Genomic DNA, 72,089 nt, shown 5'->3' on the forward strand with positions numbered 1-72,089 from the left:
TGAAAACCATCCGAATCAATGCCAAGAGCATTGAAGTGAAGAATAATTTGATTGAAAGGTTGTTAGCTGCACAAAGAGAAGCTGTGTTGGAAGCTAACTATTCTAAAGAAAAGCTAGGAGTAACTGAGGAGCAGTTAACTCTTAGCAAGGACGGAATTTTACGATTGAATGGACGAATATGGGTTCCAATTTATGGAGGACTACGAGATGTTATCCTCCAGGAAGCCCATAGTTCCAAATATTCTGTTCACCCGGGAGCTGATAAGATATATCAGGATCTAAAGGCAAATTATTGGTGGATAGGCTTGAAAAAGTCTGTAGCCGCTTATGTAGCCAAATGCTTGACTTGTGCGCAAGTCAAAGCTGAGCATCAGAAGCCGTCAGGCTTGCTACAACAGCCTGAACTTCCCGAAAGGAAGTGGGAATGTGTAACTATGGATTTTATTACCAAGTTACCCAAGACGAGGAAAGGAAATGATACAATATGGGTTATAGTTGATAGACTGACTAAGTCAACACATTTCTTACCCATCAAGGAGACTTATAGCTCCGACATGTTAGCCTAGTTATACGTTGATAAGATTGTAGCCTTACATGGCATACCTGTGTCTATTATCTCTGACCGAGATACTAGATACACGTCTCATTTCTGGAAAAGCTTCCAGCAATCTTTGGGCACACGTTTGAATTTTAGCACGGCTTACCATCCTCAGACAGACGGTTAGAGTGAGTGCACTATTCAAACGTTGGAAGACATGCTACGTGCATGTGCTATCAATTTAGGTGGTAGTTGGGATAAGAACCTACCATTAATCGAATTCTCCTACAACAATAGCTACCACACCAGCATTAAGGCTGCGCCCTTCGAGGCATTATACGGTAGAAAGTGTAGATCGCCTGTTTATTGGGCGGAAGTTGGAGATGTCCAATTATCAGGACCAGAGATAATCTTCGAAACGACGGACAAGATTGTCCAGATCCGAGACCGTCTCAAAGCTGCCCGAGATAGGCAGAAAAGTTACGCAGACCCAAAGCGTAAAGATTTTCACTTCGATGTAGGTGAAAAGGTGTTACTTAAAGTATCACCCTGGAAGGGGGTGATGCGTTTCGGTAAGAAAGGCAAACCAAGCCCGAGATACATAGGACCTTTCGAGGTTATCGAACGTGTCGGGTCCGTTGCCTATAAGTTAAATTTGCCGGAGGAGCTCAATGGAATTCACAATGTGTTCCACATCTGCAATCTGAAAAAGTGCTTCGCTGACGAATCACTGGTAATACCCCATACAGATGTGCATATAGATGAGAGCTTAAAATTTGTGGAAAAACCTTTGTCGATTGAAGATCGACAGGTAAAGAAGCTTCGAAGGAAGCATGTACCTATTGTTAAGGTCAAATGGAATGCCCGTAGAGGTCCCGAATTCACGTGGGAGGTTGAATCCACGATGAAAGAGAAATACCCTTATTTGTTTCAGTAAATCTCGGGTCGAGATTTATTTTAAGGGGGTGAGGATGTAACACCTCAAAATTTTGTGTCCAATAAAGTGTTGACACGTGTCATGAGTTTACACGTGGTATGAAATACTAAATAAAGGACTAAAGTTGACAAACCTTGAAAGTATGTAAATTCGAGGGTTGAAAATGTCAACGAAGGGTAAATATACTATATAGTAACCCTAAACAATGCTCGTACCTTCAAACGAATAAATCATGGATCGTACAGAGCGAAACGCGGAAGGTAGTGAGAGATTACAAGCTACAGGGGTTAATTGTGTCAACATGTTTAATTTATACCTCTGAGTGACCCTTTGACGAACCCGAGGCTTTGTAACAGTAAAATACGCTCACTAGAATATACGATATAAATTCCGCGAAGTTCCGTTTTAAAACGAGAAAGTTATGATCAAATTCGTATGCGAGGGGTTAAAAGCGTCAACAATAAAAGTTAAGGCTTTTCGGATAGTAACTAAACTAACCGGGGACTTAACAATGCGGGTAAAAGTCACGAGGCCCTTAATTGTAAATAATCGAGGGCCAAATCGCAAAGTTACCCCTTCGAAACCGAAAGGTCAGGTTAATCATTACAAAAGATTTGAAAATCTTGGAAATCAACCCTCAGGCGGGCCGCGTTAAGGATATGGTTGAGCTAATGCGTGCCGCGCGCCAGTTGAAGATACGTTTACTGACTTTAGGATTCATGCAGCCCGCGTCCAAGTGGCCTGAATCCTAAAGCGGGCCACGTACAAAACCCAGATGCAGAATTCTTGGACAGATTCAATGTTTGAGCTTGTGAACGATCTTGTGAGCATTAATTGAAGCATGGGCGCCCACTACATGTCCCCTAGCACTATAGGACACCTGCTGATCATCCATGAACCATTGTAGAGTGAGTTGTAATGATCTTGAGCATGGAAATTCACTATAAAAGCCAATGCATTGCACCAATGTTCAACACACCTCAAACCTGCATTCTAGTTCATCTCTGGAGCTGTAAAGCATTCTTCTATCATCCTTAGTCGTGCACCAAGCTTCTGTAAATGTGCCTACCCTTTTGTGGCTTAGTTTATGCATAGTTTAGCTTAAAAGTCAATCCGTCGTAATTAACGATTGACTTTGCGATAAATCACAAATGGTCCAGTGGTTTGTCGAATCAAAGATAGTTATATGTTGGTAATCATGTGGGCTTTAAACCCCTAAAAGGGCACCCTCTGATCCCCACTCTAACTAGTCCAAATGCCGAGTCAAACGTGCTTAGAAAAAGGCAACAGAAATGCTATTTTGCGATTTCATGCATAATCAGTAATGTAGATGGTGTGTAACCTGTTTTAACACTCATAAAACATGATAATAAGTATATTAACTAGTCTAAGCTTGTTTGATCCGACCATTTACTGTTTTGACCCGGTTCGGAGCCGAAAGTTGCAAAACTTTGACTTTTGCTTTGACTTCAGTTCTGACCCGTTAAAGTATGATTTAGATATGCCTTAGGACTCTCTTAGGACCAGGTTACATGATGGTATAACCCTCTGTGACCGGTTCGTTGTTTGTCCGAGTCTTTTACACATTTCCGTTAAATACTTAAAAGTTGACCGTAACGCCCTTTTTAATTTAAAACGAGAATTTCGAACATGTGAACGAACCACAACCTTAGTTACTGATTTCTAAGCATGTCCCTAAAATTTCACGTCAATCCGAGGTCCAGAATAGGAGTTATGCTAAATAGCGCAAATTACGGAAACTGTAGTAATTAAATAGCGCAATTAGCATAACGCCTATCTAAACCCAGATTTCGACACCAAACCTTTTACACACTGATGTAAAATAATATTTTGGGATTTTTAAAGATTTTTAATTATTTTTAACCTGCTCATAACCTGCGGTTATGGCAACGGTTCGGTAAGTACCGAATATACCCTTTTCGGCCATAACTTGAGTTCTACAAGGTCTTTTGACCCGATTCCAGTTGCCACTGATTTTAAATAATAAATAAAGTATTCTAGGCTTTATAAACTGTTCGGGAAACTCAGATTTCCTGTAGAGCTCAGAAACCTCTTTTATAATCTTTAAAAAGACCAAAATACCCCTACGGGGCATAATATGAACTTAAACTCGTTACGGGCATTATGGAAGGTATCCTACTGATACCACAACCTCTTTAAAGCATAATGACTTAGGAAACCAGTGTAGGACTCTTACGGTTACCCGTTGCGCCTTTTGCGCGCACGGTTCGTCTTATGTAACTAGATTTCATAAACTAGCCGAAACGGGTCAAACCATATTGTTTTGACCCCAAAATCCAGAGTGTGATTATTATACCCATATAAAACAAGTCTTCAAACTTGTTGGGTCAAAATCACATTCCATTCCCGGTTTTCGCCTTTCACGCGATTAAACCGTAACTATCCTTTGAAACTGACCGGTCTAAGCTACGGCTAAATTAAAGACCCGTTAGGATTCTAATAGGTTATTTTAAACCTTCGTTCCAGAATAGGAGACCAGTAAAAGCTATCTGCAATTTATTTCGATTAAGGATTTATACTTGCAAAGGTAAATACTTTTAACTTATTTTCCGTTATACGGGCTTGGGTTACGGTATATAATATACCGCTTGATCGGGCATCAAATTATCCACCGTTGAGTGGGTAATTGAATAAATTTGATCGGCTCGTTTAAACAGTCTTGTTTACTTAAAAGCCTTTGGGGGTTAATGACCATGTCCCGGATATCCCTGGCATCATTTTACGAAATGGCCACGACCTAAGCGCGGAGTGTAGGCGTACACTCGTCAGTGCATAAATAGTCGATGTGGTGTGTCTATTGATCTTTAACCCGGACTTGATCCGGGCTACTGAACGCATAAGGACATATAATTCGTTCACAAGATTATAAATTTAAATAATTCTCCCAAGTTATAAAAGAGTTTGTGCCTTGTGCATTCAAATCAATTTTAATAAACATTTTTACAAAAGTGTCGGTTGAATGTATTTACCAGTGTAAACTGACGTATTTTCCCAAAAAGACTAAATGCAGGTACTATGCGTAATTGGCTGGATATTCTCCTTAGCATCATAAAGAGTCTCGCAAGCTTAAGATGCCTACGTCTGTTGAACAATACTTATATTTTTATTTGATCCCCCGTGGATACTTTCGACTATTCGTAATACATTTGATATTACAAACAATGGTTGAAATATAATTATCTTTATGCTTCCGCTGTGCATTCATATATTGTGTGGTTTGACTATATTGTTGCCAACTACGTCACGATAATCCCCCACCGGGCCCACCGGTGAGACACGTGGAAATCGGGGTGTGACATTTGACGCAGGCTATTTCGACTCGAACCGTTTTGACGCGAACTGTTTGGAACTGAATCGTTTTGACCCGAACCCTTTCGACCCATACTATTTCGACTCGAACCACTTGGAACCGAACTGCTTGGATCGAACGGATTTGACGCGAGCTGTTTCGACCCGAATCGTTTCGAATCGAACCGTTTTGACTCCAACCATTTGGAACCGAACCGTTTTGACCCGTACTGTTTCCACCCAAACCGTTTTGGCCCGTATTGTTTCAACTTGAATCGTTTTGACACGAACCGTTTGGAATAGAACTGCTTTGACGCGAACCATTTCGACGCGAACTGTGTCGACTTGTACCGTTCCTACCCAAACAATTTTGTCCCGAAGGGTGCCTGGGTGATGAATTCTAATTCATTTGACAACTAAACACATCAAAAATAAAATTGAGATTCCAATTCCAACAATTTCAAGTTCTAACAATTTCCAACAATTGAAATTTTTAAAATTTTAAACTTCAAATTCTTAAATTACTACAAACAAAAAAAGAGTAAACTTCTGTTTTGCTCCCTATGGTTTGTTCACTTTAATGGTTTTGCCTCAAACCTTTAAAAATAGCCATTTTGCTCCCTGATCTCTCTAACTTATCACCATTTTGCTCCCCGCCTCTAACTCCATCTAAAACGTCTGTTAGTTTTGTGGGTATTTTGGTAATTTAATAAATATATTTATGAGATCTTTTTATATTATAAAGTGACTCTCTCTCTCTCTCTCTCTCATCTCACCCTTCTTCTCCCTTCCTTCCCCTTTCATCTCTCTATTCAGTCAGAATTCTTTCAACCTAACCAGCCACCACCATGAAACCAGCCACCACCATCACACGCAACCCGTCACCATGACACCACCACCATCATCGTTTCATCTTCGTCTGAAGCCATAACCCCGAAATCTTCATCTAACCCTAGTCATGGATGTTGAGGTTTCATCTTCGAGAAAATAGAGTGATGGTGGATCCAGACAGGCTAAACTAATCGTGGCGGTGAAAGGTGAACCGTTGTTGGTAGCGGCGGCCAGGGATACAAAGGATGTTGACAACAACTTCTAGATATAGGGTTTCGAACTAAGGTTCATCTCTCCGATGACAAGAACAAATAAGACGAAGGATGGCCATGGTGGTTCGCGGTGGTCAACAACAGCAATAGAGGGATCGAAACCCTAGATCGTCGGCCAAACTCGTTAAACTATTGGACTTCGTCATGGCTCCGCAATAGAAGGTAGAGAGATGGTGGTGATTCCGGTGGTTTTTGGGGCGAAGGTGATGATTTCTGGTGGTGGTGCTGCTGCTTGTCCGCGGTGGCACTTGTAGAAGAGGATGGTGAACATGTTGAATATGGTTAAACAAACGGATCTATTACAAATCTGATGTTTGGGGTTAGAGATCTGGTTCATAAATCTGATAGTTGAAAAGGTTGATATGTATGTGGTTTGGGTGGCTCCGGTAATTCGGAAGGGCAGGTGGTGTCGTGGTGGTGGTTGTTGTTAGCACGTGGTGGTGTTGTGGTGACGAGTGTTGGTGCTTGTGTTTGAGAGAGAGAGATAAAGTAAATAAAGAATTGATTTGGAAGGATAAAAGAATAGACTGTGGTCGTAGCAGGTGGTTGTGGTCATAGCAGGTGGTTGTGGTGGTAAGGGAACGGTGAGGTGGTGGCGATTGGTGGTGGGTGGTGGTGTAGGAGAGAGAGAGGGTGATCTTGTAGAGAGAGAGAGTGAAGACTGAACTCGTTATGCATATATTAATAAAATTTAATTTTAAATGTAAATTACCAAAATACCCTTATTTTATATTTGTAATTACCAAAATACCCTTTCAGTTAACATAGAATATGGATGGAGTTAAGACCGTGGAGCAAACTGGAGACAAAATCCAAACATCAGGGAGCAAAATGGCTATTTTTAAAGGTTTGGGGCAAAACCATTAAAGTGACCAAACCACTGGGAGCAAAACGGAAGTTTACTCCAAAAAAAAATGAACTATGACATTTTAGATACAATAAAAGTTCTTGTAATTAAAAATCGTTATATCCCCGTAGTAAGCACTCCTTTTCGCCCCAGCGAATACGTAAGTTTTAGACCCAGTTTTTCAATATTGAATCTATTAAAAAGTCATCTTCATCTGTGTTTTACCTTATTTCAATAGTTAGCAGGATATCAATGATATAATCTAAGTTATTCTCTAGTCTATATTATCTATAATAAGAGATTATGAGCTGATGTAAAAGTGCCTACGTGTCAATCTCTAAGCTATGCCACTTAGACTCGCTGATGTCATAATTCCGTTTTCAATATTTATATATATATATATGAATCTATCTAAAATATATAATCTGATTTTATTATTAGCAAAGAAGAGTTTTATTTAGGAGGGAATTTTGAAATTGCATGGGGATAAGAAATTGTCATTTAATGCACTGCAAGAAGTAATCATATCTCTCTCTCTCCTTCTTCTTCACTCTTTCTTATTCAAAGTTTTCTTCTCATTAGTAAATTTCACCGATTCCATTTCACCCTTTTCCTCTCATTTCAAAATGTCCGCATCTTCTGTACAAACTATGTCATCCGGCAAGAAATCCGACGGTGAACCACCATCTTTATCACTCAGTTTCATTGATGATTTGAATCCGTCCAAAGATATGTGGAATCTCAAGTGTCGAATCATCTGGAAATGGGTTCAGTCCTTTCGGATGGATCTGATCTTGCTCGATGAGAAGGTATTAGTGTTTGTCAAGCATCTGCCCTTTTTTACTCTTTTTATCATTTTCATTTTGAGTTTTGTGTAATTTAGGGTTAGATAAAAAGAAACAAAGATGAATATTTGTTTCTTTGTTTTTTTATCCGAAATAGATGATTATTGTGAAGTTATTGTTTGTTTAAAGAAAGAAAGAAAGATTATTTTTTGTTTGTTTTTTGGATCCTTTATAATTTAGGGTTAGATATAAAGTAACAAAGATGAATATTTGTTTGTTTGTTTTTTTCCAAAGAAATAGATGATTAATAGATGATTATTGTGAAGTTAGTGTTTGTTTTCTGGATCCTTCGTAATTTAGGTTTGTGTAACTAAAGTTACATGGTTATGTATTTTCTGTTTTGTGTAATTTAGGGTTAGTTACAATGATAAAAGACTAATGTTTTGGTTTGATTTTGGTCATTTATAGATAGTTACTGATTTTTTTTTGTGAAAGGATTAGGTACAATGAAACAAACATGAATATTAGTTGGTTATTGATCCTTCATATGTGGAGACTTTAGCTGAGTATCTTTTATGTTTTTTTGAGGTACTGTTTGTTTGTTTCTTTCTAAACTATGTGGTTTCACTTATTTGTCAGGGCCGTAAGATTCAGGCAGGGATTAAGGCTCCATTGATACCACAGTTTATCTCACAGCTTCATGAGGATGACTTTGTTATTCTCTCCAGATTTGGTGTTGGAGAAAATACCGATGCTTATAAACTTATTTAACCATGGTTACAAGATTAACTTTTACCGGTGTACGGTTGTTACAAGTGTGAATGCTTGGCAAGGTGTTGATTACGGATTTAATTTCATCGCACATTCACACATTGTTAATGGAGAAGGAAAGGATCTGCTCACGTGCGGTATGACTGTTTCTGGTAATCTGATATATGTTTTTACTCCCTTTCCAATTTCAATAATTTATGTTGCTATGTTTACCATTTTAGATGTTGCTGGAATTGTTGTCTGGTGTGGAGATATGGAAATATTTCCTAACCAAAGAAAAAAGATGAACTTGGATCTTCAAGATGTCTAGTAAATTCTAATTTGTCATTTATATAAATTTGTTTGTGTGTTATGATTGTATTTAATACAATACCAATGATTAGATTATTTTATATAAAAGTTCATTAAATGGTTGTTCTTATTTAATACAATGACAATGATTAGATTATTTTATATATAAGATTCTTTATTGCATTTAATGGTATATTCATATTAAATCATTTTCATTATTTAATGTAAATGATTAGTAAATGATATACAATATTCACAGTAAATGATTGTATGAACTTTTAATGCTGTTTTTTTATCTGTTTCTTTTAGGGGAGAAGTAGTCCGTTGTACTTTGTGGAATGCGTATGCACAAGAATTTAATGATTTTTTGTCTCAAAACTCTCCGAATGAGACTGTGATGGCTGTCATTCAGCATGCGAGGATTAGGAAGTGGCAGGGTAATTTATATTTGACTGTTTTATTTCGTGTAGTTTTTCCAGTCTCTATTTTCTTACAATTTTTAAGAACATTTTTTTTTATTTCTTTAGTGATTTTTAATGAATTGTTGGATATGTATATAGTTTCTTGCAGGTCAATATACTGTTCAGAGTGATAAGTTTGGAAGTCGTCTATTTCTCAACCAAGAAATTGGTGAGATTAATGATCGTCGCAGGAGGTACTATCACTGATTTATATTTCATATTTTTCTTATTTTTATTAACATAAGTGTGAGTATTAACGCTAACTGTGGTTTTATTTTTATAGTCTTTTAGTGAAACAATTTGAAGCTGGTGCTTCTTCTTCTCAAACCATTCTTTCATCTCAGAGTGTATTTCCAGATCGTTAGGAATTTCTAACTGAGACTCCTAAGAGACATGTTGATGAAATTATTGAGATTGATAGTGTAAGAATAATTCTATATACATTCATAGGCATTTAATTTTGTTAATGTTTTCTATATTTTATCAATTGAGCCTGTTAATAAAGCTTTATCCGTGATATCGTAGGTAATGTCATGTGTGGTAGTTGCAACGATCAAAATTGTTCAACAAAACTATGGGTGGTTTTATCCGGCATGTTGAGACTGTAACAAGAAGGTGTTGACCAAAATTGAGTACTTATAATATGCTAAAATCATTTCTGATGAGGTCATGAATCTGTCACCTACTTCATTGTTTTGTCCGAAATGCGATAAAGAATGCACATCGATAACCATAAAGTAAGTTAACGTCTGATCTTTTTATGTCCAGAACTGCTATGGTTTTAGCTGTAATTTACTTGACATTTATTACAGGTTCAAAGTACATTTGACAGTTCAAGATGAAACTGGCAGCGTTTCTTTTGTGATGTTTGATAAAGATGCAATGAAGCTTATTGGTTCAACTGCGAATGATATAAGGGAACGCCAAGTGAAGGTCGATGATACTGAAAGTTTTCCACATGAAATATCACGTTTGGTCGAAAAGAAGTTGGCGTTTAAAATTAAAATTTCTGATTACAACCTTAACCATGACTACCACGTCTACATTATCCAAAAAGTATGTGATGATCCGGACATAATCGCTGAATTGGTTGCTGGTAATGGAAATGCTCTTGAGGTTGCTGATGAGGTAAGAGTTTTTGTATATCTTATATTGATTTATTTTTTTCTTTCCAATTTTTGTAGTTTTAATATCTTAATTAAATTCCCTTGTAGTAATATTTTGATATTAGTTGTTTAGTCAAGAAGGTTCAGAAATTAAAGTTGTTCAATTATCTGAATCCTCACAGATGGCCGGTACTGATATTTCAAAGGTGAATAAGAATTCTACAGTTTTGTTTTTTGCTTGAGTGTAGATTATATTACATTATTTGATACCTTAGTAGTTGTTTTGTGATTTAATTGAAGGATGTCATATCTGTTATGGCCGACTCTTCCGTTGTCGAAGCCGAGAAGGATTCGGCCACCAGTCCTAATGGTAAACGTTCGTTGCAGGATGTGGAAGGTCAAAATGTTGGTGAACTCTCTTCTAACAACAAAAGGAACCGGAGGAAGCCATCTAGGCTTAACCCTTAGCTCCTTTCACGTCGTTATATTTTGATGTTTAAGAAAACCTATGTTTTTGGTATATACTTAAGTATGTGGTTGTTTGAAGTTTGGTTGTCATTGGTAAGTGTTAAACTACTGAAACAGTTGTTTTGTATGTTTTAGATGTTGGTAATTTATGAACTTGGAACATGTGGTAAACCATTATGTGGTTTACTTTTTTGTAATCTTTATAAATAGGTTTTATGTTAGGAAATATAATCCATATAAATTTGTTAGTGGTTCAAAAGTCTGTTTGACCAAAGTCAAATCACTGATTGACCAAAGTCAAACAACTGTTTGGAAAAATATGATTCTTAGTGGTTCAAAAGTCTGTTTGACCAAAGTCAAACCACTGTTTGACCAAAGTCAAACAACTGTTTGGAAAATATGATTCTTAGTGGTTTAAAAGTCTGTTTGACCAAAGTCAAACCACTGTTTGATCAAAGTCAAACAACTGTTTTGAAAAACTATGATTCTTAGTGGTTTAAAAGTCTGTTTGACCAAAGTCAAACCACTGTTTGACCAATGTCAAACAACTGTTTGGAAAAATATGATTCTTAGTGGTTTAAAAATCTGTTTGACCAAATTTAAAACACTGTTTGACCAAACTTAAAAAAGCTGTTTGACCAAAGTCAAAGTACTGTTTGGAAAAAAAGAACGATTGTTTTCTCCACAAAACACTGTTTTAACCCAACAGTGTTTTCAAACCACTGTTTAACCTAACAGTCGTTTCGAAACCACTGTTTAACCTAACAGCCGTTTCGAAAAATTGTTTAACACAACAGTGGTTTCAAAACACTGTTTTAATCCCAACAGTGGTTTTAACCCAACAGTCATTTCAAACACTGTTTTAGACTTTTTGATTGCAGGTGGTTCCCTTTCACAGAACTTACCTAAGATGATAGATGAATAATCATAAAACAGAATACAGGAAGCCATCTAGGCTTAACACTTAGCTCCTTTCACGTCGTTATATTTTCATGTTTAAGCAAACCTATGTTTTCGGTATGTACTTAAGTATGTGGTTCTTTGAAGTTTGGTTGTCGTTGGTAAGTGAGAAAGATAATCTTTGCTTATAATGTGTGTTTTGATTTGTAAATATAGTATATGAGATGTCTAAATTAGTTTGACATAGTCTAAATTCTACTTTTTTAATATAGAGTTTGAATGTAGGTTTACTTTATAATCGCATTACAAGGATGATTAAAAAATATGTAGTATTTAAATCCATATAAATTATAATGTTTCTAAGGGGTCCAACGAATTCCTAATAAAACCAAGACAAGAATGTTTAGAAACATGTAGTAGGTAAATCCATATAAATTTGTTGGTGCACATAAATTATCGGACAATGCTACTCGGTAAAAATCTATCATTAAACTTCAACTCCAAAATATAAATCTTGTGTATCGCGTTATAATAACTTTACTGTAGGAACCAATATATTGGTAAAACCAAGACAAGGATGATAAAAATATGTAGTATTTAAATCCATAAATTATGGATTTTTCAATTTCACTTGCTTATATTTTTTATACAAAACCCAGTATGTAAACATACTAACAAATAAAATCAGTACCAAATAAAATCAACCAAAGGGCCCAAATTTGGCTGCCTTTTCCAATTAAATGGTCTAAGTCTTTCAATAATTTCTGGCCCATAAGTTGTGAACCATAAAATCCTGTCAAAGGCCCACAAAATGAATCAGATTTGTTAAATCACAATTTCATATCGTCCGCTATGTTTATAGCTTCTTTTTCGACTGAATAAAAGTGAAGATTAAAAATTAGCGCGAAAAACTCAAGTTATAATTCAAGACACTCTTAGTTTGGAAGCAATCGATGAACACTAAATGGTAGGTTTTTCTATCTCATTTATTTAAATCTATTCTGAACATTTGTCTGTGATCATCCACTTATTTCTAAGGCTTCGTCTTGCTTCTATTTTTGACGGTGTGATACAAACCCCAAACCGGGATGTTACTATTTGCTTCAATATTCGTTGTTATCGTTTGTGATATGAAATCCTAAGTCCTTGGTTTGTTGACGACTACTGATAATGAAATCTTGTACGTTTGAGACTGTGATGAATGCGTAAGTGTGATATTCAGGTTCTATGATGCTTAATAACTCACTGCAAATTGTTACAACACATTTTATCCTAAAGAGAAAAAGAAAGACATTTTATTTGGACAGCCATTATTATTTCTCGTTAAGCATCAGGGGAGGTTGACATGTCATAAAAAAGACTTGAAAATACAAATGTATCATCTAAACATCATAATCTTATAAAATCTTTATATGAAAAAAGAATTATAACACATCAAGAACTACAAAATGAAACTAAACTAAACATTATAATCTGATAAAAACTGTCAAGAACACTGTAACATCCGTTTATATTTTTAAAAGTTTTAATATAAAAGATACCTTGAATTACATAACTACAAAATAAAAGTTTCAAGTGACAATTACTAGACAACTACCGACTAGTTTAAAAGGTTTAAAACATGAGTAACAAGTCATTAACATCATCAACTTTGTCTAGATAGAGTTAAATTAAAGCGGAAGCTTTCAAAATGCGTGTTCGGTTCTTAATAGCGTGCTTGATCATCATCCGGTTAGTTCCCTTCATCACCTAGAGTCAAAACCAATCAAAATGTTAGTTTTGACATTTAAATGAAATGCATAAACGAGATTCTGCGTCAAAATATAAGAAAAATAAATATTTTCCAATACTGGTCCTGCCGCGTGTCGCGGGAGAACACTGGTAGACCGTCGCGTATCGCGGCGGCTTCCGCGTGTTGCGGGGTTCCGAATGGGATCTTTCGCGTGGCGCGGGAGAACCCTTTTTCCAGCAGGTGCAGGTTAAAATCCTGCACTTCTGTCCAGCTCCGGAAATTTGACCATTTTCCAACTTTAAACTATCATAACTTTTTACTCGCTAGTCCGTTTTACCGATTCTTTTTCCTATGTGTCCGTAATAAAATTACGGATCTAACCATGTAAATTTCACATCACGGAAACCGAGATACCAACGATTTGTCCCCGATTTCCCTGTTGCATTTATCCAACCCATTAACAATGGTTGCATTGTACCACTTTTTAGTTTCTAAATACACCTAGCATACTTACCCAATATCCCGGGCTTTCAACCTTGGCATATCTACGCCATTCGTGGCTTTGTGTTCCCATAGAACTAAGAGCTTCTTTCATACGGAATCCAAATGTGCCGTTTTGAGCAACATTTATATCTTACTTCTATAGTTCGACCCAATATCCCGGATTCACAACTAGAAGTATCATGGGTAAATTCGTAATTGTGGTGCAATCCAACACCTTTCAAGATACAAGACTTTCTAGTTATTATCTCTACGGTCCTTTTGATTACATCAATTCGACCCGTTTGACTACTTAGTGAAAACTATCACTTTATTAACAAATCAAATCTAAATCTCAATCTTTATTTTGACCCGTTTGATGGTCAAGTGATCTTCGTCACTATAAGACACATCAAACGTATCTATTACTCTATGACTTTATTTATACTCTAAACCCAAATAAATATGCAGAATTTAAGGAGACTATGTCACGTACCTTTAAAGCACACCTTTTCCACGAGTATCCCCTCCAGCGTGTCTGTAGGATCGTGTCTCGACCCGAACGAGTCGTTCAGAAGAGTTTTCATCAACCACAGGTGCGGAAAACAAGTAATCAACGTAGAAATAGCTTGCAAATCACTTTAAACACCTTTTTGTATTGATGTATAACAGTTTACAATCAAATCTCGATCCGGCAGCACTTCGGTACGAGTTACAAGGAATCCTATCTGTTTCGCTTCAATGACCACTATTTATAGGTCATGAGATTTCGCTTGATTGTACATGCCATACAAGCGAAACCTCCAACTTGACATTCAAGCGGAACTAACAATGGCATACAAGCGGAACCTTTATGTCCCTTGAAGCGAAACCTATTACAAACACCTATACAATCTCCTGTTTTCTAGTAAAACGTGCCCTGAACTAACAGTCTAAGACTAAGACTCGATCTAAGACGAAGTCAACAGATGTGGTGCACCAACAGACTCCCCCTCAGATGTTGACGGAGTCGTCCATCAAGTCACGACAGTGCTGTGTCTTCACAACTTCAGTCTTGATCAGTCTCTGGGCTTCTCTCTCTCTCTCTCTCTCTCTTTCTCTCTCTTTTATCACCAACAGACTCCCTCACTTTGATGTAGACATCTTTTGAGTTTCTCAGCTCCAATATTCACTCCCCCTCAAATAATGACTTTTCCTGCACAAAACTCTACCACATACATAAGTTTTATGACAAACAATTAAGTATTTAGACATCATTTGAAACTTATCATAAACAAATCAAACAATCAGATACTGATGAACCACTTGGAATTGTAACATTTTTTTATCAAAACAACACAATTTTTCAAGCCGTCTGTCCATCATGTTTAGCACTTAGAATTTTGAAAATCTGCGTTTCAATATCAGTTGTCGAAAATCTTTTTGACTTTTCAAAAATTTATGCTAAAACACACCAAAAATCTTTTTGGATTTTCTGAAAGAAAGTAAATGCAGAAATGAACTATGTACAAACAATATTTTTGTGAGTTTGTGCAATAGGATCATATCAGTTTTGAGACAAATCACTAACCATTAAGCTTTAAACATACTCAGTTCTAAACAAATTACCTAGATTGTCAGTATACTGATCCACATTAAATTCTCACACAAATTTCAATCGATTCGAGATACGATATTAATGTTTAGGAACTTAAACTTAATTGTGTATCACTCCACTCGAATATACTCCTGTATCCAGATCCCAATATTCAGTCTTACAGGTGAGTATACCACAGATGATATCTGTAAAAGGGTTATATGCGAGGGCCATGAGAGCTCAGGTCGATACTTCCGTATACGCAGAGAGATGACGGCTTCGACTTTAGGTGGGTCCCCTTTAGAGGATCTTTGATTACAACAGCAGCGACTATCAATTTTATTGTTTCATCAGCTTGCTGAGGGCGATGCTATGTTTCAAGCATTTTGCGAAAAGCATTATCCGGGGACTAGGTCAGTACTTCCATACAGCAGAAGTCCCGGGATAATACCCCAGATATCACTGAGTATAAAGACCTAGTATCTCAGAATACGAGACCTTTCAAACAAGATTTCGGGGGTTACCCATATATTCAAGAATAGTTACCCACGAATTAAGCAAGTTTGAATTAGGTTTATATCTCGTTTCAATTTACTAATTGTGCGAAAACCTACCGACACATCCGTAGTAAGATTGTTTATCACATTTTTACTTTACATTTCTTTAGCGTGTTGTGATAGTCCACTGATGTACTATCATTTTCTCTTTTTCGCAACAAACCTCATTTTTGATTTTATCATGTTTTTTACTTTTTCAAATTTTCTGATGTTTTTGGATTTTCTAAAAAGTTTCTACTCCCCCTAAAATGCAAACACATTAACGAAAATATGAAAACAAACTGTACAGAAACATGACAACCGAAATAAAATTACCTCAATTTGCCATTCACTAGCACATAAACAATCAGAACTCCCCCTATCAACAAACTATTTTCCCATTTAAATTTCAAAACACTTAAGTTTGTTTTAATCAAAATGGTTTTTCCGGAAAATAAGTTTGATTGATTTTACCACTTGTAGGTTTATCAAACAAAGATTCGGGGATGTGGTTCATCATCTTGTCTTCCAACCAGTTGTAGGAAAAAAAAACAAGTACAAATTAATGTCCTTGATTTACCATATGCAATCAAATCGTCTAACCACTTGTAATTATAACCAACAAACATAAACAAATCTCTTTACCGTTTGTATGATTGACGTTACCGAATAAAATTCAAGAAGGATGCCGATTCATGCTCCACGCTTACCAACCTGGGAGCTCCGGCAAGTCCTGAGACTTACTGTTCATAATAAGGGTTGTGTAACGGTTCAGAACCGGACCGAACCGAACCGGAACCGAACCAGAACCAGAACCGTTAATTGCTAAATTTAAGAACCGGAACCGAACCGTATTATAACGGTTCCGCTTCAGTTCTGAACCGGTTAAACGGTTCTCGTGTAAACGGTTCTCACGGGAACCGGTTGACAATTAAATCCTAAAATTAACAATTCAATAGAAACGAATCAAACCATTTAAAACATTAACTAAGAGTTGCAACATTCAAAGTTCTAAGCAACCAAAATAAAAGTAGCAAAGCAACAATAAAAAATTTCAAGCCATAAACAATCTCTAAATAAAACTATTACAACCATCATGTTGACAATTAAAACAAGCGATACACTATATATATACACATTTACAATTCAATCAACATTGATTTGATTATTTTTGTTCAATTTTTATTTTCACATACAGAAAACTATATGTATGAGAAAGCAAACATCTAGAAGAAAATATATGCAATCATAAAAAAAAAGGTCATGTAGAATAGCGTACTTGTATTTGCAGGGTGTTGATGGAGATGAACTTGTATGATAGCAATTAGGGTTAGGGTTGAGAGATGGAGAAGAATTAGAAGATGAAAGATGAGATCGTGGAATGAATATAAGAAGAGGGAATAAGAATTAGGATGGTATTATAATGTTGAAAAACCCATTAATAAAATAGGGTTTTAAATATTTATAATCCCAACTGGTTCTAGCGGTTCTTTAACCGGAACCATGGTTTTAACCGGAACCGAACCGGGAACCGTTTTTACCCAAATTTAAGAACCGGAACCGGACCCTATATCCAAAAATACGGTTTGGATCTAGCGGTTCCGGTACGGTTCCCCGGTTCTGGCAGTTCTGAACCGTGTACTGCTCAGCCCTATTCATAATATGTACCATCCCAGTCACAAACCAGAGATGGTTCAACCTTTTCTTTCTTTGTTTTCTTCTCATAAAATTCTTTAACCCCTTTGACTTTTCGTTCAATCATCTTTCCAAAGATATGTTTTACCTTAGGGTTAAGACCTTCTCAGCATCAAATTCCAGTTTATCATTATAAAATTGGTTAGAAATTTCAGTTTTACCAATTTTCTTTTTATAATTCTCAGCCCGAAGTGATGGAAACTCGTCATCATTCATAATCGGAACTGATTTTTCATCTTTTATATCAGCTTCACATTTTGAAACAACTTGTGGCTCAACTGATTTTATGGAATCAGTTTCATCGCCCGAAGATAGCTCCTCTGATTTTGACCTATCAGAATCATCGCTAGAGATTTCACCAACCATCTTAACAACCCATTTCTGGTTGTTAGATTTAGCTCTCTTCTTGTAGAACTTGTTCGAACACTCACCAATTTCAAATTTAGAATTTTTAAACAATTTTTCTCTATCAATTGGTCGTTCGAACTCAACCACTTTCTTTTTGAGTTTATCAGATACTCCCTGTTTTGATTGTATTGCCTTAGAACAATCTTTGGCAATATGTCCAACAGTGTTGCACCGGAAACAGGTTCTCGTATCTAGATTCTTCTCAGCCATCTTCTTCAATTCTTCTTGCTTCTTTGCAAGAAACTCACTATTTGTTTCCCTCCAGAAACTTGTCTTTTCTTCTTCATCATTTGATGAGCCTGAAACAAATGACATTTTGGATTTAAAATCACGAATATATTTTTCATTTTTCTGTTTTTCGGTAGGAGTAAAACCTAACCCTTTCTTTTTGAAATTACCGTTATGATTTGATTTCTTTTGGAAACCTAAATCAGAACTGTAATTCTTTTTCTTGTTTAATCTTTGTTGTACTCTTGAGGTGTATATTTTAGGTTTTTCACTAAGACATAAGTCTTTTATTTCAGAAATATTAATTTCTGTGAGTGTGAAAACCTTGTTTATCAATTCAGTTTTTACACCTCTTATTGGAAATTCCTCATCAGAATATAATTTGTCAGAATCATTCAAAGTGTATGCAACTTTGAATAATCCATCATCCAAATTAGATTTTGATAATAAAAATTTTCTATCATAAACTATTTTGCCCTGTTTTTCTGTTTAACACGAAGTGCTTGACTCAGACTTTGACTCTGACATGAACTCCGACTTTGACTCCTCTAATTCATCATTTTCTAAAACATGATCCACGACTTTCTTCATCAATTGAGACTGTTGATCAGTGTCAGACGATGTAAACACAACATCAATACTATCTGGTAGATTGACTGACGACTCTGACTCCCACTGTAAATTTGTTGCCTTTTTGACTCTTTCATCGTTTGGGTATCTTGGCAAATATCCATTTTCCAGCGGGGGTGGACACTTGTTATAACTGACACCTTATTTCTAACCAGAATCTTTCTTGTCAGTCTTTTTCTTCGTGTCATTCTTCTTCTTTTCCAAAGTCTTTTCATCAGCAATTTTTTTAGCTTCCTTTTCTTCAGTTACCTCATCATCTTCCCATGCCTTCATACTCTCAACCGTCGGATAAATCCTGTCAATTACATAAGAAGTACATGAGTTACTTTTTAACAAACGGTTAACTCTTTCAGTTTCAATTCTTTGCAGCTCAAGCTTTTGTTCCAAAGCAGCACACTTCTCGATGTAATTGTTCACAACTTTCTGTTTTATCATGAAAGCTCCCTGAAGTGTCTTCATTGCTGTTTCTTGTTCTTCACTCGTTTGGTTGTATTGGTTCATTGCTTTGTTCAGTACATCGTAAGATTCCTTCAAACTGTTCAAGTTGTAAATCAGTGTGCTGTTCTGCTTCTTTATAGCTTCACAGTTCTCACACTTTACTGGAATCTTTTTCGCATCAACTTCTTCCTCAACCTTGAATTTAGGAACTTCTTTCACCTTTTATCTTCTTATCACTGGAACATCTTCATCATCACTACTCACTGGTGTCTTGATCTTTTTCTTTTTCTTCTTGGCTTTTTCATTTTCACTATCACTCTCAGCAAGCAACTTCATATCAGCTTTGAATTTTCTTGCACAATACTCGGTATCATCATCACTATCACTTTCAACCTTTGCCATGAAAGCAGTGTAAGCTCTAGCTTGATCAGGAATATAATCATCCCAAGTAAAATTTTCCCAGCTGAAACCCTCTGGTAACTTTTCATCTTCTTGATCAATCAAACAAGCTTTTGCATTATCTGGAATATATTTATCCTAGTTGAATGACTCCTTTTCATCTGGATTAACCACACATGCTTTCTTTCCAGAATCTTCAATTATTGGTCTTCCATGTGCAGTTTGTGCTTGATGTTGATGTTGTTGTGATGGTGATTGAGCAACCTGATGGTAAATGGCTTTTCTGTAGTAATCATTGTTGTTATTGAAAGGATTCTGAGCTCCACTTGCTTGGCGGTTAGTGCACTCCCTTTTGAAGTGTCCTTTTTCCCTGCACCGAAAACAAGTGACTTTAGATTTATCGAAACCTAAAGTAGAAACATTTGCCTCACGAAGATCATCTATCCCCGTGATCTGCTTGAATTTCTCAGCTCTTCTTAACACGCTAGCCAAACACCACTTTATGTCCATTAGCTCCATTTCTTCAGCATCTATCTGGTCGTAGTCTTCCTTGGTTAGCATTGGATTCCCGATACGACCTGCAACAAAACAACTGTATGATTCCAAAACCATTCCTAATAAAGACATTTGGTTTTTAGCAACTTCCTCAGAATAATCTTGATCATTTTCAAGATTTAATACAATATTGCACTGAAGTTTCTTCCCATTTTTCGTTGCTGAAATGTTTGGATCAAAAGACGAAAATGATGTAAAACTTGTTTTGCTGCTTCATCCTTTAGATGAACTTTCAGATGAATTCTTGACACTGTAGGCAGTTTCAATTTTCGGAGATAGATTTGATGATTTCTCATTCACCCCTGATTTATAGTATAACCCAATATCCTGTTCACCATCAAAATCTTTCATTCGAATAACTTTTCGTTGTTCCGTTTCTTGAGCTTCGATCTTTTCAATGAACTTGCTGAGTGTCAAATTGCTAAAACCTTTCTTGTTTCTGAGCATCATAAGATATGTGCCCCAAGTCTCATATGGTAAAGTATCAGCAAGTTTTTCGATCAACTCTTCATTGTTTTTCTCAATACTCAATCTCTTCATGTTAGCAAGCAAATTGCAGTATCTTTCGATAATCTCTCTTGTGCTTTCATTCTTTAACCCGCGAAACAGATCAAATTCTTTCTTTAGAAGCGATTTCTTGCTTTTAACCATTTCTTCACTACCACGAAACTTTGACCTTAAAGCTTTCCAAATCGAATATGAAGTTCCATTATGTTGCAAAAGCACCATAATATCCTCTTTCACTGCTTGTTGAAGAAAACTTAGCATCATTTTCTCATCTTTGTACTTCTTTCTAGCATCAGCAGTTAGATCTTTTATCGGAACAGGCTCTTCATCATCATTCATTGGTCGAACATATTTTGTCTCGACACATTCCCAAACATCTAGGTAATTAGCTTGTACCCAATTCTCAAAGCGACCTTCCCAACCTTTAAATTCTTCTATGTTCATGAGTTTGGGTGGTTTTTGCATTGTACCCGTTTCATTCTCAAGCATTGTATTTTGTGCAAAAGTGATCGGTGTAACTGGAGTAGCAAATGCGTTGAAAAATTCCTCGTCCATTTTCAAATTTTTAAACAATTTTACAACAGTACTTATAAGCGGAACCACAGAAGCGAAACTGTTGAGTACACAGCGGAACAGGTAAGTCCAGATAAGCGGAACCACTACGTACAAACAAGCGAAACCAATTTATGTTCAAACAAGCGAAACCAATTGATCTTTGAAGCGGAACTACTAGGTTCACTTGAAGCGGAACTACTAGATTCTCTTGAAGCGGAATTACTAGGTTCGGATAAGCGAAACCTCTGAAATGTTCACTGAAGCGAAACTATTTGGACTTTTGAAGCGGAACCTCTTAGCTTTGAAGCGGAACCTCCTGAACTGATGTAACAATAAGCGAAACTACTTTGTTCTTTTAAACGGAACCTCCTGATGAAATGTATCTAGAAGCGAAACTATGAGGTGTCCGATCAAGCGAAACCTATTCGAATGTAATTTTGACCCATTTTAAATGTGAATTTTAACACCAAACTTTCCAGGATTTGTCTATATATTGTTACACACAATCCGTGAGATTTTGAGCTGATTTTGACCGGTGAAAATGTCTGAACTAAAGAAAGAAGGTGTAGAAGTAAGAAATCTTGACAAAATCCAGCTATTCTCTGCAGAACTCCTCCTCCTGAAGCTCTGATACCAATTGTAGGATCGTGTCTCGACCCGAACGAGTCGTTCAGAGGAGTTTTCGTCAACTACAGGTGCGGAAAACAAGTAATCAACGTAGAAATAGCTTGCAAATCACTTTAAACACCTTTTTGTATTGATGTATAACAGTTTACAATCAAATCTCGATCCAGCAGCACTTCGGTACGAGTTACAAGGAATCCTATCTGTTTCGCTTCAATGACCACTATTTATAGGTCATGAATTTTCGCTTGATTGTATATGCCATACAAGCGAAACCTCCAACTTGACATTCAAGCGGAACTAACAATGGCATACAAGCGGAACCTTTATGTCCCTTGAAGCGAAACCTATTACAAACACCTATACAATCTCCTGTTTTCTAGTAAAACGTGCCCTGAACTAACAATCTAAGACTAAGACTCGGTCCAAGATGAAGTCAACAGATGTAGTGCACCAACAGTGTCCGCTTGACGTCCCGGATTCCTTGCCTAAAGAGTTCAATTCATAACAAATTTAGAACTCTTTTATAAGCTTTAATGCATTATTTCTTAACATAGTCAAATCTGCGTTTTCACCCAACATTTAACATTTAACCCTCTTTTAGGCGTTTTATCAAACACCTAGCGGGTCAGATTTCTACATGATTTAAACCAAGTTCATGACTTGAAATTATCACTCAAATTAACTTCAATTAGACCATATATAGATATTTTAACATCAATAAATTTTAGATATCATCTCATAATTTCAATTTATTCTAAAACAAGAGTCTTAATCCTAGTGTTTATCAAGTTTCTACCAACAAATTAATCACCTAAAATGGTGATTATGAATCTTACAATTTGCATGCAAGGCTTTAACAAGAATTCACCTAGGGTTTATCTCTAGACATCATATTTCCTCTATTTTCATCATTACAACATCAAAATCAAGCTAAACATTTGATTTTCATCATATGCTAGAGATTTGAATCGAATCAAAACAACCCAATTTTACATACCTTGTGATCCTCTTGGCGAGGTGATCACGATTCTATGTTCAGATTTCGATTTTGACTTGGTTTGAGCCTTCAATTTGAAAGATTGGTGAAGGTTAGGGTTTTTGAGAGTGGGGGTCGCCCTCTCCTGCCTTTTGATCGAACCAGGGACCTCAATTGGGGTGTTTGGTTCTTATTTTTACTAACTTAGTAATATAAGTTCCAATTTTGACAACCTAGGTCCTTCCACTCTTATTTAGTTTATACCTTTGGCTTTTAACTCATTCATGTGTTACTACAAGACTCCTAACTAACTGGGTTATTTATCCTAGTTAGCTTATTCTTGTTTATTATACACTATGATTCTTATGTAAAATGTTTCGTCCCCGAAACCAAAATACGTACCAAATAGTGTAGGGTAGAGCCATTGCATCTCCTCCTCGGACTCCCAGGTGGTATCCGAACCCTTCCTATGTTCCCATTTGACCTTCACTTGGTTAATCTTTTTGTTTCTCAAACTCGTCACTTTACGGTCTAAAATCGCAACTGGCCTTACTACATAGTTGAGGCTGTTATCCACCTCGATATCATCATAGTGGATACGAGTAGTTTCGTCTGCTAAACATTTTCGGAGATGCGATACGTGGAATGTGCTATGTATTCCACTCAACTCCTCAGGCAGTTTGAGACGGTATGATACCTTACCAACTCGTTCAACGATTTCGAATGGTCCAATAAATCTTGGGTTTAATTTTCCTCTTTTTCTAAACCGTATTATTCCCTTCCACGGCGATACCTTCAACATTACTTTATCGCCCACTTGAAATTCAATCGGCCTCCTTCGTTTATCCGCATATGACTTTTGTCGATCCTGGGCCGCCTTTAGATGAGTTCGGACCAAGTCGATCTTCTCATTCGTAGTTCGGATTATATTAGTAGGTGCTAATCCTCGTGGACCCACTTCTCCCCAACATACCGGGGTTCGACACTTTCTACCATATAACATTTCATACGGGGCCATTCCGATGCTCGCGTGATAGCTATTGTTATATGAGAACTCGACCAAGGATAGATGGACATCCCAACTACCCCCGAAGTCGATAATGCAAGAACGTAACATATCTTCCAACGTTTGTATTGTTCTTTCGCTTTGACCATCCGTTTGAGGATGGTACGCAGTGCTAATGAACAGTTTAGTTCCCATTTGCTCTTGGAATCTACGCCAAAAGTCCGAAGTAAACCGAGTATCCCTATCGGACACAATGGATATCGGCACCCCATGGCGTGCCACGATTTCATTGGTATACACTTCTGACATCTTTTCAGACGTATAAGTCTCACGAATCGGAAGGAAGTGAGCGCTCTTTATCAATCTATCCACCACTACCCATATAGCATCAAAACCACGGCTGGTTTTTGGCAGTTTGGTCAGCAAGTCCATTGTAATTTGTTCCCACTTCCAAACTGGAATGTCCAATGGTTGCAACTTACCGTATGGCTTCTGATGCTCTGCTTTGACTTGTAAACAAGTCAAACACTTCTCCACATACCTCACAATATCTCTTTTCATTCTGGGCCACCAATAATTTTGCTTTAAATCCTTATACATTTTAGTTGCCCCTGGATGGATCGAATAATGGGATTTATGGGCCTCGTCAAGTAGAAGTGTCTTGGCTCCACATGAGTTTGGGACCCAAATCCTCCAAAATCGAGTTTTCAATCCATGGTTGCCGTCCATCAAGTCTTTTAACTGCCCAACTATTCTTTCCTTCTTCACATTTTCTTCCTTTATTGCTTCAGTCTGAGAATTTCGGATTTGGTCAAGCAAACCCGATGTCACAATTAGTTGCATCGATCGCACTCGGATAGGTGTATAATCTGTCCTTCGGCTCAACGCGTCCGCCACTACGTTAGCCTTCCCCGGGTGGTAATGTATATCACAATCAAAGTCTTTGACAGTTTCCAACCACCGCCTCTGCCTCATATTTAATTCCTTCTGATCGAAGAAATACTTCAAGCTTTTATGGTAGGTAAAGATAGTGCATTTTACCCCATACAAATAATGCCTCCATATTTTCAAAGCGAACACCACCGCCGCCAACTCGAGGTCATGCATCGGATATTTCTTTTCATGAGTTTTAAGCTGCCTTGAGGCATAGGCTATAACCTTGCCTCGTTGTATCAAAACGCATCCAAGCCCCGAATGCGATGCGTCCGAGTAAACTACCATATCATCCGTTTCGTCCGGTAGTGACAATACCGGCGCATGGGTTAGTTTTTCCTTAAGTGTCTGGAACGCCCTTTCTTGATCTTCACCCCAGATAAACTTTTCGTCCTTACGGGTTAACTTGGTTAATGGCATAGCAATTTTGGAGAAATCCTGCATGAATCTCCGATAATAACCCGCAAGCCCCAAAAAGCTTCTAACTTCCGAAGGATTCTTCAGTGGATTCCATCTTGTCACGGCTTCTGTTTTTGACGGGTCTACTAACACTCCGTTTGTACTAATCATGTGCCCAAGAAATTGCACCGCTCGTAACCAGAAGGCACATTTTGAGAATTTTGCATACAATTTCTCTTTTCTGAGCGTCTCTAATACTTCACGCAAATGACTTGTATGTTCCACTTCATTCTTTGAATATATCAAGATGTCGTCAATGAACACTATCACTGACTTATCTAGCATAGGCTTGCAAACCCGGTTCATAAGGTCCATGAAAGCTGCGGGCGCATTAGTTAAACCAAAGGACATCACGAGGAACTCATAATGTCCGTACCGTGTACGAAAAGCCGTCTTCGGTATATCTTCCTCCTTGACCTTTAACTGATGGTATCCCGATCTAAGGTCGATTTTGGAGAACCAACTTGCGCCTTGCAATTGGTCAAATAGGTCATCAATCCTTGGGAGCGGATATCGATTTTTCACCGTGAGTTTATTCAACTCCCGGTAATCGATACACATGCGCATGCTCCCATCCTTCTTTTTCACAAACAGCACCGGTGCGCCCCACGGAGACACACTCGGTCGTATAAACCCTTTGTCGAGGAGATCTTGAATTTGAGACATTAATTCTTGCAATTCCGAAAGTGCGAGCCGATACGGCGCCTTGGCCACAGGTTTCGCGCCTGGAATCAATTCGATTCCGAACTCTACCTCCCGTTCTGGCGGTATTCCCGGTAGGTCCTCCGGAAATATGTCGGCATATTCGCGCACCATCGGTACATCTTCAATCTTTAGTGATCCTTTGTCTGGTTCGTTTGCATATATCATGAATGCCCTACAACCGTGCCTCATGAGTTTGTGAGCTTTTAGCATTGAGCACATAACAGGATTACCCCCTTTCTCGCCATATACGGTAACCGATTTTCCACTTGGAGATGTTAATTTTATCTCCTTGCGGAAACATACAACTTTCGCATGGTGTCAGGATAACCAATCCATCCCGACCACTACTTGGAATTCTCCCATCGACATAGGAATCAAGTCTATTAAATATTCCTCATCGTCAATGCTTATCTTACAATTTCGACATATATCACACACAAGGAAATTCTTGTTGTCACCTATTTCTACCTCTAATGGCATAGGCAATTTTGTTAGTACAAAGGAAGGATGTCGAATAAATCCATGTGAAACAAAGGATTTATTCGCACCCGTATCAAATAACACATGTGCGGGAATTGAATTTATGGCAAATATACCTGAGACCATGTCGGGCTCCATTTTCGCCTCCATTGCTGTTAACTGGAAGGATCTTGCTTTTGCTCTTGGTGCCTCAATGTGTGTATTCTTGTCATCTTTCTTTCCGATCAACTCCGGGCACTCGGATTTCTTGTGACCCGGTTGATAACATTTGTAACACACCGACACTTTCCCCGGGCACAACGCAGCCGTGTGCCCTGTCTTCCCACATATAGGACACGGCTTGTCCTAAAACCGGCACTCACCCTTGTGCCCTTTCCCGCATACTTTACAACTTGGCGAACTACTTTTTTCTTCTTGCTTCTTTGATGAGTCATTTGTGCATGCCTTTTTCGTAGGACTTGGATTAACCACTTGCGTCCTTCTTTCACCCCTCTCAATTTGTTTCTTCAGCTCTATCTCCCTTTCCCGAGCGGCGTTGATGATTTCGGTGAGGGTTTCGTATTTTGAGGGAGTCATGAACTCCCGATACTCCGTGCTTAGCATATTATAATAATAATACACCTTCTGTTCTTCGGTTGTCACCAATTCATCACAAAACCTTAGTTTGTCGAGAAAGATTCCCGTGATCTTATCAATAGATTCGCCCTTCTGTCTAAGCTGGATAAATGCTTCTTTGATTCGATTGATAACCACTTTGGGACTGTGATGTTTAAGGAATGGTACCTTAAACTCATCCCATGTCATCGCCTTCGCCTCTTCGCTACCAATTTCCTTTTTCTTATTATCCCACCAGTCTTTTGCTTGACCTCTTAATTGGCCCGTGCCATACGCCACGAAGTCATTCGTGTCACAGTGGGTTCTCTCAAACACCCCTTCTATATCACTCAGCCACCTTTGGCACACTATCGGATCCACCTCTCCGTTGTAGAGTGGTGGTTTGCATGCCATAAATTCTTTATACGAGCAACCCTTACGCTCTCCCAATTTCTCCTTAGCTAAATTGGCATTATCCTCCAATTTCTTAATTCTTTCATCCACCACTGATAACACCGTGTTTTGGATTTTATCGATGAAACCCGACAAACTGTTTTCGATTGCTTTTCCTACCTCTTCAGCAATCACTTCTCTTATTTGCTCGGTGACTTTCGGCACCGCATCATCATTATCTCCATCCGCCATCTTTAAACTGAAATGTTTATATCGAATGTTAAACATTTCATCTATAGCATATGGTTTATTTATTTTGGTTTATTCAAGTTTATAACTTGTTTTCACCGTTCTTATTTCATGCACTTTCCGGGTTTGAGTGTGTTAACACGCTCTTCCCATGCATATCTATTCATCATTTCCTTTTTATACCAAGTAACTCTACTTAAAACAATAAACTCTTACCGGATGCTTGATCAAGCTCGAACCGAACACACTACGTTAACAACCTTAAGCTCTGATTACCAACCTGTAATATCCGTTTATATTTTTAAAAGTTTTAAGATACCTTGAATTACATAACTACAAAATAAAAATTTCAAGTGACAATTACTAGACAACTACCGACTAGTTTAAAACGTTCAAAACATGAGTAACAAGTCATTAACATCATCAACTTTGTCTAGATAGAGTTAAATTAAAGCAGAAGCTTTCAAAATGCGTGTTCGGTTCTTAATAGTGTGCTTGATCATCATCCGGTTAGTTCCCTTCATCACCTAGAGTCAAAACCAATCAAAATGTTAGTTTTGACATTTAAATGAAATGCATAAACGAGATTCTGCGTCAAAATATAAGAAAAATAAATATTTTCCAATACTGGTCCTGTCGCGTGTCGCGGGAGAACACTGGTAGACCGTCGCGTATCGCGGCGGCTTCCGCGTGTCGCGGGGTTCCGAATGGGATCTTCCGCGTGGCGCGGGAGAACCCTTTTTCCAGCAGGTGCAGGTTAAAATCTTGCACTTCTGCTCAGCTCCGGAAATTTGACCATTTTCCAACTTTAAACTATTATAACTTTTTACTCGCTAGTCCGTTTTTACCGATTCTTTTTCCTATGTGTCCGTAATAAAATTACAGATCTAACCATGTAAATTTCACATCACGGAAACCGAGATACCAAAGATTTGTCCCCGATTTCCCTGTTGCGTTTATCCAACCCATTAACAATGGTTGCATTGTACCACTTTTTAGTTTCTAAATATACTTAGCATATTTACCCAATATCCCGGGCATTCAACCTTGGCATATCTACGCCATTCGTGGCTTTGTGTTCCCATAGAACTAAGGGCTTGTTTCATACGGAATCCAAATGTTCCGTTTTGAGCAACATTTACATCTTACTTCTATAGTTTGACCCAATATCCCGGATTCACAACTAGAAGTATCATGGGTAAATTCGTAATTGTGGTGCAATCCAACACCTTTCAACATACAAGACTTTCTAGTTATTATGTCTATGGTCCTTTTGATTACATCAATTCGACCCGTTTGACTACTTAGTGAAAACTATCACTTTATTAACAAATCAAATCTAAATCTCAATCTTTATTTTGACCCGTTTGATGGTCAAGTGATCTTCGTCACTATAAGACGCATCAAACGTATCTATTACTCTACGACTTTATTTATACTCTAAACCCAAATAAATATGCAGGATTTAACGAGACTATGTTACGTACCTTTAAAGCACACCTTTTCCACGAGTATCCCCTCCGGCGTGTCCGCTTGACGTCCCGGATTCCTTGCCTAAAGAGTTCAATTCATAACAAATTTAGAACTCTTTTATAAGCTTTAACGCATTATTTCTTAACATAGTCAAATCTGCGTTTTCACCCAACATTTAACATTTTAACCCTCTTTTAGGCGTTTTATCAAACACCTAGCGGGTCAGATTTCTACATGATTTAAACCAAGTTCATGACTTGAAATTATCACTCAAATTAACTTCAATTAGACCATATATACATATTTTAACATCAATAAATTTTAGATATCATCTCATAATTTCAATTTATTCTAAAACAAGAGTCTTAATCCTAGTGTTTATCAAGTTTCTACCAACACATTAATCACCTAAAATGGTGATTATGAATCTTACAATTTGCATGCAAGGCTTTAACCAGAATTCACCTAGGGTTTATCTCTAGACATCATATTTCCTCTGTTTTCATCATTACAACATCAAAATCAAGCTAAACATTTGACTTTCATCATATGCTAGAGATTTGAATCGAATCAAAACAACCCAATTTTACATACCTTATGATCCTCTTGGCGAGGTGATCACGATTCTATGTTCAGATTTCGATTTTGACTTGGTTTGAGCCTTCAATTTGAAAGATTGGTGAAGGTTAGGGTTTTTGAGAGTGGGGGTCGCCCTCTCCTGCCTTTTGATCGAACCAGGGACCTCAATTGGGGTGTTTGGTTCTTATTTTTACTAACTTAGTAATATAAGTTCCAATTTTGACAACCTAGGTCCTTCCACTCTTATTTAGTTTATACCTTTGGCTTTTAACTCATTCATGTGTTACTACAAGACTCCTAACTAACTGGGTTATTTATCCTAGTTAGCTTATTCTTGTTTATTATACACTATGATTCTTATGTAAAATGTTTTATATTTTCGGGGTGTTACAAACACCAACTGAAAGTTTACTAAACATCATAATCTTAATTAATATTTATACAACAACTGATAAACAATCATTTTTAACATAGCCCTAAATATATAAACCTTAATTAATCGAATATCCATACAAAAGTATAAACTCCAATCGAACATCAATACGAACATTCATATGATGGAATCTGAAGTATAACAAATCAAATAAACAAACATGATCACAAATTAAAGTTCATATAGAAGAACAAACCTAAGATCAAAAATCATACATGCAAGCGTGGTATAAAAAATTACATGAAGCAAAGATTTCAGAAAAACAAAATCGAATCAATACGTTTTAAATTACCTTTTGCTGATAAGGAAAAATCTTTAACACTCCCTGTCGTTTCTTTGTCGCCCTTCGAAGAACGGAGATGGATATGGAATGGTAGATGAGTGATTAGAATTTGGAGCCGGATTTGATAGAAGGGTTTTAATGGGCCTACAAAATCTAATCCATTATTAAGGTTAATTGGATCAAATATAAGGGGCTTTATTTGAATTAGGTCAGGTTTTAATTATTAGACAATATAAGATTAGGTCATGCTTTCATTTTAGACAAGAAATTATCAGTTAGTTAGCTAATTTCTATATCAAACATGAACTAAATACAAAGAATTTAAATGCTGTATTATAATCTATTTCGGTGGTTATTAAAGCTACCTGTGTGGTCACACATACAGTCTTTAACATTACTTTATAAAGATATAGAACTAAAGACCAAAATTTAAATGATAATGATGATGATCGGTGCATTTGATATATATTTGAGATTATGTGGACATTAAGGGATAAGGGTATTAAGGACATTTCATATATGTCTTTAACATTACTTTATAAAGATATACAACTAAAGACAAAAATTTAAATGATATATTATAACCTGTTTTTTAGTATTTGATTTCGATCATTATTAAACCTACCCATGTGGTAACACGGGTCCTATAACTAGTAAGCTTTAAAAAAACATAAACAAACTCACTAACCATGATAAAGTAATTAATAATCTAACACATTAATCTCCTATAAATGTATCTAATCATCATCATCATCATCATACTCAGTAAATCTCACCAATAGCAAAGCAAATGTAGAGTCTAAGGAGGGTAAGAAGTCTTACCTCTACCCCCCATATGAATAGAGAGACTGCTTCCATTGAGACCCCGGCTCGATAGTAGTTTTGCATCAAGTCTTGGACATAAAGCACATAACACTCAGCAATCGGGACAAAGACCGATTAGCGCATGTACCCTTTTGTCTTTCAGCTATCAACGCCACCACATGATGCATGATTAACTGTTCTCAGCTTTTAACACTATTTTCAGGAAATTAGTAAAATAACGTTAAAATTAATGCACTTTCACTTTTGCCACCCGATGGCCCACACATATATAGATTAAATGCGCATACCGCAAAGGGGGAATATAAATGTATCTAATCACAAATGCTTATTTTTCAAAATCTTATTCTAATACATATATGATAACTAGTAGAAGTTACCACGCGTTACGACGATATGGTAGTGAAAATTGACACAAATAAAAAGGCATGTGATGAAGACATATTTGTAAATCACAAATATTATTATGTCGTTATAAAAATGAACCTTAAAAAATACAAAAGGCAAACTATAAAAAATATTTAATAGAAGATAAAACGTTAAAACCGTAACAAAGAATATCCAGATAGAAATAAATATGTTTATTCGAAAAAATTATATCAAGATATATAAAAAAGACGTCGCAACAAGATGCTCAAAACTTTATAACACATCATATTTTTATCTCATCTTATCTTAAAAAGATATAAAAAATTAAAATATGCTTACAAATAGTTTTAGAAATAAAAATAGACAAACAAATGTAACATAATAATTCCAGATAAATGTATGGAATCACAAATGCTTATTTTCCAAAATCTTATTTTAATACATATCATTTTTTTATATGTAAACAACAAATACAGCCGTCAAACAATTGCAATTAACCCCAAACCCAGGGGCAATTTGGTACTCAAACTTGTATATAACCAACCATACATTTCCACCAAAAAACCCTCTCTCCTCAGACAACACAAAAACAACTGAAAACAAAAGTACAAATCGAACAAACATGTCAGGCTGCAGCAAAATCCGCCACATTGTACACCTCCGTCAAATGCTACGCCGGTGGAGAAAAAAAGCCGCATTGGCTTCCCGGAAATGCATTCCGTCAGACGTCCCCGCCGGCCACGTCGCAGTCTCCGTCGGCTCAAACTGCCGCCGGTTCGTCGTCCGGGCGACATACCTCAACCACCCGGTTTTCAACAAGTTGCTTGTTCAAGCCGAAGAGGAATTCGGGTTCTCTCACTCGGGTCCGTTAGCGATCCCGTGTGACGAGTATTTGTTTGAAGAGATTATTTGTTTCTTATCACGGTCCGATTCTACAGGGAATCGGACCGTGAATTTTGAAGAGTTTCAACGTCACTGCCACGTAGGCATCAGGAGTAATATTGATTTTTGGCCCGAATCTCGGCCTCTCCTCCAATAAATGAAGAAAAAAATATGATGTTGTAGTCGTTCCAAAAAAAAAATAAAGAAAAAAACCGAGTCGACTCGGTGATCATGCACAAAGAGCTAACTCTGGTTTGGGGACTTTTTGGTAATTTGTCCTAGCAATATACAAAAGGTAAGATTGTAGGTATCAACTATCAATGATGATTGAATTGATGGTCTTGTGTTCTGTATTTTTACGGAATTACCCTTGAAAGTTGGGATGGTGGTGGGACGAGTGCTACCGAGTCACCGAGTTGACTCACCAACTAAATGGAGATGGCAACACCGTCGTCCCGGGTTTAAATCGGAGTGGCAAAGAAACTTGGAGAGGAGAGAGGGAGAGAAATGGCTAATTGATTAAAGATTGGGGTCACTTTTGTAAATTTCCATGTGATTTAATTAATTTTATTATTATTATTATTATTATGACTACAAATTGCAGAGAAAATCCAACGCTAGTTGTGCATAACAATGACTTAATGTTTTCTTATTTTATTTTTTGTAGTTTTTTTACAGCAATTATTATGAGTGGGGTGTGTTTCAAAAAGCCCCCATGTGAAGGAGACTAATGACTTAATATTTGTTATATTTTTTACTTTATATGACAAAGAATTAAAAATTAATATCCTTATCTTAATAGATCGGTAATTGCTCGAGACCGGGTAAGTGGGTAACTAAAGTTAAGAATTGGATTAATTAAATTAAAAAGTAGTCATATACACATTTGATTTTTTTTCTTTTAGTTCAATATTTCTATAAAAAGGCTTAAACATGATTTAATTGAACTACATACAACTTTATTTCGAACTTCTAATCTAGATTTGATCAAGTATAAATTATAAGTTAAACCGGCATCAGAAATATTGTTTAGTTTGGTTGTGATGCCGCTGGAATGCCTCAATTTGCTTATGTTTTTTTGGTTGTGATATCAAGGGTAATGGGCATTATAAAGGCATGTAAAACTTTGATAATGCCCTCCATACCATCCCCATAGACATTATAGGGGCATGAAGAGGTTGGGGCATTTATGAATAAAACATATCATATTCAATTAATCTTTTAATAAAATTTATGTCTAAAAAATAAACATATCCCAATACCTTATCGAATTTACATAAAACTTTATATACAAAAGGTTTTTTTATATGAATATAGTGTTATTTTTAAGATGTAAATAGGTCCAAATGGATTTTTATCAACTAGTCCCACCGAATACTGGATTTTATGTTTCTGTTGACAAATCACGTATAAGAGAAATGGCGAGTAGAATCGAAAATAAGCTCCGTCTTTTGATCATCTGTGTGAAAAATAGTTTCGTTCCTAACATACCAAATAACCAACCAAGTTGTCCATACAATGACCTCCGTAAAAACCTTTTTAGCTCTCAACCATCCCGACTCATCCACCCACAACAACAAGGTATTCTACATGACTAAATCGGGCAACTTAATTTCTAACCACTTCGCAACACAAAGCCATGTTGAAATCGCAACGCTACACTCCTGAAAAGATGTTTTACAGACTCCACATGATTAGCACAAAACACACATAAAATGCTAAGAATGTCACCTTTGATAATACACAAATTTTGTCTATCCCCAATAATAAAGATTTGACTGTAAGTATTTTTTTTTATAATTTTATATATTACGCAACTTGTGTCGTATAACGTATCCCAGTAATAAAAGGCAAAGCCTCTTTATAGTAAAAACCTAGGTTCAAACCGAGTAAACCAGTCAATTGTGTTGCATAGAGTCATTTCAACTTCTTTTACTTGTAAAAAAAAAAAAAGAAAAAAAAAAACCTTTAATTTTTTGTGAATTTTTTTATTGAGAAAAAGTCCCTCAAACTTATTTATCTTATTTAAAAGTTTGGTCTTATTGTCATTGTTTCTTTTCTTTTTTTTAACTATTATGTATACAACATTCTTAATGTTCTCCATTATTAGTATTGGATCCCAAATTTTTTTAATTTTGGAGCATATGGATTTCTAGTCTCAAAAACCGATTTTTAATGTTGGATTCTGATTTTGTGATATGTGCTTGAATGTGAGTGTTTCACACATATGCTTATATAGGATTCTTGAAGTGACAAAGGATTGGGCACGGCCGATGATTGAGGGAGGGTGGAGAAAGGAATAGACATAGTCGGTTTATGAAAAGGGAATGACTTCAAGGGTGACTAGTGAAGGGATGTACTAGTGAAAGGCACCGATTGGTTCACTATGAAATGATCGATCGATGAAAGAATTTGATAGCGACAACACCAACTCAAAAGTGATAGTTAAAAGAAATTGTTTAAGTACTACTTAATGCCAAACTTGTTGAAAGGGTGTTAAACCGACAATTACATAGTTCGGGTTATTAATAAGTAAGTTTACGTACTTAATGCCTAACTTGTTGAAAGGGTGTTAAACCGACAATTACATAGTTCGGGTTATTAATAAGTATAATATGATTACCTTAACATGTTCTAGGTAAAGATTACTTTTGCTCGAATGAGAAAAAAAAAGTTGTGATTCCATTCGGATTAAAAAAAAAAAGAAATATGGCCGCTTAATTAACTAGTGAGAAAAAGAAAGTATGTTGAATTAGCTTAATATTGAGCCATTGACCCACAAAATAAAGAACCGATTCTTTTAACACTGTAAGTTTGGCGGACCTTGAACTTAAAACCATGATAGGTTGGACTCTCAAAATTGAATATGTTACACTATAAAAATAAAAAAATTTCGTAAAAGCTAACACAATGAAACGAAAAAAACCGGGGGAGGGGAGACCCTGGCATGAAAGCTTCCCCAACAAAACTAATGACCTTTATCAACTGAACCGAAGGTTTAAGTAACGTTCCTTCCTTCAGTATACTAATTTTCTACTAGTGTAATTAGGCTACTCTGGGAGACGTCCCCGGGACGTCTTGGTCTGGCGCCGAATGGCACACCGTGCCGCCCCCCCCCCCCCCCCCCCCCCCCCCCCCCGTCCCGTCGCCAACGTCCGACTTCCGACGTTTAGGACGCGCACAAACAGGTGTGGGGACCGATGTGCATTTGACCGTTTGAAAACAAAATTAAATTCAGAATTTATATTATTTAAAAACAAACGGTCATAATTCAAAAAATACCCCATTTCACTTCCATTTTTATAAATACTCACCTGTTTAACCCTTTTTTTCATAACTTTTCACTCTCTACCAACTCATTCTCTCTCACATTTTATTACCACTCTTCCCTTTTTATAAAAACTCTTCATATTTTGTACCATTTTTTACCCGCTACCACCCCATCTCTCGCTAAAAAATTATCATGGCTTCACCCATTTCTTCAATTTCTTCTATGTTTTCATCGTCTTCGTCTGCGTGGTATTCATCATCTTCGGAAGAGGATGCTATTATGCACAACATGATTATGAACGCGGCTCAGGTGTTCATGGCGGCTGATGAAGGGTCGTCCCAACGGCTAACTAGACGAGTAAAATATAACCGAGACCAAGAAGGTATTTTACTTTTTTTTCCTTATGTTTTATATAGATTTGAAAATGTATTTTATAATTAATTTCATTTATGTTTTGTTTTAAATTTATAGCCGGCCACGATAAACTAGTAGCCGATTATTTTGCCGACGAACCCGTGTACCCAGCCGAGATTTTTCGACGTCGTTTCCGCATGAGTCGTCCACTGTTTTTACGTATTGCAGGCGACATGGCCCAGTCAGATCCGTTTTTTACATTGCGAAACGACGCTAGGGGGCAAAGGGGTTTCAGTAATTTACAAAAATGTACGTCGGCCATTTGTCTGCAATACGTAAAACGAACCCGGCCACCACATGGAAGACGAAGACTAGTAGCTTATTTTAATATGTTAGGATATTTTTAAGTTTATTTTTTTTTTACTTTATTTTTTTTAAGTTTATGTTTTTTTTTAAATTTATTTCTTTAAGTTTAATTTTTTTTAAGTTTATGTAATGTTTTTTAATATTAATGAAAATATTTTGTTACTTTATTTGGTAAATGTTAAATAAAAGTTGAAGATTAAAAGAAATAAAAAAAAACATAAAAGTGGTAGAGGACTATGACTAGGACCATCCTCCCATGTCCTCTAGTTTTGAAGGATGATTCATCCTTCGGAGGACTATGACGTGTCGCCTACGTGGCGGATCATCCTCCAAAGATAGACCATCATCATACCTTGTAGTTTAATATAATTTAAAACATTACAAGCATTTTTACAACAGGAGTTAATAAAGATGTAAGAATAGAGAGCGTTTACAGATACCCAATTAAACTATTGTTATGTCAATGATTTTTGTTTGTTACTCTATTGTTTTCAAAGAAAGTGATAATGACGTATGAAATTTCTGTCAAGTTATCAAATCATTCTTTAACAAGTATCAAATAGAGAAACTTTATGGGACACACAAAATATTGTCAATTTCGTTTAATAATGATGGCGAACAAATAAATAACTTGCAAGTTTTTCTGATATATAAAATTGTACATGTTACCTTTCAAAAAAAAAAAAATTGTACATTTTAAAAACTTCTCATAATACCTGAAAATGATGGCCAACAAAAAAATAACTTGCAAATTTCTATGATAAATAAAGGTTCATTCTATTCTCACACACTTAAATTTTTATTCTTATATCCTTCTCACTCTATCTCTCTCAGTATATATCTATGTATATATAAAGAGAGATAAAGATGAGGGGTGTGTAAATATTAACACCATAAATAAAATTGTACATCTTTTAGACTTCCATCGTACCTGCTCGAAAATGAAGCGGAACAAAATAAGGTTAGGAAGTGAGATGCTTTTGATATGCTTTAGATGGACGAATATGAATGAATAGTTTATAAACAGTGGAAGTGCGGAATGATTGAGCATACAAAAGTGGAAAGTTTCATCAAACTAAATATCAAAATGATTACAGATTGATTCTATAAACTTCCTCTCAGCCTGATCACTCAACTTTATTGTTCGTACAAAAGGAATGAAATGATGTGATGAAATAGATATCCAACACATGCGATCTATTTATACAAGTACGAAAGATCTGTTGGCAATCAGCTGGTGTCACCTTGATAGTGACATCTAACATTCCTAACAGAAAATATTACACAGATGTTTGCAAACATCTGCGGGAATCTAGCATCTGATCTATTACATTACAAACTTTGTTCTAAGCTAAGTACTCTTGCATTGAATAAACCTTTGTTCTTTAAACGTCTGTTGCTTTGTATCAAACATCTGTTTGGCCAAAACAGATGTCTGGTCTTCATCATCAATGTTTTGCTTCAACAGGGCTTTGGCCTTTACACCCACCCGTTCGTAATAAAATGAGAGTGTGTGTATATATAGAGGCTATATTAATTGATTTTTGAATTATTTTTTTTAAATGTTACCGTTGACTCAATGGTCAAAGCACAAAACCCACCATTTTCTCTCGTGAATGTTCGCTATTCCGCTGGCGATGGTACAATACCCCCCCCCCCCCCACTCCTTATAGCTCTGACGGTATGGGGTGAAGGGCGCTATTATTGTTTTCCGGCTGAGGTGACATGGGCATTGCGCCCCATACCTCGCAGGGAAAAAGAATTGACACATGTATGTTGTTAGTCCCATTATCCCAAATCAATAGTACAAATGTGATCGTAATGGAAACAATTATTACACAACTTCCCCAATCCCTGATAGTACAAAAACTTCACAAATATGATCATTATCTAATAACCATATATATAAGTAAGACATTTGACAAATATATTTTATATTTCCTAATCAATGTATGCAAAATAAAATCATTTTTTAAATCAACGATTTATGTATGTACGTATATATGAATTACTAAGTGTACTGGTGGTGGAGCCGTAGAGGTACTTTTTGGTGAGACTTTTCTTTTTTTATTGGATAATAATAAGAAGGATATTTGAAAGATTTTATTCCAAAATTATGTTAGATGTCGAAATCATGTGTTTAATCAACCCTAATGTGGTCAGCTTAGTCTTCATTGGTTGTCAAGTGAGTTTGGGGACAACTTAAATGATTCATGTTTATTTGTTTTCATGTAAATGTTTCAAGTAGGTTTCACAATCGTTAGGGCAAGCGGGGTGTCTTCGGTGAGGGCAAGCGGGGAATGGTTTTCCCGGTCGGCAAGAACACCGCCAACCATGCGGTGAGTAGAGAGAGGAGAGAGAAACGGTGAGCCGCCACCGAGAGAGGGAGGAGAGAGAGAGGGAGTGACCAATCACAGCTTTCCTTTTTTTTTTTAAAAAAAAAAAAAAAACCAATTCACCTAAGAGGGGAGTGGCGCCATCAAATTGGGGTGTTAGGGGAGTTTAAGAGGGGAGTTGACGTGGCACACGGAGATTGGTTTGGCGTAAGAGAGGGGACTCACCTATTAGGTGAGCACCCCCTTCACCCTTATATAAAAAAAGTCTTACAATCTTTATATTTAAGGTCTGTTAGTTTTTACCATTTTTGTATAACAGTTTCAAAATTATATGCTAAATAAAGTAAGTTATTACTTAACTTAGCGTGTAAGGGGCACTCCTCTAAGTGGGGAGTGACCTCTCTTACCCACAGCCAATCAGCACGCGTCACGTCAACTCCCCACTTAACTCCCCCCATACCCTCAATTTGATAGGGGCACTCCTCTCTTGGGGGACTTGTTTTTTTATTTTTTTAATTAAGTTGAAAAAATCAAAAAGAAAAAAAAGGAAAATACTTGATTGGTTGAATCAATGGTGGGCCACCCTCTCCCTCTCTCCCTTCATGCGGTGAACACTCACCGCTCCCCACTCCCCGCTTAGCCTCCCCGAGGGGTCGGCAGCGGTGTTCCCGCTCGGGGATTCGCCTCACCGAACCCCTCCCCGCAAAGCGCCCCGTTCACCATTATATATAATGTATATAGAATAAACAGTTTGTTATAAGTATTAATCATGAATACCCGAAAAAAAATATATAAATGACTAATTACAAGAAAAAAAAAATGTATTGCTAGGGCTTGTCGTTAAAAATGAAAGTATCTAAAATATTATATAGAGGTAAAGATAAAGGATGTGATGATTTACGAGCAGTGGCGGACCCAGAAATTATTTGTTGGGGGTGCGGATGAGGTGTTTAACCATATTTTCAAAGGGTGCGGTTGGGTTTTTTGCCTAAAATATACACTAAATTTTTTTTCAAGGGGTGAGGCCGCCCACCTTGGCAAAAGGGTGGGTCCGCCCCTGTTTACGAGTCGATTGTGTAAGACCATGTGTGGAGGTCACCCTCCATAACCTCCCATGATATGGGGTTATGCGACAAGTGGAGTTTGTGTAAGAGATAGGGTTATATCAGATTGGTGTGTAGTGGGGTTATACCCTTCAATTATACATATATGTGTGTGAAAGAAACAAAAACAATAACCCCGTTATAATTTTCACGAGCCAACCTAGTTCATGTGATATAACGCCCCCCCAGGGTGGTGTGGGGAGGCGCCATAGAGCGCTATGTTGAGGAAAGGCGCCATATAACCTTCCATTACGGAAGGTCTAATGTACAATTGTACATACGCACACCTCATCATTTAATGAACATTTTTCTTCAGAGGTCAGGATTCTGGATTCTGGTTGATTTCACTAGGGTTTAAAACCAATAACTTGTATCGTTTAAATATTGATCCTTGTTAAATAAATTTTTGTTACTTAAACAAGGGTGAAAGATTAGAGTGTATGACTTGGGTTATGATTTTGCAAGTTACGATCTATGAGGGGAATAGAGTGGTAGCGGTTGTTGCCTTGTTGGTGGTCATGGTGATTAGTGGCCGAAGATGAAGAGAGTAGTTGAAGACAATGAAGGTGATCGAAGATGGTGTACAACTTTATGTTTTAATTGGTTTTATTTCTTCAATTCATATTCTCAAGTGAAATACTTACCCGAACAAATTTGTATAATCTTTTCAGCAAAATAATAAAAAGTACAAAAAGAAAACAAAACATAACATAACAATACAATAGTTTCTTAGGAATAGTTACACTGGGCTAAATGCAAAAAAGCCTAAAGCTAGGCATATATACATCATGGGCCTTAACAAACGAGGATACAATGGGTTAATGTTGAAGCCCATAATGATACCAAGTTACTATTCTATATATACTGGTTCACACTTCACACTTAACAAACGTCATTTTTTCTAATAGTGATAGGGGACTCACTCAACAATAGCTTGATCCTTGTATGTTATGAGATTTACCCTACCCTTGGGATTTATGGCGTATAATTTAAATTTTTAATAAAATCATATTGTATTTAATTCATTAATATCACATATTAATTGGCTGGGGAAGCGTGTACACATATTCAATCTAATTAAAATATTTCGTCAGTGATCCAATTGCAATTCAAATGAACAAATAACATTTAACACAAGCATAGGGTGTTCTAGTAAAACGTACGAAAATCGAAGAACACACACGATGGTAACGCCAAAGGTCACGCTAGTTGACGTGTTCACGCAACCCATAGTTCCCGAATCGACACCTTGAATCAACTTCTTAACTCGTAGATCGAAAAAACCCGAAATACGCGAGACCCATAAACTCCTTCACGATTAAACCTGGTTTTTCGATGAGTTTGTCGGAATCGGGGGGGTGGTGGCGGTAGCCGGCCCTTGGCTAAGGTGCGGCGTCAGGTGGGACCGACTGGGAAAGGCCCGATCAAACGGTGGGTTGCAGTGTAGTGGTTGCTGACCGGAATAGGGCGGTCGGTGGCGGATCGAAGGTGGTACGACGGTAGTGCTCCGGTGTGGAGATGGAGTCGGTGGTGGATGTGGTTGTGATGGGTGTTTTGATCTCATGTGGTGTAACTTGTTTTCAATCAAAACCCTGTATTTTTACTACCCATAGGTTCCACCTATTGTACTCGTTAAATATCGTTTCTTATTTGTAGTCTAAAGTGTAACTTTTTTTTACCGTACCTCGTTAGCAATGTTAATTAATTAGCAATCAAACATCTCATATCCAACAATCTTCTACTTGGAGTGGTGGACGCCTAACTACATCTCACTGCCTCTAGCAAGGTATGACGTATCATATTCATCATCTGGTTCCTTGTGTTCAAGTAACTCCTTACTAACCAAGTACTAAAGCCATGGTAAACTTATGCGTTATCCATTCTATAAAGAACATCCGTTAAACATGATATACGAATCATAATACATTCTCATATACATTATTTAACTATTCTTGTTCTCGTTCTCAGATTTGAAGTGGTCTAACAAACTACTCTTAATTTGAGTATAGCCACGCGTTTTACACCAGTTCGCATCAACGAGGGCGCCAGAATGTCCAACTCCTTTCTTAAAGGAGAACATAATTCCTTTGGCAACATACAACTCTCCCTTAATGTCATATTTATCTCCACTCAAATATCTACGTTACTGCTTTGCATAGGTACAACGTTTGATATGATCAAAGAACAACTTTGGCTAAAGTAGAAGGATCATACCAGTTCCAAAATATCTTATGACTACGATCCATGAAGATCGTTTTTTAAAGCAGGTTACGTCCGATATCATCCTCTAATGAATATCTATGAATATTGGAACTCAACACCTTGAGCCTTTCATCTCAAAAAACAACCAATTTTATTCATAATAGTCTTAATTCAGATTGATTCCAATGAATGAATCTGGTCAACTACGGACATTTATAATACAATATTCAACTATGCTTAAAGTATAGAAGTCGAACACTAAAAACTTTTATTTATAGTGCAGTTAACCATTATATCAAAATAAAGTTTTTGTCGAGCTAATTACAAGCGAGTTGCTAGCTGGCAGCCCTAATTTCACCAAAAGAAATATATCAAAATTATTGTAAGATCAAAACAAAGGAGTAGGGTTACATATGTTGGAAATTGGAAGTAACAATGCAACTTATGAGTTATGAATGACTTGTTGGATTGAAAAAACAAATATGCTACAGAAAATCATCTTAGTTCAACATTCATCTGACTCTGCACCTGATCTCGAACATTCCACTGCATCGATATCCATCCATCAAATCGTAATATTTATTGTTATTATTATTAGTAGTAAAAATTGGATTTTAAATGAAACATGTTTTAATGAAAAAATGTTAATCTACCTGTAGCTCGTTTATTTCCTCGTCTGTAAGAGAACGCTCCATGGAGCGATATGTGATCCTGTAACAATGGCTAGTCATTCCTTTCTTGTTGGTGAAGTTGTCAATCAATACTACCTGAACATATTATAGATCAGTGTTATTTCATACTAAAATAAACAAATAAAAAAACAATCAGAGAAAGAACCGAAGACAGTTTTATACCTCCTCCGCAAGATCACCAGCAACGCCTCTGACAATTTCGCAAAGGTTGTTTTCTGTGAATGAGTCATTGATCCAGAAACTCATGTCTTTATAACAAGGTGGATACTGCATATAATATTATATATCAGAATAGGATATTATAATAAGTTTCATGGAGTTTCTGAGGAAGTCACAACAAAAGAACCAAGTTAACCTTTGGCAAACAGTACACATACCTTTGAAAATGGCTTGAATTTTATCCCAAGTTGACCTTTAGTAAACTGCATCAACAAGGGAAGACCATGGAGGTCAAATCAGGTTCTTCAAAGTATATTATTGTATTCATAAATTAAAAAAAAAAAAAAAAGACATCTTTCTTCTTTAACCCTCCAAAACCTAATGGTTTTTCATAAGCCACCCATCCAAAAAGATGGTGAAGTGTAGATGTAGTAATTTCGATTTTCGACCCATTAACTTATGGATTGGTTGATAATTTGTTTTAAAAAGCGATAGGCGCACAAAGGCGACGAGGTCTAAAATTGAGGCGCGAAGCGCAAAAGCGGTGGGCTTTTCTTACCCGAGGCGCAAGGTGTTTCCCATACATGTCCCATAGGTTTTTAGCTTTTCCTTTAACCAAAATATAGCTATAAATAAGGCTTTTATACCATTTTACTTGCATGTACAAGTCAAAAAACCCAAGGTACAACATTTTTCTGCAGTAAAAACGCCTCAGATACATGAGGCGCGCGCCTCAGGCCAAAAAGCCCCCCAAAAAACACTAAAATCTGCGCCTTTTGGGCGCTACTTGTAATTACACAAGGCGCTAAGCAAAAAAAGCCCCAGAAGCTGCGCCTCGCGCCTCAACTTGATAATCTGATATGGGTTATGTTTTGTCACTCGTCAAACACGTAAAATCGTAAAAAAAAATCAGCTTAAGAGGGAATTGAGTTGCAAAATAGCTTATATTGATTTAAGTTATATTTTTGTAATCATATCTGACACTAACTTAATTTAATATATATACTTGGAAAGTGAGTGTGAATAGTAATTTGATTTTTATAATAATATATAGTTTTTTTCCGTACTTTTATGAGTTCAATATTACAATAGAATACTATTATATTTACTTTTAACCTTAAAAATATTTCTTTAATTTTAATTTTTAACGATTTTCTTTTTTTAATATTACTGATACTGTCTGAACAACATCAATACCGTACCGTATAACATTTTTATAGTTTTTTTTTATTATTATTCGCGTCATCATGTGCTTATTATTATGTACGATTCGATAAAAGTTCTATTCGAACGGGCCATATATAGTTGATTTTTTTAATCATCACAAACCGAACATATACCGACCAAACAACATTGGTAACCGTACAGTATTCGTTTTTATAGTTTTCTTGACGTGGCGCCGGCGGTATTAAATTCATTGAACACAAAGTTATATTCGCAATAAAGTATATTTTGGTATCGTAAGCTATATCAAGTGTCTGTACGATACCGGTATCGTAACAGACCGATACCGACCGAACACCGGTACCTATACAGGTATTCGTTTTTATTGTTTTCAATTGATGTAAAACACGTGTCGATTGGCAACGATTGTTATGCCGCGTGCCGTAACGAACCAAACCGATAATGACCAAAGGTCCGCAGCGAAGCGCGCTGGAATCCCACTAGTTATCTATAATAAGATTAGGACAAAAATTGTTTTAGGCCAACCCGTTTTGACCCGTAACCTAACCTGGTCATTTGGGACTAGTAAAGTACCTGAGACGTGAATCGCTTATCTGTAGACCAAAAAAGTCTAATATCAGGAATATCAAACAGGACCATTGCCAAACGTTCCAATCCAAGCCCAAAAGCCCAAGCCACATTATCGGTTTTCCCTCCACGTTTTAATATTTCTTGTTCCATTACACCGCAACCAAGAACCTCCAACCACTTCTCCTGAACAATCAATTAAAATAACATAACTTTTATTAAAAAAAAAATACGTCATGCTAGTTCACTAGTCAAATATCTTAAATGCCCATGAATTTTGTATCAAAATTACCTGGAAATATATCTCGAGTTCAAAAGATGGATTTGTAAATGGAAAATAAGTGTCGACCCATCGCATTTCAACAGCACCTGAACATTTCAACGAGTTTTAAATTCCATCTCAACTTTTAACAAATACATTTTTGAATTCTGGATCGTGAAGTGACTACTAACATCAACGATTTAGATCTAAAATTCGATTTCGTACCAAAAAGGTGACGTGCCAAACCCTCGAGACAAGCTTTTAGATCATCTGCAGCATACGAAGTTCCATCCTTGCCAGAATCATTCCAATCATTTGGACTGAACACTCTAACTCCTTCCATCTGCATACTCTCATACAACAATTATAACCCGCATATCAAGGGGGTGTTTGGACTGTTTTGAAACTGATTATATGTGACTTTAGTAATCAAAATTAATAATCAAATAACCTGCTATGATGATTAGTTTTCTTACAAAACTTGTCTGCCTCTCACTATCTGATTATTTTAACTACATGTGACAATACTAGCTCGTCAGGCGAACCGAAAGGAGTAATTCTGTATATGGTCTGGGTTGAGTTGACCCGAACCAATATTGGTCAAATTATTAACCTGTTTTCTTCTAAGCTATTTTTTTTACTGGTTTGACTGTTAAGAAAATAAACTATAACAGGATTTAATGAATGCATAAGTAAATAAACTTAAATTGCCACCTCGAATATGGACCTTAAATTATTAGATAATAATATACTTACATCATCACTTTTACCTATACACCCCCTTAGTTAACTGTAATATTATAGAATTATCGTTGCTTTGGGAGGAAAAAAAAAACAGATACCTGATGGAATACAGGATAATGAGTTGAATCAATGGAGTCTCTTCGATAAACGTCGCCGGTAACAAGAAAATTTGTATATCCTTTTCTTAGTAACTCAGCCTGATGTGCACTAGTGTGACACCTCAGCACGGTTTCTGCATCAATGTAGTATGTATCATTGTAACTCCTGCTCACATGATCAGCAGGTACCAACACATCATCAAAGTTCTGCATGCATAAAGGTTATAAAATTGTTAACCGGAGATATATAAATGTATAAATAAATAATAATCAAAAGGTATTTTCTTTGTAGTAATTTACGGATTTAAAGAGGGTTACCTGTTTGGTAGTAACAATTGGGCACAAATCATCAAACTTAAGAAACTGAGAGTTATAGTTGGAGTCAAAATACTTGTGTATTGCATTCTTGAGGATCCCAAGGGGATGATTGTCTCTCCTATGAAGCTGTAATCCTAGTTTAGTGAATATTAGATCTGGGACATTATTTGTCGGTTCGTCCTTAACCACATCTGTATCGCAAAATTACCAATAGAGACTATATCAGAACACAAAATCAAAAGACTAGCTAACAGTTAAGTTGATGATAAAAGATTCACCAAAAGTTGGTATGGTATAATAAAAGGATATGAAACTTAACGTTTACAAAAAAAAAAAAAAAAAAAAAAAAAATCAAACCTGTTTGACTTCTGAAAATACCCAACCTACTTATGAACTTTGTACTGATGTAAATTCAGTTCTCATTACATCATATAACAAGCACCAAAAAGTAAACAAAAATTGCATTAGTAAGAAGAGCTCGTAGTTGTCAAAAGCGCACAAGCTCTGAGAGTTGAAAGCCCACCTTTTAGGCGCTCAAGCGCATATTCAGGTGATTTTCCGGCTAAAAATTCAGCCAAATTTCTATATATATAACACTTAACGTAGTTTCTTAGGAACAGATTATTGTTTGGACAGAAATGTAATGGTAACTACAGTTCTGCCACCTCCTTTGTATACGAAGGAGAGAAAAACTAAACAGGAGTAAGAGAGGGGAAGAGAATACGTAAAGAGAGTTAGGGGCCGGCCACCAATCCTTACGGAGGAGACACTGCGGTGCGCCGGTGGTGGCATCACAACCCGAGGCGTACACTACCACAACTCGCTGACCGGAGGACGAGGGTTCCTCAGTATTGTCGGCTCCGTGGTACAACTGACGGCGGTTCTACTCCCATGGTCTAGGTAGTGTACGAGCTATGTAGTTAATATCCCGATATATCCCAAGCGTGTGTTCATTTCATTTCAGCTATGAGTAAAAATGTGGCGGCAACCCGAACAAAAAACCCTAATTAAGACTGAAATAAGCCTAGAATCAATCTAAAACATGTGCCAAGCCCGAGCTTAAAAAAAAACCCTGGTATTTTAGCTAGAGGGGGCAATCTTGACCCAAAGCCTTCCAAGTGGGTCAATTTGGGTTGATTTTAAAATTATATGGGTTGGTTTGGGTTAGATATTTTAACTAAATGGGTCACAATGGGTCACTTGAAATTTCATCTTTTTATTTTCGGGTCAAAGCGGGTCGACAACATTAAAGAAATGGGTCGATATGGGTTAGTGTCTTAAAGAAACGGGGAAGGTTTCGGATCAGAGCGGGTTTCGAGCCGGCATAAGTATCTGCACAACACGGGTTACGGCACGAAACAGGTTCAGTTCAAATTGAGTTTCGGGCCGAGACAGGCTTCGGCACGACGTAGGTTTTGGATCGGAACGGGGTCGGTTCGGGTCGGGTTTCGGGCCGACACGGGTTTTTGCACGGGACGGGTTTCGGATCACAACGGGTTTTGGGCCGACATGAGTTTCCGCACGAGACGTGTTTCAGGTCGGGACGAGTTTCGTACCGTTTCGACGCGAACCGTTTCGACCCGTACCGTTTCGATCCGTACCGTTTCGAATCGAACCGTTTCGACGCGAACCGTTTCGAATCGAACCGTTTCGACTCGTACCGTTTCGAATCGAACCATTTCGACGCGAACCGTTTCGACCCGTGCCGTTTCGATGCGAACCGTTCCGACCCGTACCGTTTCGACCCGTACCGTTTCGACCCGTACCGTTTCGAATCGAACCGTTTCGACGCGAACCGTTTCGACCCGTACCGTTTAGAATCGAACCGTTTCGACGCGAACCGTTTCGAATCGAACTGTTTCGACCCGTACCGTTTCGACCGGTACCGTTTCGATGCGAACCGTTTCGACCCGTACCGTTTCGACTAGAACCGATCCCATCATCAGTGACATACGAACCAACACCGATCAATTGCAAAATAAACTTTATGTAGCGTTATGTGTACAGTTACTATAACAATATATAACTGTATGTGCAAGTTTGTGTGATATAAATATGTAGCGATGCTATATATATGTCTGTATGTATAATTTGCAGATCCAATTATTCAAACACACATCCAATTATTCAAAGATTATTCAAACACAGATCCAAAATTTGCAGTGAAAATAAACAATCAGAGATTGAATTTGGATATATCATAGCCACACATGATAGTTAACTCTGCAAAATATGAAATCCAGTTTACCTAATTTCATATGCGTATTTAATACTCGCGCCGGTTAGTATAACTATAAAATATATGTATAAAATTTAATTGTTAACGGTTAATCATGCAGCAAAAAATCTCAAAAAACAGAGTAAATTATCAGCCCGACCCGACCCGACCCGAAAACCGTTCCGACCCGAACCCGTTCCGACCCGAACCCGTTCCAACCCGAACCTGTTTTGACCCGAACCCGTTTCAACCCGAACCAAAACAACCCTTTTTTTAATTGACCCGTTTCGACCCGAACCCGTTTCGACCCGAACCCGTTTTGACCCATGACCCGAACCGACCCAACCCGACCCGTTTGCCAGGTCTAATTTTAGCCAACACTGGAAGAGAGAGGGATATATTTATAATATGAAGCTGTCTGTCATCTCTACCCAAATTCTTCTAACTACTTCTGAAATGTAGACTTAATTGGATTATCAATAACTTTGAAAGTAAGATTACGGTCTTAGTTAGAAGGTTAGAGCAAATTACAAATCATGGGTTGGTATTTAGTCATTTCGATTTGCCCTAATGAGCTCTTACATAAGCAATCAAAAGAAAAGGGCAAATAAGTTACAATCCAATCCAGCCAGCTATTTATCAGAAAAATACCTTGTTTGGAGATTTGAACTCCACCGAGTTCAAGAAGTGAAGCAGCTATTGGTTGTGTGGATTTGTGTCTGCGGATGAAGGGTGAAGAGACGGAGACGAAGGCGGTGAAGCCATGATTGGATTTGGCTAGGGTTTTGGTGAAGAAGAAGGAGGGTTTGGAGAGGAGGATGTGGTGAGCAAAGGCAGCCATGGTGATGCACCTCACCACAGGTTTCTTTTCGACTCTTTGGATTGAAAAATGATCTTACCACATTTTTCAACTTTTTTTAAACCAAAATATATATGTTTTTTTTTTATTTTACAAATTATTTTTCTTGTTTTTATAAAAATATAATATAATTTCCTTGTTCAAATCTAATCTAATCTAGCTACTATAATAAAACTATAATAAAAGAAACCAACTTTTGGATACGTTGAACGTATTCTTAAAAAAAATTAATGATAAATCAATATTAAATCTTATCATACCTTAATAAAATATTATCATCAAATCTAAATTGTTAATTTAATATATTTTTAAAACAAATACCTCTCTTATCTATTTATCTTATATAAAATATATAAATAATAAATTAATATTAAATGTTATTCTAATTTATTAAAAATATAAATTTTTATTATTTGGTATACAAAATTATATTTATTCAACTCGTGTAAAACGCATGGTTTTTAAGGATATAATTTTTTTTATTTGGTAGATTTTCCAACCCGACTATACACGAGTTTTTTAAAGATACGACGTTTTTAGTATTTTATATACAAAATTACATCTATTTAGGATATAATTCTTTTTATTATTTGGTAGATTTTTCAACCCGACTATACACGGGTTTTTTAAAGATACGACGTTTTTAGTATTTTATATACAAAATTACATTTATTTAATCTGTGTAATACACATGGTTTTTAAAAACATAACTCTTTTTTAGATCTATTCAACACGTGTTATATACGGGGTTTTTAAGAATGTAATTTTTTATTATTTGGTAGATTTATTCAACCCAATTATACACGGGTTTTTTTAAAGATACGACATTTTTAGTATTTAGCAATGTTTTAAAAACCGGTTTTTTATTCATACCGGGTTAGGCTCTGAAATGGTTTAACCGGTTGAACCGGGTTGTACCGGGCGGTTCAACCGGTCACTAGTTAACACTATAATTTCATAAAATACAAATTAATCTAAAAAACAATCCAATCTCAATTAAGATTTATATAACTGATTATGGTTTTATTTAAAAACAATTGTTTTCTTGTAAAATGTTATACATTTTTTAAGAGCATTTTTATTACTTATAAACAATATTACATTGGATGATGTGAGTAATAGTTTTAATAGCGATGAAAATTGTAATGGAAGGCACTAGGTTAATTACCAACAATGGAACGTCGGTATTACCTTAATATCGTATTTTTTTATAATTAAAAAAAATCAAATTTTAAGATAATGCAAACCGGTTCAATGGTTTGAACCGGTAGAACCGGATTTACCGGCGGTACATAAGGCTTACCGTATTTGGGTTTTACCGGCCTTTATCGTACCGAACACGTGTCTGGTATCCGGTTTAACCGGTATAACCGGCCGGTTCATACCGGTATTTAAAACATTGGTATTTAGTATACAAAATTACATTTATTTAGTCTGTGTAATACACATGGTTTTTAAAGATATAATTTTTTTTTATTATTTGATATATAAAATTACATTTATTTAACCCGTACAATATACAGGGTTCATAAAGATATAACTTTTTATTATTTAATATATAAAATTACATTTATTCAACCCGTGTAATACACGGGATTCTAACCTAGTGTTTATTAAATAAAAAAAACACAAGTTTACCAAACTACTTAAGTTTCGCTTGGTTTAAAGTTAAACCATGGTTAGACTGCATTTGCTAGAAGAAAAAGGGTGCGGGATGAGAGAAGGAAGTGAGAATAACAAGGCTGTAAGAGAGAATGATTATGGGAGAAATAGTAAAGGCGTTAACTACAAGACATCAAGGTCGATGAAGATGAACATCTTGAGAGAAAAAACGTTTTAAGTGAAAAGGAAGTGTTAAAGTAAGAGAGCATGCTAAAAATAGGAGATAGATGGTATAGTGCACTCTCTAATCGTAACTTTGGTCGTGGGGATACTATGATCAATTCATGTTTAATTTGTCCAAGATTTAAGTTTTTGATAAAGGATGGATTGCTAATACACGAAAAATCCATTGTGTTTCGTTTTTCTTTTTGTTACTAAAAAGTGATACACTTTGATATGTAGGAATCTATGTATGATCACTTACTTTTGTTTTCTTCCTCCTATACACTTTTTTAAATTTGGGATGAACTTTAGTCTTTCATCAAAACTAAGTTTTAACCTGCGTCGTGTTACGCTACGCCTATCTAACAACCTAAAAAATGTAGCTGAAAATAACATTTCCAAGTTTAACGACGTATATTATATATATACACATATAAACACACGATTCAGTAAAGAAGCACTCAGGTCCTAAACAAACTAAAAGCCCAAACCTAAAATCTTACAAATTGCTCATCAAAAAATGACAATGTTTCTTCATACGGTTAGCTTTGGAGCATATTCTAGCTCATTTTTCACTTCTGTATATGCTCCCAAGCTGCGAAGAACAAACTGAAAAGGATATTAATAATAATTCTAATATTCATATAACCAAAAAAAACTTAATTTTAAGTCATCAATCAATTAATAATAACTATAATAATAATCTCGTAGATGGGCGTTTTGCAGCCGATGCAATCAAACAGTATTTTTGTACTCTATTACTTGAGCTCTCTCTAGCTACCCTGGTGGTGACCAAGACACTTGTTATATTGCTGACGTGGCACGAACCGTGATGATAAGCTAAGATCACGACGCCTCTAATGTTGAATTTGAATTTAAATTGGCCATCATGTTTTTAACTCATATTTAAACTATATGCGATTATTTGTAAGGGAAACTAAAAGAGTGGAAAAAAAACATATAATCATTGACGATGTTATCATGTGACAAACTAACTTATCAAAGCTTATAGAGTCGGCTTATTTTCCAAAAAAAGGAAAATTGTTTATGTAATAGGGTGTATAATATCTAAGTTAAAATATGGATATGCTATTTTCCCAATTAAGTGAAAGCCTAGTAAAATAGTTTAATTAAAAACAACTTTGTGGCCTTATTTTTCTAAAAGTGAAGCATAAATATTATAGTATTGTTTTTTTAATTAATCAATTCACATTTCTAACCTTATAGTATTGTTTTTTTTTAACTATTTTACATTTCTAACCCTAAATGTTAATATAGTTATTAAACGAACTCTATGCTATAATATTTTATAAACGATTTATATGTACCCGTGATTTTTAATATATTTATTATACAGAAGTTTAATAATATTTTTTTCTATAAACGATTTACGTTTCAACCGTAAATTTTAATAGAGGTATCATACGGCATATGTCCCTTAAAGTTCAATAAAATTAATTTTTTAACAAATAATTGTTCTTTTATCTTTTTTATAAGTTTAATTCTTTTCTATTTTACTTATTATTTATTTTACTTAATCGTGTTGTTTTCTTATTTTTACCGTCGTTTAGATTAAAACTAACTTTTAACTCTAGACATTTTTACTCAACCGTGTTAATTGTTTATTTTTACCGTCGTTTAGATTAAAATCTACATGGTCTGTAATAACTCATTGATATCGATATATCATGTAATAAATTTATCCTCGCCAATACCCTTCTACGATCCCGCCACGAAGCGCAAGATTCAAGACTAGTTTAGAACATTTTGTAAAACATTTTTTTCCCCAAAGAAAATAAAATGGAAAACAATTCCGAAAGAAAGTAAAATGGAAAATAAAGTGATATATATTTGAAAACCTGTTGAAAGTATACAATACACTTTTATTCTCCAGTTATATTACAAACTATTTATTTTATGTTGTTTTAATATAATTTTCTTTTATTTTGTATGTTACTGGGCCTACTGTTGATAGACTACTCAAGAGTTATTTTGGGCTTATAAGACTAAATGGACTGTCAAGCAGCAGATTGGACTTAGTGGGTCGGGCTCTCTAGAGTAAAGCTCTCCGAATCGGGCGAGTCTTGGACCAGCTATAAAAGGCTTTTGATCTCAAAGCTCATTATTGGGGGAAAAGATATTTCTCCAGAAGTTTCTTTCTCTCTGTCTTCAACGTTACACAATGACATCGTAGAATTAGGGTTTTCTTCATCTGTGTGACAACCTGAATAATTAAGGTTAGCACTACTTAAAATTCCACAACCTTTGGCGTGTGTCTCTGTTTATTTGCCTATCTCATGCACAACTAAATGTTTATGTGTGTATGATTAGTTAACAATACACGAAACCATGATACGTTTATTTGTGTAGTTTAGTTAATTTAGAAAACTAACTAAATTAGGCCGTGGAATTACTTGACACATGTGGGCCACGAGTTTACTTGGCATACTTGGGCATGAGGCCACATCTCATATTTCTCTCCTCGGCCCACACCACTTGGAGTCAACCCGAGCCCACACGCACACCTTATGATATAGGATCTGCATGTTAATGTTGCCCCCATAATTTCTAAACACACCCGAGGCACTAAACCCTAATACTCCCAAAACCCCCACATCTTGACGGCATCCTAATTGTCGAAGCCTTCCTAACATCAGTGCCCCACATCTCCGGCCGCTCCGTCTCTCCGGACACACCAACGGAAGCTCACATCTCTTTGACGGAACTCTGTTTTCCTTCTTCAGTTTCTCACAACACGCACATTACGTTGCGTTACGTTACGACATCGGATTCAGGTTAGAACATCACCATTTTTTTTAGAGTATGCTTGGCAGATGTTACGACTGCTACATGATTTAAATGATGATTGTGAATCCTTGGTTGAATGTTAAATGAAACTGTAAGTGTGGTGTGATGAGTGATAAAGAGAATGATAAATGGTAGTTTTTATGATGAAGATAGTCTTGTTGGTTGTAGTAATTAAGAAGGTAATAGTCGACCAATAATGAATGTTTAAATAAAACAGGGACCTATTGCTTGATGCATGAATGTTTGATGTTGGAATCTGTTAACTATTGAATGAACGATGACCCTCCTCGTTTAAACCTGTTCCCACACTTGATCGCTTAAGGACTGCCAAATGTTTGATAACTCGAGTTCGATAAACGTAAACCGTTATGTTAATATGGATGTTGGAGTAGTGATTGGATGTTATTATGAATGCTATGTGATTAACACCATAATAATCAACGTGATTCTGACACCGATCAGTATAGATCACGGATCCGTACGAAGCAATGATTCGATGATGATAGGCTAATATATTCATGCATGGAAACGGTTATGTGACGGTAGGATAGATGATGTATCATGATCTATCTATGGGCGATTAAATAATGATTCATAACAAAAACAAGTTCATGATTTCAAGATCACTCGATCATGATATGAGCTTAGAATAAACTGATTAGTGATTGGAATGACTTTGGCAATTGATTGTTAATTTGATTTATGGAATGTTGGTTGGGTAAATGGGAGGGAAATTATGGAAACTGTCTTGAGTTACGGTACTGCGTAACCGATACCGCGCAAATAAGAGATCGCACATGTGTTTGAATCGAGCCCATGATGGATTGTGCGATTGGCAAGAGATTGCAAACACTCAGGACTCGGTCGCACCCTTACATGGTTATCGCACACTAGCCAAGTGTAGCCCATTTAATTAGGCTTTGTATGTTGATCGGACCATGGGATGACCGCACACCGGCTCACGAACAAAATAGCAGTTGCATGTTTATGTGTATGACAAACTAGCTCATAAGTAAATATGTGAAATATAAACTGGTGATGTGGATTGGGGTTACACGAGCACCTGTTATGAGACTTCATGATGACAATGGATCATTATGTTGCATGATCAACTATTATACGTGCATGATATTATGTGTGTACTATTTGTGTAACATGTATTAGGAATAATTGTTTAAGTGTTTACGAAACTGATTGTTGTCGGTAACTACGATAGGGTTTGGTAGACCAACTTGGAATACGTAATTTAATCTACCGAGCAATTCTAAGGTGAGTTCATCTTTCTTGAGCATGCGTCCCGGTGGTTGGGACAGTCAGTGGGTATTCCTGGGAGGGACAAGTCTTTTGGGTAAAAACGGGAATGTTGGATAATATACTCTTCCTATCACCTTTAAAGTCCCTCCGTGTTGTTTGGTTACCAGGAAGGTAACATGGTATTAGTTAGTAGCGCTACTTAGGTTTGGCAACCTCACCCCGTACCTGGGAGGACGGGTGTTGAACTAATGACCTGGTCATGACCAATGCTTTGATAGGAGCATTGGAGAAAGGGCAAAATAATCAGAAGCCGTCTTGTATTGGGGTATTATCAACATTGTTTTCAACATTACTTCGGGAATTAACTTCAATGGATTAACTACATACTTGGTAAACAACGTTCTCATAAAACTATGAACTCACCAGCGTTGTCTGATACACTTGTTGCATGCTCGCAGGTCGTTAGGTATTTCGGATTTGGGAACTTGCTGTCTGGAGTAACTGGAGTGGTCATGGGTCGACTGGAAGGATTTATGTGATTGATTTCTTGATACTATACGTTGGTTTTGAAACAGTTTAACTTCGTTTACTATTTGCTTCCGCTGAACTTATTGGTTTTCGTTTAAACTTATTGAAGATGTTTTTATTAATAATGGGGATTTTAATTATAACTTGTATGGGTTCAATGTAATTGGTGGCTCGTTATTGGTATGTCACACGCCTAACAGGGACACTCCCTATGTGGTAATTTGGGGGTGTGACAATCTGAGTTTCTCTGTTAATTCTGGTGTAATCAGATCGTTAAGTTGATGATCTGATCTTGTTTGTGTATATGTATTGAGAGTTCATCGAGTGATATACAAAGATTTGTTGTAATAATTCATCATAAAGTTCTGTTAATACCATTTTTTGACATGGTATCAGAGCTACAAGGCTTCGATTCTATTGTTCTTCCGTTGTGGTTCAATTCTGTCGTGAATTAGAGTGTTGTATCTGGTACCCTAGGTTGACTCAATATTGTTTGGATCTGAAGTGTTTTCCGATAAGATTTGGTTCAACAAATTTGGGGATTCGACTCTTTGAAGGTTAACGAACTGAAACTGTAACACCTCGTAAAATCACGTCCAATGATATATTGACACGTGTAATAAACCCTAATAAAGTCCGATGTTGAATTTAAGGGACTAATTTTTCGAAAAATCGAAAAACTTTGATAATAAAAGGACTGGAAGTGTTAGCATACCTAAAATAAGTTTCCAAATAACCTCTCACGATGTTATATTCCCAAATGTGCCACTTGATGAATAAGTGTAGTCGTTTGCGTGATTAATTGAAAGTTTGCGCAATAAAGGGATTAAAAGCGTCAACATGTTAATTCTTACCTCTGAGTGACCTTCTAACAAACCGGGAGCTTAATAATATTTAATTATACTCTCGGGAATGCCAAATGATGGCCATCTAAGGTTTTTATGCCTATAAGTAAAGTTACGCGCAACTTTGCAAGTTAGAGGGGCTAAAAGTGTCAATATGTTTAATTATACCTCTAAATGACCTTTTAGCGAACCCGAAGCATCGTGATGTTTAATAATACTTTCAATAATGCCTAATATGGATTAGATGAGGCTTCAATGCTATTAAATGTTGTAATGCGCAAGTTTGCGCAATAGAGGGGCCTAAAGCGTCAACTTTTGAATCTATGCCTTTCGGTGACCATCCAAGCGAGCGAGAGCGTATTAATAATTAAGGATATGCTTGGTAAGGATAAATATGGGTCATGGAAGGCTTGAATAACATTAAACGGCATTTCGCGCTACTTTGCGCAATTTAAGGACTATTTGCGTCAAACTGTAAAAGTATGTCGATTCGCATGGTAACGGACCTTCCGGAAAGTGTCCATGAGTTAAACATGACCTAATTATCATTTCTATAGCGTATATTCAGGCTTAGAGGTGTTTGGTGCGCAAAAATAAACTTTAAGGTCATGCAGGGACTAAAAGTGTCAAAAAGTGCACAAGTTTGCACTTTTGCGCATATCTCGCATTCTGAATATCCCCGGACACCCAAAAATTTATGTAAGCACTAAAATATCTTATTTTAGTGATCGCCATGATAAATTTCCTTTCGTCGCGTCGTTTGGTTCGTTTTTAGCGCCCGTCCGTGTTTCGTCGTAATTCGACGCATAACGTGACCGTACGGTCAAACGAACCGAAATCCGACATGTTTTTGAACATGTTTCATGTCTCCTAAGTTTAAACATCATAGTGGGGCCTTTATACGAGGTTAACGGGCCTTGGACGTGCTTAAAATAGCCGTATAAGCTGACAGGGACCAATCCTGTCGATTTTGAAACTGTTTTGTGCAGACCAGACCTGTCAGGCGGGCCGCATGAGTCTGTTGTGCCCTCTACGCGGGCCGCATGGCCTGATCAGACCTGCAAACAGCAGATAACAGCTTGTTTCCAGCTGTCTTCACATGCAAACTGATTTCTAATACCATCAACTTGATTCTAGGGGCTGCCCACAGGTTTGAAAGGTGGTTTAACACCTATCCTAATCTGATTTCATGCCCCCGACACTTGTCGCGATCATACGAAGTCCCGAAAAATATAAATAGGTGATGAGTTCACTTGTTACTCCACTTGCATTATAAATTCTGAAGCTCTCTAAGCAACCTCAGGCCTTCTAGTGATCTCAAATTGCAATTAGGACTCTTGTAAGTGTTTATAACCCTTTCGATTTCGTTTTAGCTTAGTTAATTAGCTATTAGTCAATCCGTCGTAATTTAAATTTGACTTTGCGATTAATTAAAATCCGCTCAGTCATTTCTCGAATTGAAAGTACCTACAAGTAGGTATTTATGTGGGTAACAAACCCTTAAAAGGGTATTTTCAGATTCCCACTCTAAGCATGATAATTGTCGAGTCAAAGCGTTTCTTAAAAAGTCAACAGAATGGGTTTTTGCAAAATTTAGCATAATTAACAGTGTAGATCACATGCAACCTGTTTGATCATCAAAATAACTTTGTAAATAATGTAAGAACATGTTTCATCATGATCAACTCGAAAAATTTTCAGTTTGAATCCGGATCGGAACCGAAAGTCTCATAAAATGACTTTTTCTTTGACTCTCAATTCGGATCCGTGCATGCATGTTTGAGATCTGCCTTAGAGCTTACTTTGGACCATTTTTATATATGTACAACTCGCTGAGATTTTAAGACTTGGTTCAACACTTGTCCGATCCATATGCATGTTACCGGTTTATGCTTAAATATGACTATTTTGCCCTTTTTGCTATAAAACGCGATTTTTGAAAAAGTGAAAGAGTAGAAATCTTTATTACTGATTTATAAACTTGCACCAAAAATTTGATATCAGTTTGAGGTCCAGATTAAGAGTTATGCCCGATATCGTAATTTGAAAGCTTTATGTTAAATAAACGACGTAATTAGCATATAACCTATTTAAGCCTACTTTTTGATACCAAACTTTTACCCACTGATGTTATATAATATTTTGGGATTTTTGAAGATTTTTATTTAATTTTTGGCTGATCGTATCATAGGTCTCTAAGTTTAATTCGGTTAATACCGGTTTTGACCTTTTTGGCCATAAAATGAGTTTTATAGATCTTTTTGACCCCAAACCTTTTTCTACTGATTTTATGTGTTAAATAAATTATTTTGAGCATTCTGGAAATATAAAAATATCAGCTTTGTTTTGAAAACCCAGAAACGGCTCTAAATCGCCTTTTTAAGCGTTTTTAACGCCTAGTATGTTTGGACATATGAACACTAGTTCATCATCAAAGATTCGATTATTCGAATAATATATTTAGGTTATATAATATATGTCCAATAGTTCAAGCATGAGGTAGAAGATTAAAATCTTCATTTTGGTACCTCTAAATGTCATAGAAGTCATGTAGGAGGTAGGAAGATCAAGTCTTCCATTTAGGCACCTCTATGTGTTCACCACTACACTTGATGTAAAAAAAACAACCAAGGAGGGTCATGAACATACAATAAAGAATAAGAAATATACACACTAACTAAGAGAAATCATCAAATCATGTGAGGATTGTATGTTTGGACAACCCAAGTTGTTCCATAATCACTCATGTATCAAAGACAAAGTTTGACATGACTTGTGGGTTAAAAACCCTAAACAAAACACCAAGTTTATGAGGTTTAATCCTCTGATTTTAAATGTCTCAACCTTGTTTTTAAGCTTAACCAACCATGGGATAAGTTGTAAGCATTAGGACATAGGTATGAGATGTGTTGGACACAAGTTGCATAGGTTTAAACAAGTTTTTGATGAACATAAAAACAAACAGAAAGTTTATGGACTATTTCGGGGCATTTCCAGGTCTGATTTCTCCAAGGAGAAGTCTAGGAATCGAACCCCATGATTATACAAGCAAGTAGGAAAAAGAATCGAGTGAATCGGATAAGAATTGAGTGAGTTATGCTCATTTTCGTGAAGGGGTGTCAATCTACTCGAACCCTTGCTTTCAGCTACGGTTTGGTGGATGTTTTGTGAGTTTTTAGGGTTGCAAAAGTGGTAGGGAGGCTGGTTATAAGTGGTATTTATAGGGGGAAGGATTAGGGTTTCAATGGGTTGGGCTTTGGAAGTGTTTAGAAGGGTTTACCCCTTGAAACTAGCCCACAAAACCCAACTATATGGGCTGAATTTTGCTGAATTGGGGCTGCCATATTTCTTTATTTTTTTATTTTTTTAAAACATTATAATGAGTAATTTTGTTAGTTAAGTTGTGTAATAATGTGCAACAATGTTTCCCCTAACTTGTAACAAGGTGAAATATGAAATAAAACATGATTTAACTAGGTAAAAAGTGTAATGTACAAGTTTTATTTACGAAGCAAGTTCCGTATTTTACAACGATTACAATGAAAGAATGGTTATAAGAACACAAGATTTCCAAAGTTAGAATTTCACGTAAGGTTTCTAAATGTAGGAAGTTTGAAAACGCAGGGCGTTACACAAGGGTTATATCTACTGATGTTTTTAACATACTTTTATAAAATAACAGTAAATATAAGTTTTTGAACTCAGGTTTCCAGTTTTGACCGTTTAAGCCCCTGTGAAATTACCAAAATACCCCTAAGATGCATAGTTTGGTTTTAAATGGTAAGTTTTGTATATGGGTCATACCCTACTGTTATAATATGTCAAATTAAGTATATTTACTGTATAAATCAGACCTGTAACTCAGATTTCCAATTTAACTCTTTTACGATCTTTTAAATGACCAAAATGCCCTTATGAGGCGTAGATTGAGTTTAACTCCGTATGGGGTAAAATAGAAGTTATCTTACTGATATTATAACATATTTAAAGCATATTATCTCAGGGAACTTGCATATGACTCTTGTGGTTACCCGTAACGCTCTTTTAGCGTTCGGTTCGGTTTATGTAACCAGTTTGCATAAATTGACCCAAAAAAAAAAAAAAAAAAAAGCGAAACGGGTCAAACATCATCTTTTTGTCTCAAAATCCAGAATGTATTTAGCATACCCAAATTATACAAGTATTTAAACTTGTCGGGTCTAAATCACATTCTATCCGGTCTTCGCTTAATCGTGCGCTTGAGCCGCATCGTTCTTAAAACTAACCGGTCTAAGCTTAGGCTTAAATAAAGACCCGTTAGAAATCTAATAGGTTATTATAAACCTTTGTTCCAGAATAGGAGACCCAGTAAAAGCTACCTTCACTTGCTAATTGTGATTCATACTTACCAAGGTAAATACTTTTAACTTATTTTCCCTATACGGGCTTGGGGTACGGTATATAATATACCGCTTGGTCCGGCATTGAATTCTTTAATCGAATAGTGGTTAAATTTATTGAGATGACCCTGTTTTGAAGGTGTTTTATTGCTTGAAGCCTTTGGGGGGTTAATGACCATGTCCCGGATATCCTTGGCATCATCTTACGAGATGGCCACGACCTGAGCACGGGGTGTAGGCGTACACCCGTCAGTGTATAACTCTATATTGTGGTGTGTCTATTAATCTTTAACCCGGTCTACGGATCGGGCTACTGAACGCGGAGTAACATGTAAATCCATTACAAGATTATATTGCATAATTATCCCAAGTTATAAAAATATTTTATGCCATGTGCATTTAAATCAATTTTCAATCATTTTCAAAATGAGTCAGTTAAATTGTATTTACCAGTGTAAACTGACGTATTTTCCCAAAAGGTTAAGTGCAGGTACTACACGTAATAGGTTGGCTGTCTTCTAGAGCGTCCACAATAAGTCTCGCAAGCTTGGATGACAATAAATCTGTTGAACAATATCTTATTTTATTTTGATCCGCCTGTGGATCCTTTGCATTCCGTGGGTAATACTTGATATTACTATATATCGGTCTGTAATACATTTATCTCTTGCTTCCGCTGTGCATTATTATATTGTGTTGTTTGTCTATGATGATGCCAACTACGTCACTATACTCCCCACCGGGCCCACCGGTGACACGTGGAAATTAGGGGTGTGACAGGTTGGTATCAGAGCCAACATTGAGTGAATTAAACACTAGCTTTTTTGTGTTTAATCTCAATGACACGATAGCACATTCTTTGACCTTCCGAGTCTAGACTTAACATAGGAATACTCTCGACTCTATTCAGAGGATTGTTACTTTCAATTATATATATTTTAACATGTCGCCAAGCAAGGAGCTGTAGTGAAATTTCTCCCCATTTGAAGCCTAGGAAAGGCCGAGCTTCGTATTGCGACTAGGATTAATGTACAACCGATAAGAAGAGATTCAGAACTAAAATGAAGAAGAGACTCCTTTTACTAAAGATCGTTTCCTTAAAAGTCTTTATAACGATATTTATCTTTTGGTCCCTTTGAGGACAACATCATTTCTTTTAAGTTCCTTTTAGGGAAATTCTATACCTCTTTTAAAACCATTGGGATGTTTTACCTAAATTTCAATTATATCATTATATATGAATATAATATATAAAATAAATTAAAATAATATTTCTGTTATAAGATCTACCATTATAATAAAATGGAAAAATCTAAAAAGGACAAGACCTAGCCTCGTGTCATTATTGAGACCCGGCCAAGACGGCAAATCCTCAATTTAGGTTCAGATCCTTATTAACATCCCGAGTTAGGATTGTTCTGCATTAATTATTAAACCTAGCCTGTGTGTCGAGGCCAAGATGGTAGGACCTATTCAAGAGATTCAAATCCTTAACATCCGTAATATGTTAACACTCCTGGCAAACGTGGTTCGATAAAATCACGTAAATCATCCCTAGAATGGGTTATTCCAAACCTTCCTTATTAAATAATCATCCCTTAAGGATGAAGTGTCACGGGCTATAATACACTGTCCGATTGCGACATCGACAGTTGTGATCTTTTGAGATTCCCCGTCCTAAGGGGGTGAGCTATGCTCAAAGCCCTCTAGACGATAATCTGGTCGTCATGTCATTATTATGACCGCTGAACGACAATTGATTCAAATTAGAGTACTAATCCTGTCGATATGTCATTATTATGACCGCTGAATGACAGTTGATTTAAATTAAGTGCTAATCCTGCCGTCATGTCATTATTATGACCACTGAACGAAATTTGATTAAATTAACGGCACTGATCATGTCGTCATGTCATTACTGTGACCGCTGAACGTATCATCAGTGCAATGACTATATGTCTTAACATCTTACGAGATGTTAATTGATAGGCCCACGGGCCAGAAATTTTAATAAAGATAGTCGTAACCTACAACTCCCTATCAGGAAAAGGTAATGAACTTTGATTCAAACCTTAATGCCACGATTCTCTGGAATCATGGCTTATAAATCTAACTCGTCTATGCGACTAGGTCATTTGTGCTATTATTAACTTATAAATTAGGGTTTATGACAAAAATCCTGAATAAAATAAAAATCTTTCCTTCCCTGTCAGTATGCATTTTAAAAAGAATCTTAAAGGTGAGACCTAGCCTTCGTGGCCAAGATGGTGAAATCTACTCAAGGGATTCAGGTCCTTGTTAACACCTAAGAACGTGTTAGCACTCTTGACAAATGTGATTCGAAAAATCACAACAGTCATCCTTATATTGGATTCTTCAAATTCTCTTGCCTAGCCTAGCAATTAAGAATCATGGCTTATGTCATCCTATAAAATGATCATATTATAAACATCCGTTAGTGATGAAGTGACTACGGGCTAAACTTGTTGCCCAATAAGACAACACGACGGTTGTGGTCTACGACTCCCTGTCTAAAAATATTGGACTAGGTCCAAACATAATAGTCTATAAGATCAATGCGATCATGACTAATATCATCTAATATGATGATCATGTTATTTAACATCCCTTAGTGATATTTTGCCTACGGGATATAATATATTGTCCAATAGTGACAAGGCAATCGTAATCTTTTATAATTCCTTGCCCAAGGGGGTGAGCTATGCTCAAATCCCATAGTCTGTATGATCAATACGATCCTGACCAGTATCATCAGTATGGTCACCATAATATTAACATCCCTAGTGATGAAAAGCCTACGGGCTATATTTTTTTGTTCTATTTGAGATTGGATAAGGCTAGTGGTGGTCTTTATGATCCCCTGTTCAAAGTGGTGGGTTATACCCAACCCTAACAGTCTATATGATCAGTGCGATCCTGACAAATATCATCTGATACGATGATCATACTATTTTATAGGATATTTGAAGTACAGTCTTGGGCCTTCCTATCTTCATAAGGGGATTTTAAGAAGTACTATCCGACTCAATGGTTATGATTATATGCATCTTGACGGTGATTTAGATAACGAAACTAGAGTAATACAATAAACACATGGTGGATACGCTGCTGGTACTTCCTATATATAAGTGTGTTTATTGTACTACCCTTCGTGGCGTTATCCTGAATCACCGATAAGTTCTATATCACCCGCGAGTTATATATTAGATTGTCCATTAGAGACATTGTCAAATATGACCATTAAGGTACGTCGACGAAGGTGATGGGCAATGCCCAAGCCTTAAAGTCTATGAGATAGATAAGAGCATGACTGGTATACTCAATGATGATAATTATATATATACAGATATGTATATATGTAAACATCCATTAATGATGTCCTAGGATTTGCCTATGTGCCAAAATAAATCGCCTTTCAAGACGACGACAATGGTAGCTTATGACTCCCTGTCCAACGGTGAAGAACTAGATTCAAATCTTAAAACCCCTAATCTAAATAAGATCGCGGTTTATAAATTAATGTCCTCTATGACAGGCATTTGTTGCCATATCTTATAACGTCCTATGCAACAAGGCCTTCGTGCCATATGATTATTTATGTCCTTCCTGACAGACTAATGTTTCATATTTTAGAAAGCCATTATGGCAAGCATTCGAGCTATCTAAAATCATCTATATGCCAAAGACAGCTGGGACATTTTGATCCCCTGTTAAAAAGGTAACGGACTCGGTCAAAACCCTAAAGGCCATTAATGATCCTTTTGTGTCTTAGGCTGAATACGATCGATGTACAATCAAATAACACTCCTTAGGAATGTTTATATGGTTTAATAATACCATGGTTAATGTATGATAAGTCATCAGAGCAATGACTAGCTGTTAAAATGCACACAAATTGTTACATTTTGGTATTTAATACCAAAAGATTCGAGTATGGAAAACTCATATAAGACAAACAACAGTCGCAATGCTAGAGATGCGACAAATGTTAACGGTGCATCAAAAGTAAACCTCAATATTAATGGAGTTAATCTCCAAATCGGTAATTAACGCAGCCATTAGAAAGGCTGGGAGAAGAGCCATGAAAAGGATCGAGAAGCTGAATGTTGTTTGCTGTTTGCTCTAAAACACATGTCGCTGCTCATGAGAAGAACTTTATTCGCACTTCAAATGCGAAGAATAAACCCAGCAAAACCATAAATGGCAAGGAGCCCATTCTTTTTGGATGTACTTAAAAGTACTTCGTCTCGGGGAAGTCCAGAGACTTCAATGAGTAAAAAGGGGCCATCGATTGCAGGAAATTAATTGATGAAGTAGAAACCATTAGGTGTATCAGTGGTTACGTTGAAAAGAACACTGTGAGGTATGCATCACAGCCATTCGATGGTAATACCCTTAATTAATAAGGACATTAATGAAGTCCACAAGAAAGATTATCTTATACACTATGGGATGGACCAAGTGTTAAGGACCTTATTAGAAATATCTATTATTCGCATCGAAATGGAAAAAGATGGAATAAGAATTTTCTGACTCTCACCACAAAAGTTTAGACTGTCGACAGTATGTCGCAGATTTTAATTCATTGGCTGAGATAGTACCCTATTCCAATTACCCAAAGCCTAAGCTTAATGCAATAGTTATTGGTGGTTAGCACCGGCGATAAGAGGGCACATTAAGGTTCAAAGCCTGCTTATCATAAATCCATTATGGATCTACCTCAGCTACTCGCGTTACATAGATTTAGAAGTAACCAGTCAAAGCTAAGACTGCCCCGAAATTGTTAAAGATTCTGCAGCTAAGTATAAAAGGATTAAGAATAGAGGCGTTTAACCCTCCTGATAAATGATTAGAGGCAGTTCGCATTAACAATAATATTAGATAAATCCCCTATTGTGATTTTAGTACTGAGAATTTCGTTTGGGTTCAGGTACTGATAAGTTTCTCATAAAACCATAAGCTTAGCAAACTTTTAGAAAATATCCCGTAAGAACCCCAGATATTAAGTGTAAGGTAAAACTTACAAGCAAAATCGTAAGAACCATTTCTTTTGTCCCCATCAGAAACCTTCAGCCGTAAATTTTCGAAGTATCTTCTCTATAGGGGAAGTGCGTCGGCATATACAGTTGATATCTCCTTGATCTCAATCGATTGCGAATACCAGACGGTATGATAAAAGCGCCATATGGGGATTTGTGTATCTTAATATGTTCCATAGATTGCTTCCATGTCTGATCAGTATGGAGGTTTAATGCATGGGACCACAAAGATATCCCGATGGTCATATGGTACTAAAGTCAACTAATGGTATCCAAAGAAGATATCCAGAGTGGAAGTTTTCATGCAAATATTCCCGATTAAGGAATTCGTGGACTTATAACATGAATGTGTCATTTATTTGACTCAAGCAAAACTGGAGCCTGAGATATGGAAAGGCAAGTAGGGTTAAGATTTATATCCCATTTAGGGCTGTATCAATATGAAATCCCCAAGACGGCTAGTACCATCATTGGATAAATCGAAACCCTGATTAAGTAAGTTTTAAAATAGAGGATTCATATAGCCTAACCCTATATTCTAAGAATTCGATATAGTTAATTAAGAAAGACGGTTCATTTTGCTTATGCATTGATTACCGCAACCCTAATTAGGCAACAATTAAGAATGTCCATCAGCCGCCCAGGATCGTCGATTTATTCGACTGACTGAAGGGATTAGCTATCCCTTAAGATTAGTTTTAAGCAGTGATTGGAATAACCATCACAACTTAAGATCAACTTTTCTATAATAGTTGTTATATAAGTATCAAGGCTGCTCCTTAAGAGACCTTGTATAGATGAGATGTTAACCATCTATTGTTAGACAGAAAATTGGTAAGTCCAATTATCAGGACCTGAAAGTTGCCTTGGAAACAACGAATAAGATCGGGCAATTCCATAACCATCTATAAGTTGTTAGTATTCGGCAGAGAATCAAGGATTCATGGAAATAGCAAACTTCCTATGTTCTTGTTAAGAAATAAGGTTCAACAAAAGACAATCGGTTAATTGTCGGGCTAGTAAGCTAAGAATATATGAAATCGTTCGAAGTAATCGGATATATCGAGATAAAATAACTTATGAGCTAAAACCTATCTAAGGAGCTTGGTGGAGCTCGCAATGTATTACACCCTAAGGATTAAAGAATATGTTCGCCAATAAGTCAAGAAGCACTATCACATAACGGTTGGCGGACTTGTGATATAATGATAAACCTGTATCGAATGCGGATCGCCAGGGTAAGAAACCTCAAAAAAGGATGCATGAACCTATTATATAGAGGTCAAATTGGGAGCTTGGAGAGACTCCAGATATGCTATAGAAGTTAAGTCCGTTATGTGACAAAAGGTACTTCCAGCATTTTAGCAAATCTCGAGGTCGAGATTTCTTTTAAGGGGGTGAGGATGTAACACCTCGTAAAATCACGTCCAATGATATATTGACACGTGTAATAAACCCTAATAAAGTCCGATGTTGAATTTAAGGGACTAATTTTTTCGAAAAATCGAAAAACTTTGATAATAAAAGGACTGGAAGTGTTAGCATACCTAAAATAAGTTTCCAAATAACCTCTCACGATGTTATATTCCCAAATGTGCCACTTGATGAATAAGTGTAGTCGTTTGCGTGATTAATTGAAAGTTTGCCCAATAAAGGGATTAAAAGCGTCAACATGTTAATTCTTACCTCTGAGTGACCTTCTAACAAACCGGGAGCTTAATAATGTTTAATTATACTCTCGGGAATGCCAAATGATGGCCATCTAAGGTTTTTATGCCTATAAGTAAAGTTACGCGCAACTTTGCAAGTTAGAGGGGCTAAAAGTGTCAATATGTTTAATTATACCTCTAAATGACCTTTTAGCGAACCCGAAGCATCATGATGTTTAATAATACTTTCAAGAATGCCTAATATGGATTAGATGAGGCTTCAATGCTATTAAATGTTGTAATGCGCAAGTTTGCGCAATAGAGGGGCCTAAAGCGTCAACTTTTGAATCTATGCCTTTCGGTGACCATCCAAGTGAGCGAGAGCGTATTAATAATTAAGGATATGCTTGGTAAGGATAAATATGGGTCATGGAAGGCTTGAATAACATTAAACGGCATTTCGCGCTACTTTGCGCAATTTAAGGACTATTTGCGTCAAACTGTAAAAGTATGTCGATTCGCATGGTAACAGACCTTCCGGAAAGTGTCCATGAGTTAAACATGCCCTAATTATCATTTCTATAGCTTATATTCAGGCTTAGAGGTGTTTGGTGCGCAAAAATAAACTTTAAGGTCATGCAGGGACTAAAAGTGTCAAAAAGTGCACAAGTTTGCACTTTTGCGCATATCTCGCATTCTGAATATCCACGGACACCCAAAAATTTATGTAAGCACTAAAATATCTTATTTTAGTGATCGCCATGATAAATTTCCTTTCGTCGCGTCGTTTGGTTCGTTTTTAGCGCCCGTCCGTGTTTCGTCGTAATTCGACGCATAACGTGACCGTACGGTCAAACGAGCCGACATCCGACATGTTTTTGAACATGTTTCATGTCTCCTAAGTTTAAACATCATAGTGGGGCCTTTATACGAGGTTAACGGGCCTTGGACGTGCTTAAAATAGCCGTATAAGCTGACAGGGACCAATCCTGTCGATTTTGAAACTGTTTTGTGCAGACCAGACCTGTCAGGCGGGCCACATGAGTCTGCTGTGCCCTCTACGCGGGCCGCATGGCCTGATCAGACCTGCAAACAGCAGATAACAGCCTGTTTCCAGCTGTCTTCACATGCAAACTGATTTCTAATACCATCAACTTGATTCTAGGGGCTGCCCACAGGTTTGAAAGGTGGTTTAACACCTGTCCTAATCTGATTTCATGCCCCCGACACTTGTCGCGATCATACGAAGTCCCGAAAAATATAAATAGGTGATGAGTTCACTTGTTACTCCACTTGCATTATAAATTCTGAAGCTCTCTAAGCAACCTCAGGCCTTCTAGTGATCTCAAATTGCAATTAGGACTCTTGTAAGTGTTTATAACCCTTTCGATTTCATTTTAGCTTAGTTAATTAGCTATTAGTCAATCCGTCGTAATTTAAATTTGACTTTGCGATTAATTAAAATCCGCTCAGTCATTTCTCGAATTGAAAGTACCTACAAGTAGGTATTTATGTGGGTAACAAACCCTTAAAAGGGTATTTTCAGATTCCCACTCTAAGCATGATAATTGTCGAGTCAAAGCGTTTCTTAAAAAGTCAACAGAATGGGTTTTTGCAAAATTTAGCATAATTAACAGTGTAGATCACATGCAACCTGTTTGATCATCAAAATAACTTTGTAAATAATGTAAGAACATGTTTCATCATGATCAACTCGAAAAATTTTCAGTTTGAACCCGGATCGGAACCGAAAGTCTCATAAAATGACTTTTTCTTTGACTCTCAATTCGGATCCGTGCATGCATGTTTGAGATCTTCCTTAGAGCTTACTTTGGACCATTTTTATATATGTACAACTCGCTGAGATTTTAAGACTTGGTTCAACACTTGTCCGATCCATATGCATGTTACCGGTTTATGCTTAAATATGACTATTTTGCCCTTTTTGCTATAAAATGCGATTTTTGAAAAAGTGAAAGAGTAGAAATCTTTATTACTGATTTATAAACTTGCACCAAAAATTTGATATCAGTTTGAGGTCCAGATTAAGAGTTATGCCCGATATCGTAATTTGAAAGCTTTATGTTAAATAAACGACGTAATTAGCATATAACCTATTTAAGCCTACTTTTTGATACCAAACTTTTTACCCACTGATGTTATATAATATTTTGGGATTTTTGAAGATTTTTATTTAATTTTTGGCTGATCGTATCATAGGTCTCTAAGTTTAATTCGGTTAATACCGGTTTTGACCTTTTTGGCCATAAAATGAGTTTTATAGATCTTTTTGACCCCAAACCTTTTTCTACTGATTTTATTTGTTAAATAAATTATTTTGAGCATTTTGGAAATATAAAAATATCAGCTTTGTTTTGAAAACCCAGAAACGGCTCTAAATCGCCTTTTTAAGCGTTTTTAACGCCTAGTCTGCACTATAACCATATTAAGCGTACAAGGGTTATATCTACTGATGTTTTTAACATACTTTTATAAAATAACAGTAAATATAAGTTTTTGAACTCAGGTTTCCAGTTTTGACCGTTTAAGCCCTTGTGAAATTACCAAAATACCCCTAAGATGCATAGTTTGGTTTTAAATGGTAAGTTTTGTATATGGGTCATACCCTACTGTTATAATATGTCAAATTAAGTATATTTACTGTATAAATCAGACCTGTAACTCAGATTTCCAATTTAACTCTTTTACGATCTTTTAAATGACCAAAATGCCCTTATGAGGCGTAGATTGAGTTTAACTCCGTATGGGGCAAAATAGAAGTTATCTTACTGATATTATAACATATTTAAAGCATATTATCTCAGGGAACTTGCATATGACTCTTGTGGTTACCCGTAACGCTCTTTTAGCGTTCGGTTCGGTTTATGTAACCAGTTTGCATAAATTGACCGAAACGGGTCAAACATCATCTTTTTGTCTCAAAATCCAGAATGTATTTAGCATACCCAAATTATACAAGTATTTAAACTTGTCGGGTCTAAATCACATTCTATCCGGTCTTCGCTTAATCGTGCGCTTGAGCCGCATCGTTCTTAAAACTAACCGGTCTAAGCTTAGGCTTAAATAGAGACCCGTTAGAAATCTAATAGGTTATTATAAACCTTTGTTCCAGAATAGGAGACCCATTAAAAGCTACCTTCACTTGCTAATTGTGATTCATACTTACCAAGGTAAGTACTTTTAACTTATTTTCCCTATACGGGCTTGGGGTACGGTATATAATATACCGCTTGGTCCGGCATTGAATTCTTTAATCGAATAGTGGTTAAATTTATTGAGATGACCCTGTTTTGAAGGTGTTTTATTGCTTGAAGCCTTTGGGGGGTTAATGACCATGTCCCGGATATCCTTGGCATCATCTTACGAGATGGCCACGACCTGAGCACGGGGTGTAGGCGTACACCCGTCAGTGTATAACTCTATATTGTGGTGTGTCTATTAATCTTTAACCCGGTCTACGGATCGGGCTACTGAACGCGGAGTAACATGTAAATCCATTACAAGATTATATTGCATAATTATCCCAAGTTATAAAAATATTTTATGCCATGTGCATTTAAATCAATTTTCAATCATTTTCAAAATGAGTCAGTTAAATTGTATTTACCAGTGTAAACTGACGTATTTTCCCAAAAGGTTAAGTGCAGGTACTACACGTAATAGGCTGGCTGTCTTCTAGAGCGTCCACAATAAGTCTCGCAAGCTTGGATGACAATAAATCTGTTGAACAATATCTTATTTTATTTTGATCCGCCTGTGGATCCTTTGCATTCCGTGGGTAATACTTGATATTACTATATATCGGTCTGTAATACATTTATCTCTTGCTTCCGCTGTGCATTATTATATTGTGTTGTTTGTCTATGATGATGCCAACTACGTCACTATACTCCCCACCGGGCCCACCGGTGACACGTGGAAATTAGGGGTGTGACAGAAACCCTAACCTAGGGTCTGTTCGCTGGAAATCGGGTGTTTTTCAAGGACCTGGCGTTAAGATCTGAAGGTCGTTATTTATTCAAGATCAGTTGTGGTCTGTTCCAAGCAGTTTAATGTGTGGTCAAGATCTATGGCGTTAGTTTGAGAACTGTTACTCAAGATTTACTGCTGACACTTAACAAGATAGAGGTTGAAGATGGAAATCTCAAGTGTTATTCTCAGATGAGTCGCAAGGCTTGTTTTCAGAACTTCCTTTCCATATGGTCCTCATAGTTGAAATCCCATGGTCATAATACTGGTTGAAGATACTTTGGGGTGATTCTGGTGATCTCGAAACCTAGGGTTTCTGAAAGTTTTTGTTCAAGATTGTTTGTGTTCTTCTGCTGGGTTTTCTCTTCAGATTAGGGCTTTTCATGACAATCTGAACCCTAAGGTCTTGTTATCTTTCTCATCGCGTTAGTTTGAGGTTTTTGAATAAATTAGAACTTAGTGAAGGTACAACAGGATGT

General features: G+C 36.6%; 3 protein-coding genes across 3 annotated transcripts; 2 read left to right on the top strand and 1 right to left on the bottom strand.

Moving 5' to 3' along the window:
- Positions 1-7,381: 7,381 nt before the first annotated feature.
- Positions 7,382-10,637, top strand: LOC110924665. Its single transcript, XM_022168656.2, has 11 exons — positions 7,382-7,564; positions 8,180-8,254; positions 8,325-8,448; positions 8,533-8,554; positions 8,912-9,039; positions 9,173-9,257; positions 9,347-9,410; positions 9,514-9,584; positions 9,876-10,191; positions 10,295-10,375; positions 10,470-10,637. The coding sequence occupies exons 1-11, from the start codon at positions 7,382-7,384 to the stop codon at positions 10,635-10,637; spliced, it is 1,317 nt and encodes a 438-aa protein (XP_022024348.2).
- A 21,602-nt stretch (positions 10,638-32,239) lies between these two features.
- Positions 32,240-33,167, top strand: LOC110894709 (auxin-induced protein 6B). Its single transcript, XM_022141937.2, has one exon. The coding sequence runs from the start codon at positions 32,280-32,282 to the stop codon at positions 32,694-32,696; it is 417 nt and encodes a 138-aa protein (XP_021997629.1). The 5' UTR covers positions 32,240-32,279; the 3' UTR covers positions 32,697-33,167.
- Positions 33,168-42,418: 9,251 nt separating this feature from the next.
- Positions 42,419-49,318, bottom strand: LOC110894710 (phenylalanine--tRNA ligase, chloroplastic/mitochondrial). The gene is made up of 10 exons (XM_022141938.2): positions 49,066-49,318; positions 46,197-46,387; positions 45,879-46,085; positions 45,262-45,379; positions 45,067-45,143; positions 44,781-44,960; positions 43,241-43,285; positions 43,026-43,130; positions 42,825-42,938; positions 42,419-42,717 (listed from the first exon to the last, which is right to left on the bottom strand). The coding sequence occupies exons 1-10, from the start codon at positions 49,253-49,255 to the stop codon at positions 42,667-42,669; spliced, it is 1,278 nt and encodes a 425-aa protein (XP_021997630.1). The 5' UTR covers positions 49,256-49,318; the 3' UTR covers positions 42,419-42,666.
- Positions 49,319-72,089: the final 22,771 nt, after the last annotated feature.

This window comes from Helianthus annuus, chromosome 12 (assembly GCF_002127325.2).
Source record: "Helianthus annuus cultivar XRQ/B chromosome 12, HanXRQr2.0-SUNRISE, whole genome shotgun sequence".
Classification (NCBI taxonomy): domain Eukaryota; kingdom Viridiplantae; phylum Streptophyta; class Magnoliopsida; order Asterales; family Asteraceae; genus Helianthus; species Helianthus annuus.

What these genes read in the sequence shown, in the direction of transcription:
- LOC110894710 (XM_022141938.2), bottom strand. Translation starts at nt 49,255, where the DNA reads ATGGCTGCCTTTGCTCACCACATCCTCCTCTCCAAACCCTCCTTCTTC. An exon ending in ATTATCCTGTATTCCATCAG is followed by an intron (nt 45,380 to 45,878) that starts GTATCTGTTTTT and finishes GAGAGTATGCAG; the next exon opens with ATGGAAGGAGTTAGAGTGTT. An exon ending in AGGAAATAAACGAGCTACAG is followed by an intron (nt 42,718 to 42,824) that starts GTAGATTAACAT and finishes ATATCGATGCAG; the next exon opens with TGGAATGTTCGAGATCAGGT.
- LOC110924665 (XM_022168656.2), top strand. Translation starts at nt 7,382, where the DNA reads ATGTCCGCATCTTCTGTACAAACTATGTCATCCGGCAAGAAATCCGAC. An exon ending in GTTGCTGGAATTGTTGTCTG is followed by an intron (nt 8,555 to 8,911) that starts GTGTGGAGATAT and finishes TGTTTCTTTTAG; the next exon opens with GGGAGAAGTAGTCCGTTGTA. An exon ending in CCGGTACTGATATTTCAAAG is followed by an intron (nt 10,376 to 10,469) that starts GTGAATAAGAAT and finishes ATTTAATTGAAG; the next exon opens with GATGTCATATCTGTTATGGC.
- LOC110894709 (XM_022141937.2), top strand. Translation starts at nt 32,280, where the DNA reads ATGTCAGGCTGCAGCAAAATCCGCCACATTGTACACCTCCGTCAAATG.